This window comes from Phoenix dactylifera, chromosome 2, assembly GCF_051530095.1.
Source record: "Phoenix dactylifera cultivar Ajwa chromosome 2, Ajwa_hap1_PhDact_Kaust_v1.1, whole genome shotgun sequence".
NCBI lineage: Eukaryota > Viridiplantae > Streptophyta > Magnoliopsida > Arecales > Arecaceae > Phoenix > Phoenix dactylifera.
Window position 1 is genome coordinate 38,522,677 of NC_143191.1, and position 62,899 is coordinate 38,585,575.

Sequence of the window (62,899 nt, forward strand, 5' to 3'; positions counted from 1 at the left end):
GTTCTCCTACGGAACCAAGTCAATATTAAAAATTTATCCAAAATATATGACAACCCAGAACCTTTAAAACAATGATCTTTCCGGATCCAAGTTTAGAGGGAGAACCCCCAACTAGAGGGAGAAGAAAAAGTATAATAAGAGAAAAGGGAAAGAGAAAAGAAAACCCAAATAAACTCCCTTTCTCTCTCTCTCTCTCTTCTTCCTTCTTCCCGACGGAAAGGGGGAAGGTGCCTGGCAGCAGGCGGTCCATGGCCGGCGACGCCCCATGGTCGTCGGCTCATGGTGGTGCCACACCCGGCGACGGTCGGCCGGAACGGAAAAGAAGAAGGCCGATCAGAGGCTCGGCTTTCCCCCATCAGTCCGACAGCTTGCCGACCGATTCCAAGGAGTCGGTGGCCCAAAGACAAAGAAGAAGGAGGAGAGGGTGCTCACCTTACCTCCGGCGAGTTCCTCCGGCAAGATCGGTGGCGAACAACCCAAGTTTCTCACGGATCCCTTTTTTTCTTCTTTCTTTTTCTTTTGAACGGCACCCGGTTGATGCCCTAGGATGAGGAGAAAGGGATCTTTTATAGATAGAGAATGATGCAAATTAGGTAGGATTTGATCTCTCTTTTCCTCTGTTTTTTTTTCCCTTTCTCTTCCGGTGGATTCGGGAAGCAAATGAAACAAGGGAGGGAAGACTCTGTTCGGGAGTCTCCCTCCCGTTTCATGTGTCGGGCCGGCCCAGGCCTCCCCCCAAAAATGTGGGTCCTCACAATATTAGATCAAGTTAGGAAGCTATATACTGGCACTGATGAACACCATGTTTAAAAAACTATGTATTGATTTACCTAGATATGTATTGGCTTGCTAGATGACTAATTTGTTTAGTATGCATCACCTAACTATATATTGTGTACTAGTAAAAGGTATGTTTTGAAAATTGTGTATATATTTACTTCGAGATGTGCATTTGATATTTTGATTACTACTGGGTGTGTATCAAAGAAGTCAATGAATGGATATCATCTGACCATATATTATATACTGATGAATATAATGTTATGAAAACTATGCCTACATAGTATGTATTGGTAAATATGATGTTCTGTAAATTATATATCAATTTGTTTAGAAATATATATTGAGTTGTTAAATAACTAATTTATTAAGCATGTAACACACGACTGTATAATGTATATTGGTGAATACCATGTTCTAAAAACTATGTATTGATTTATCTAAATATGTATATTAACTTGCTATATGACTAACTAATTTATTTGGTGTGTATTATCTGACTAAAATATATATTTGAAGCAGGAAAGGAAGAGCACGCTATGTGGATTTTTTTTTTTTTTTAACTATGGAATGACTCCATAGTAGAAGTAGAAGAAGTCTCTCACTTTAAAATTTTTTCTTTAAAATAGGTACTAAAAAATATATCATAAAAGAGAAAGTTAGTACCATCTTTTGTTGCCGGGAGTGTCCTCAGCAATCCAAAGCACAATCTAAAAATTCTCCCCAATAAGAATCCGCCGCAACAAGTTAAAAATATATAAAAAATGTAAAGTCACATACAGTCACAAAAATATTATGTCAGGGGCCCAAAGTATTGCATATAGATCCATAAAAAAGCCACCTTTTCAGATCATTTACCCTCCCTTCAAACCTCGTAAAGCTCGTCTCCTCTTCGCTTAAAAAAAAGCAAATGTACCCACTCAAAAATTAAAAAAAAATGCTTCGAGTGCTTTGTACTGAAGTGACCTTATTCTTAAAAGGAAAGACTTTTGGGTTCAGGTCTCGAAGAAATCTACCAGCATCCTTAGCTACTTTGGGTAAGAACTTTTGCGTCCTCAGGGTACTTGGGAGATAGAAGAGCAAGCAAAAGCAAAAGAAGCAAGCCTGAACTTTCCGTGACAAGCAAATAAAGATCAAATACTGTTGCTGTCATCTTCAATTATTTATACATAATTACTTATGCATGTTGCATCACTCTCAGTGATTTCTTTTCTTTTCTTTTTCCTTGTTTTTTTTTTTTGGACAGTCCATCAGTGGTACTGTTTAACCCAAGCTGGCATGGCCCAAATGGCAGGTGTTGGCTTTAAGTATAGTACCAGAGCACCAAGTCTTGGGGAGATGTAACCAGCCACACCCACCCGTCTTCTTTCTCCCCCACCACCTCTTAAAGAAAGCCCACGTCACTTTTGCACCCCTCCCGCAATGGCTCTGGATGGGCAGCAATAGAAGGTGGTGGAGATGGAGATGGGCTCAAGTTCTCTTGCTGTCTCTGGGACCTGTGGCTCTGATGACTCCCTCCACGGGCTGCAGTTCGGGAAGAAGATCTACTTTGAGGATGGGGTTGGTGGTGGGAGCTCCTCCAAGGCCTCACCAACCCCTGCGGCAGCCTCGGCGCCGCCGAAGAAAGGGAAGGGGGTGGTGCAAGGGAGGCAGCAGCCACCCAGGTGCCAGGTGGAGGGGTGCAAGGTGGATCTCACTGGTGCCAAGGCCTACTACAGGAGGCATAAGGTGTGTGGGATGCACTCCAAGTTCCCCAAGGTCATTGTCGCAGGCTTGGAGCAGAGGTTCTGTCAGCAGTGCAGCAGGTTAGCTGCGCTGTGCTTCCCTTTATCTGTTTTAGCTTTCAGTTCTTAGCTTCTATCTGTAAGTTGGGCTCCTTCCCCTGTTGGGTACTTGAGAAGCATGAATGTCTGCCTTTCTTCTTCAAGAATATCTAATAAATTGGTTTTTTCTGTTCGTATCTTGTTTGTTTGGGTTTCAATGCCTCCAATTTGTTTGTTTAGGCTTTGAAATTTGTGATTTGATTGTACTAATTTTTATTGTAGCTGATGGTTTGGAGCCATGGTTTCACTCATAGAGCTAAAGGGCAGTTTAAGCTTCATTCTTAGTTTTTGATACATGCTATCTTTATATTTTGTTTGGTATGCTTGAACATTATTTTCCTTTTACCTCTTTTTTTTTTTTTGGATATTGTTGGTTTTTGTTTGTCTGTTAAGTCTAATCTACGGGTGGAGGTTAGACTAGAGCTTGTGTAGGTGGTGCTGATTGGGATTGTCTGTCCAATTTGTTTGGTTTGTTTCGCTGTTTCTAAATTGATTAGGACTGTTATTTGTTGTTAGTTGGATGGAAGGCTTACAGCTTACTTAAGCGCGATACTTGAAACAGAGAGTAATCTTTGGATTTGGTTGGTTTGGTCGTCACCTGTCACTGATACTGGATATCTTTTTTTAATTAAAAGCTCATTTTTCACCTATCAGTTTGTTTATATGGATCTTTTTTGGATGGTAAGAGCTGTGGCTATAAGCTCTGGCCTTCTCCCAATTGTTTGCATGCTTTCAGCTCTGGCTTTACGTTTCTGCCCCAATCTTGTATATTTTCCTCAGCTTTTTCTGAGATTTGAAATTTCATGATTTCAAAAGTTTTAACTCTTTCTGCAGAAAATCTGGTTGTTTCTTAAATATATAACGTTATGTTAGTTCTAACTGAGTATATCTGGGGAAAAATGGGATGGGGATTTTGCATTTTCTTGTACTTTTGTTCTTGTGTTTTTCCCCCTATCTCATGGGGGTTTTGGAGTCTTATGACTTTTGCATGGAGGGAAAAAAACTACTTGACAAAGTTGACAACACAAATTATGGTGTACATCAATTTGGAAATTTGTCTATGATCTAATCTTTTTGGACTTGAATCTATTCCTTTGAGGTGCTATTATGCTTGTCTTTGCTACTAAGATTATGGTGTTTAGAATGGATGATGATGTGGATGCATCCTAAAAACTAGGAATAACAAAGAACTAATATTATGGAACTTAGAAATTAGGACTTGCCTTATTGCTTAGGAGTTAGGACATAACATCACGATTTTATGTTAAAAGGTTATCTTCAGTCTTTTTGGTCCTCATGGTCTTCACTTGTTCTATATGGCTTGAGGTGGTTATCTGTTCAGTGTTGGAATGTCAATGTGGATAATTTTGTCATTCCAACCAGCTTACACTGCAGTGTTTTGTACTTCAGTATTCAATCCAATTTTTTCCATCCAGATAACTAGGAGTTTTTTCTGCAGCTTAGGCACACTATTTCATTTTGGGGACTACTCCCACATCACCATCCTATGTTATGCAATCTGAACATGAAAACTGAAACAGGTAAACATAATGGTGTACTGAGAGAAAGCATCATCATTTCCTGAAAGACTGAAATTGCTAATCTCGAATCTAATTTTTCTCGTACATGTGGGCCAATGCTGGAAAAAAAATATCCTAAGAAGAGTTGCATTATCCTCTCTCATGGCAAGTTTTGATTTGAATTTGAGTTTACCTGGTGCCTCCTTAAAAATTTGAACAGCTTTCTGTCCAACTTGCTTTGTTATTCTTATGTGAGAATCATAAACAAATTTTTTCTAGCTCCGCTGTTTCTCGTTCTTTGCTCTGCCATGTACAGCACAAGTTAAGCTGCTTGTATTTTCTTTCTCAGACCGTTGTTCTAATTGATACTGACAAGCAACTTTACTGTCGCCTATTATCATCTCATTGTTCTCTGCAACTAGGTAGTCGGCCTTTTCCTATATACTTCATTTCTGGCAAAGCAGATTACTGGCTTTCATTCAGGTCCCTTCTTCAATGTGCTGTCCAATTGTGCATCATGACGTCTGTTAGAACTTTTCTTCAAACACAGAGTCATCTTTAAGATAAAAGAATATTACCTTGTGTCTAAGCTATTGTGACATCCATAAGCCTTGAACTAAATGTCAGAGTAAGATCCCAAATCGATTTAAAGGGAAAGTGGATTCAAAAAATAGTTATCAGAGGGAAACCATTTGTTTGTAAGGACAATGATACGAAATTTTTATATTATGATAAGTGTATTTGCGGGTATTACCAGTTTATTTTGCTTAGGTTTTATTGCATTTGATGCCTTGGATAATGCAGCTTAATGACAGATTTTGTCGATATATTTTTGCAGGTTTCACCAATTACCTGAATTTGACCAAGGGAAACGCAGCTGCCGCAGACGTCTGGCAGGCCACAATGAGCGCAGAAGGAAGCCACCGCCTGCGCCCCCATCATCACGCATCGGACGTCTGTCATCATCTTTTCATGGTTAGACACGTCAGAACTAATTTGCTTATATTCTAGAGATTTCATTCTTTTTCATGGTCCTTTGGTTTAAAAGAAACTTATGAAACTGTAAACAGAGGATAACAGCAGTTTCAGAGGCTTTGGTATGGATTTCACTCACCCAAGGCTACCAGAAACCCCACGAGAAGTATGGTCAATGGTTCGGGCTGGTGATGGGGTGTCTAGTCATCAATGGCAGGGCAGTTTAGGAGCTCCCCCACCCAGTGAGGTGGCACCGCATGTGGCCCGCCAATACATGCATGACTCCATTGGTCAGGCTCTGCTCTCCTCTCCAGAAATTCCAGCAAGCAGATGTCTCTCAGGAGCGTCAGACTCCACCTGTGCTCTCTCTCTTCTGTCAAATCTGCCATGGGGCGGCACTGCTACTAGGAACGATCGAGCTCCAACCATCACAGCAAGCAGCAGCTTCAGTGGAGCACCAAGGGCTCAGCCAGTTCTCTCGAACAATTATGTAGCAAGTTCATCGGGATTTAGAAGTCATGAAGGTGGCAGCAGCTCACTGGGAGTCCAACATGAGTTGGGATTGGGCGAAGTCACCCAACTGGGTAACAGTCAGCTCTCGGGTGAGCTTGAGCTGGCCCTGCAGGGAAGCAGGCAATGCATGGACCATTCTGATGATGTGGTTCATTGGTCCCTCTAGACCGATTTGCTCTTAGTGCAGAAAAAGCTTTTTGTACCATTGATTATGTTTCTCCCAATGCTTCTGAATTCTTGTCAGCACAAACTTCAACTTTCATCCCATGTGGTGATTCTATCTTGGGAGTTCATGAACCTGAAACACTTTATAATGGTTCATTCACTTTTTTAGTACATTGCAAGAAGATTTTTCAATGAGTGCAGCAAGTTGTTTTTTAATTTTGTAGGTAAAACTCGATTCGTTGTTGTTATGTCCAGTAATTATATGCTTTATGTGCTGTTCCATAGGCAAGATTGAGAGCTGCAAACGTTTATGCAGGAGGATGTCCGCCTACCGACGACAAAAGCTAATAGGAGCAACTGTATGATAGTCCCTGATATCGGCAGATCTGTCTATTTGTATAAAAGAAAATCGAAAAGAGTCCCAAGGAATGTGGCTTAAAGGACACATACAGTGTAACTTATTGTTTGCTAACTAATTTACCCATAATTTGAGTTTGAGCTTCGGTATACTTGAGCATGAAGATGACTATGAGGTGATAGATGGTTTAGCCTTGCTCCAAGAAATTTGATTTCAGGATGGCAGGGTCTGCCCCTTGCCTTTTTCAGAAAGGCTAATTAAGCAATTAACTAGCAGGCAAAATTAAGCTTTTTCTGTGATAGTAATGATAGGGAATTGACCAAAGGATGTTGTTAAGCTCTGTTAGTGATCTCATGTGAGGTTTTCTACAGTTGTATTTAAAGCCGGATCTGTCTTCTTGAAGGAAACGAGGACACAAAGGCCACACTGTCGGTATAATTACTTAAAAGTCATACCGATCTCGTATGAGCTTCTAATAGTGACTTCCAGCAACTACAGTTCAAACAACCTTTTTAGGACTCATTTAAGTTCTAGGAATTCTAAGCTCCTGCATCTCTAAGTTTCTACACGAAATGTCTTTAAGCCTGAAAAAACCATCAAAGAGGTTCCCATCTTTGCTTAAAATCTCGAAAGAAATTATATGTTAAAATGTACTCCAAGCCGTATATACCAGCAATTCAATAGAAAAATCTTTAGAACATAAAAGATGTCAAAAAGATGATATCAGCTACTTCATGCAATGTTACGTTTAGATCAAATGAAACTAAATGTTCGGGGGATAAAGCATAAATGTCGCATGTTATTTATTGTTAGCAGTAATATGAATATACCACGGTCAATTCTTTAGCACGTTCCTACAAAACTCAAAGTCTTTATCCCACTCTCTTACGTAGCATAACCATCTGGTCTTTGCTAACAGCTATGAGTTCAGCTGGTTGGCACCATCTCTCCATAGGAGAGCTTCCAGGTTCAATCCTAGGTGGTGGTATAAAAAACAGCTCTACGTCCCGAAAAAAGAAAAAAAATGAACTATCTACTAGTAATATTACCAATCAAGTTTTACCGTCTCCATATCGAACTCCGTACTGATGTCATACTGACATAGTGCGGTACAATATGATATAGAATATTTTGGCATGCCGAATATCAATTTGCATTCCGTACCATATATCAATTTGCATTCCATACCCAATTGATATGGTACGGTATATTTTGTACCGTTTGGTTTGAGTTGGAACAGTGAATTATGTTACTAACACTATGTTTGTAACCTATGATTACCTAGAGATGAGCTTTGAATTCATGAATTCGTTATTCCTTTTATTCTATGAAATCAAGCGGCCACCCGCCACCGCGTCCCTACTGCCACATCTCATTCAAAAGTGTCATTAACGGTCAGGCTGACGTGGATGATGACCTGGCACGCGCTGTCTCTAGCTGGGAACGACTCCGCCCCCACCGCCTGAAATAACCCCCTGCTCCCCGCTCGACTCCGCCTGTTTGGACTAACATAAATAGCCACGAAGTTTACCAAAACAAAAAGAAAAAATTACTGAAAAATTCTTATATTTTCTCTCAATCTTGGCTATTAGTTTTGAGTTCACTCCTTCCTCCTCCTCCTTTGCGTCTTTTCTATTAGATAGATTCAAAGGAATTGTTCATCTCCTTCGTTACACTGTAGCTCGAGGGTGAGTTCTGGATCCCGTTTTCTTCTTCTTTTTCTTGTTTCTGTGCTTAGTTTCATTTCTTTTTCTTTGAATATTATAGTTCTTGATCGTAATATCTTTTCTTGAATCATAAAAGCACTCTTTAAATTTCTCTTGTCTTTCTCTCTTCCTTTCCTTTGAATCCAGTTCTTTAATTCTGGATATAATTGTTCTCAAAAGATTCTTGATTTAAATCCTCTCTTTTGTAATCTTTATAATGTTTTTTGTTTTAAAATATTTCTGTGAAGCTGGAGGAGGATGGGTCGAGCTAATCCGACGCTTCTGATAGCGTCTTTCTTCTTCTGCTTATTCCTTGCGGCGATTAATCCCTTCTTCTTTACCTCCGCGGTTACCGATCCCCTCGATGGTAAACCCAAATTTCTCCTTTTCTTGAAAAAAAAAAAATTATGTTCTTTAATTCGAGATATTTGCACGGCAATTCGGTATTCCTGTGCGAAAATCGGCAAGTGCATGAACTTCTAAGTTCTAGTAATTCCATCCGTCTGATCTTGATCGCACGGTCATATTTGCCTCGAGGTCATCGCCCTTCCACAGATCACGTCATGGCGGAAGGGGCCACTAATTGGATGTGCGAAACAAAAAGTAAATAAAAACCCATGTAGATAGTAAAAGAACAAATCTTGGGGGCAAAAAGAAAGCAAGGTGCGCTTTCGGATCTCTAACGTCGCTAATGGCTTCTTGCCCTTCGTCTTTTCTTGGCTTCTCCAGTTTCAGCTCTCGAAGCTCTCTATGGCTCGCTCAACGCCCCGCCTCAGCTGACCGGGTGGAAAGCCACCGGAGGCGACCCCTGCGGCGAGGAGCAATGGAGAGGGGTCTCTTGCTCCGGCCAATCAGTTATTTCCATGTAATTTTCCGCTTTTTTCCTGAATTTTTGGTGATTAATCTTGATAAATTTTGCTTCTTTTTGGAAAGGGCTGGTCCGATCTTGTTCTATTTGGTGCAGAAAGGTTAAAGGGCTGGGAGTTGGTGGGTTTCTTGGTTCCCATCTATCTACTCTCCCATCTTTGAAAGAGCTGTGAGTTAACAACTTAACATTAGTCGCTGAGAGCTTTTGTCTTTGATGATGTAATTTTGGAAGAAATGTGGTGATTCTTGATGGTTGTTTGTTTTGTCTTAATAGAGATTTGAGTCAAAATAATATTAGTGGAGAAATTCCTTATGGTTTGCCCCCGAATGCAACCTACATGTATGCTTCTTTTTGTTTTATTTGAAATCCTCGAGAAAGTTATCTCCCCTTTTCTCTTCTGTTTCTTTACTTTAGTCTTTCTAGCCGCAGAAACTTGGCTGAGAATATTTTTTCTCAGAACATCCCATTCTCGTTGTCTTCCCTAAAGTTTCTCAAGCACTTGTGAGTTACTCAGCTGCCATATAGTTTTGTGACTGTAACATGAAATTGGTTTTTGATGCATATATCGTTCTTCTTTTCCTATGTGTAGGAATCTGAGCCATAATTCTCTCTTTGGACCCATCGGAAATGTTTTTACAGACATGCAGAGTTTAGAAATACTGTAAGATTTCATACTGCTTCTTCTGGATATTGGTTGTATTGGACTTGGCATTGATTGAACAAAACTCTCATTGGATATGAATTATATTAAATGCATTATTAGAAAAAAAAAACAAAGTGGTGAAGTTGATTATGTAGGTTTTTAACAGTAGAAGCCTGTGCTGTTGTGTTATTTTTCCATTATTATTATTGTTTTAGATGTCATAGCTCTGCCTTTTAGAGTCGGTCCAGCTCAAGTGGCTGCAATTTCAGGGACTTATCATTCAACCACTTTACTGGTGATCTACCAAGCTCGTTTAGTTCATTGACAAATCTTCATGCACTGTAAGTGTGACAATGGCCACAATTATTGCAGTGGAAGTAGCAACAAGCATCTTACTAATTTGTCGTTTCTGATTTTAATGACAGTTATTTACAAGATAATGAGTTCACTGGATCTGTTGTTTTTTTAGCAAACCTCCCGCTATCTATTCTGTAAGCTTCACCTATTTAAAGTTCATGTAAGTGGCCATACGATTCCTTTAAAATAAAAAAAATGACTACTTTGTGGTTTTTGGGTATTATATCTATTCAGTTTCCTCGAGAATAATCACTTCAGCGGATATTTGCCAAAACAATTGGAATTTATTCAGCAATTGAGGTATTATTTTATATATAAGTTATGAATTGATATTTTTGTCTATAATTCTTCTTCCTCTGATTCTTATATGACATCGTATACCTTCTCCCATTGTCTTTATCAACTATTCAGGACCAATGGGAACCTGTTTCAAGGTGGTTACACATTTCCTCAACAATTGAGAAACGGAAGTGCTCATTCCCCTGTGTCATCAGCTGATAGGAATGCCAGTCGTAGCCCTAGAGTTACACCAAGTTCTTTCAGCTTTTCTTCTATACAAGGGGGTCATAATCAGAAAAGAGTAGGCCTGGGAGTGATGACCAGCACTGTTGGTGGTCTAGTTTTGGTGGCTCTGCTTGCTGCTGCTGCTGCCCTTGTAAACAGTCACAGATCTCACAAAAGTGCTCTTGATGGTTCTAAGAGCACTAGTGACTCTTTTCATTCTCTTCCAGTTACAACACCCTCAGGTAACTATCAGTCACTGCATTTTTTGGCAGGCAAGCATTTAGGCTTTCTCAGAGAACCTTATTTTTTATTCATCCAATTCGCACCTGTCAATTTTATAGAATATCATAGAGTTCTTGATTTTGGATGTTTGGTATGCATTCATCTTGCAATACCGACCATTTTATCTACCTGGTCTCTCTAGCAGTTAGTCTTGTGAAGATTATCTGTGTTTGCATACAGAACAGCTGCAGCCATCTTAAGAAGAAAGAGCTGGACTGAGCTTTACAATCATAACTAATCTCCTATAAACTTCCATTTAATCTAATATGATCTGTTGCACCATATTTAATTGCTCCTCTCTTGCTCTCCTCTGCTTATTTGCATCAAGAATTGCTTAGTCAAAAATAATGGTACCTCATTACATTTAATCGCATCTTTTAACTTTAGATTCAATTACTAAATTTTCTCAAAAAGATTCAATTGCTTAAAAGTTCTCCTTTGTTCTCTGTTGTCCTAATCTTCTCCTCTAACTCTACATGCCTGTTTTGCTTTGTTCTAAATGTCAAAGGTTGGTTTTGTCACGCCCCATACCTGGAGCATAATAGACGCTGCATACCTATATGGCGGACCATACAAGTATACAAGGCTGCAGATTATATCAAAGCAATTATAATTTTTGAAAATTTATTTAATCAAGAACTTATTCAAATAATTCTTACAATAGTTTCAAAGTGACATAAGTCAACATTTGCTAACTATTAACATAAATCAAATAAAATACTCTAACTAGTCTGACTAAAACTTCAATAACTAAAAGTATCTTTAAAAGATCTAAAGCACTCTCCAAGTTCCGAGCAATCATGCATATGGATTTGAAGAAAAAATAAGAAAAACATAATAATGAGCTACACTAGCCTAGTAAGAGACATAATATCCCAAAGTGGGATCTAAACATGCCAAAGAATAAGTTAAAGAGCAAGATATTGACTAAAAAATAAATCAATTCTCGAATAATACATATATCTCCTTTTGAAATATACTATTATTTTTATAAACTAATACTAGAAATCCAACAACAGGCTATGGCTACGTAACCTAGTGGCATAGGTCGCACAAAGTGCCAAACACTACTATCCTTAACTACCGGTGGTACGGTGTCCAAATACCATTATTCTAATCACTAGTGGTGCGGCGTCGAAACCAATTTTTTATGGATTACAAGTCGACATGGCCAACGAATAATCTCCATTGGCTGGGCCAGATCATAGTCATGCTGAGAAAACATATATATAAAACAATTTTTTTTTCATAATTTGCCCAATCATATTTTTTAAATTTTATAACATAACACATAATATAATTTAAAATAATTACTATCGTAGCAATAACATACCTGACCCGTTTAACCAAGTGTAAAATAGATATCATAATCAAATTTAATAAACTAAATTATTATTTTACCGAAAGTTCAGAAAACGAACTTTAAAGCATTAGGGTACTTACCTCTTCTCGCTTCAAAAATCCCACTTCAGTTAGAGCAGTTAGATTTTTCTGTTTTAATATTATTAAAATATTATTAATTTTATCATTATCTTAGAAGCCAAACAAAGCTAAAAATTAAGATACTATTGGGGATACGACCTCATGCCCAAATCAGGATGGATGAAAGGCAATATCAATCAGATAGTGGTACCCGACTGCATGGGTTGGTCTGAACAAGGTGAACTGAATTAATTCAGATTAGACATGATTTAAGTGATTCAATGAAAGTCAATGATGACCAAATTTCAAAGAGATCTCACAACGCTGAGGTAACAGGTTGGCCTACCGCCCGGGTACCGGGGTGGTTTAGGGCTTCCACCCAGGGTCAACTTGGATCCGAACAAAGCATGACAGAATCTTAAACCAAGATCTCTAAGCGTACATAGAGAGAGAAAGAGGGACAAGAGAGAGAAACAAGGGAGAGAAACAATGCAGAAAAACAAAGAAGAAAAGAAGAGGAAAGAGAGGGAGAAGAAGAAAGAGGAAGGAGGAGGTGAGGGCCAAGGTCAGGTGGCCGTGGTGGTTGACAGCCGGAAGACCGGCGACAAAGCCGACTGGCGGCGGTGATAGGGCGGCTGGTGACAAAAAGAAGAGGAAGAAAGGGCCGAAAACAGGGCTTTCGTCCCCTCTTTTTCTTCCTTCATGATCTCCGACGATGGGGCTCCGATGATGGCCCAAGGCATCAAAGGAAATAAGCCCCCATCTCCGGCGACAAATGCCGGCAGCGGAGGAGGCCGGAAAAAGAAGAGCAAAGTGGTTTTTGGATCGGAAAACAGGAGATGAACAAAGCTCCGTCTTTTACGGATTTTTCCGATGAAAAGTTGGCCAGCGATGAGGTTGATGAACATGGAAACAAAGGAGAAGGAGATTCAAGGTCATACCTCTAATTCTGGTGAGGCTTGGCTGCGTTTTCCAGCGAGCACAAGGAGCTTAGGTAGTTGGCAATCAAAGGGGAAAAAGAAAAGAAGACGGCAGCATATGCGAGGATCTTCCGATGAGGATGAACTAGGGAGGGTCGATGGCTTAAATAGAAGTGGAGGCTAGGCTTATCCTAGCCTCTGGCAGAGCCCATGGTGGAGGACTCTTCCTACTAGCCATGGTTCACCTAGGCCATGGTTCACCTAGGCCATGGTTCACCCGGGCTATGCCCTATTCCTCTCTTCCCACTAGCCATGGTTCACCCGGGCTCTGCCCTATTCTGAATGGAAAGAGGGCCTTCGGGCCCTCACTTGGCATTGGGCCGGCTTGGCCCGACCCCCACGAGGTTGGGCCTCACAGGTTCCTATTCGTTAAAACTTTACCTTTGGAACATACATGTAGTCTTTTTTGTTTAGCTTGACAGAACAATTCTACCCGGACACTCTCATGGTGTATTGTAGATTTTGGACAAATGACTTGTCTACATACGTCTACAGTCGCCATCTTCTCTGACAGACAGACACAGCTTAATTTTATATTTTATATCAGCATTCAGATTTGGGTGTTAATTTTGTAAATGCACAGTCAAACATGCAATAGAAAGTTAATAGCTGCATAACCTGCTGTCTTTCATCTTAGCTGCATTCTCTGATTAATCATGATTATGGTTGTGCTTCTTTTGCAGTATCAGAAGTGAACTTAGATCGATGCCCCTGGGTTTCTCCTCGCATGACTGCTACGAGGCCTCCCTCAGTTCGTTATGCAAAACCCCATAGAATGTCTAAAAGAAAAAGTTCTTCGAGGAGATCCAGAAATCTGCTGACTGCAAAGCTTTACTCAGCTTCAGAAATTCTAACTGCCACAAATAATTACAGCGAGGAAAACCTTCTTGGAGAGGGTTTAATTGGCCAGGTTTACAAAGCTGAATTTCCTGATGGGCAGGTAATTATATGCATAATGCAACTTTTTTAACATGGCAACCATAACCATATCAAAAGAGGCTTAGCTAGTATTTTCAAACGTCAGCTGTTTGGCATCATTGAGGTAATACACATAGAGAGCTAGGCATAACTGCATAATTCTTATTTTTGATGCATTTTTTCAAGAGGGCAGTTAAAGAACACCAGGCAGGTGTGGTCAGCACGTATAACCAACTGTAAAAAGGTCTTGATGCTATTTTATGTGCAATATCATTTTATAACTGCCGGTTTGTTGTGCAGATATGTGGTCATTAATATGATTATTTTCTGTTAAAGAATACATAAAATTATAATATAAATTTTGTTTTTCTTTCATCGGTTCTTGTTAATATGACTGTCTTTTATGAGTTCTAGTGATGGACCATGTTTTTGTGTCGAAACTATTTAATTTATATGCTGGGAGAAACATGGATATTTTATTCCCAAATATGGTTATTTTCATATTAATCACTGTATCCAAATATGGTTATTTTCATTTTAATCACTGTCTATGTTCCTGCATCATAATCCTGAATGGTGGTTGAACTTTACTTTTATCCCTCAATGGTGGCATATATTTATTTATTTGTCTATTTATTTTTTCGCATATGATGCACTCTAATGCAGAAGCTTATGCATCGGTTCTTTTGCTTTCTCAGCTGTTAGCTGTCAAAAAGATTGACCTGGTAGCTCTGGCTGTATATGAAGAAGATGAGTTTCTAGATGCAGTTTGGAATATGTCACGTTTAAGACACCCAAACATTGCCAAGCTTTTAGGCTATTCTGTGGATCATGGAGAGCATGTTCTTGTGTATGAATATGCAGGTGGTGGGTCTCTTCATGATGTCTTATTTTCTGCCAATAAGACGCATAAGGCTCTTTCGTGGAAAGCTCGGGTGAGGATTGCCCTTGGTGTTGCCCATGCATTGGAGTATGTATAGATCACTTCAACTTGATGGCTCTTATTTTACATGAAATAATTTTCTCTTCCACTTACTATGTTCTTATACTAAGAATGAACTCTTCAAACTAATAATGATAATGTTTCTACTTATGAGGATCTATGCGGGCATGTGTTAAGTCCTACATCGGCTATGCACTGGTAGGTCTTGGGTACTTATACAAGACCAAGGAACCCAAATAATACCTTCCGGTAGCCTTTTTGGGTGATTCTAAGTTGTTATAAATAGTATCAGAGCAAACTTGGCCTATGGCTTATGTGGGCTAGGGGACACTGCAACATGGATCTATTGGAGTTGACCACAGGCCAATCATGGTGCTTGTGATTAGATTTGAATGGATTTGGACTCTTAGCCTAACAAGAATACCAAGGCTTAAACGGGAGAAATATGTGAGGATTCATGCGGGCATCTGTTTAGTCCCATATTGGCTATATGCTAGATAGATTTTGGGTACTTATATAAAACTAAGGAATCTAAATAATACCTTTTGGCTAGCCTTTATGGGTGAGTTCTTGGGTCGTTACACTACTACTTTATCATATGAGGAATTTCTTGTTCATTGAGATTTCTATTATTTTTTTGAAGAAAAAAATTTCTACTTTTTTAACTCCCATTGTCTTCGTGATGATTGTATTTTTGAGTGGAACTTAGCCTTACTATATCGATGAAGAGAAAAAAAAGGGAAAAAAAAACAAGAACCAATGATGGAGAAAGAATTGTGCCCTTCCCCCCCAACCTCCAAAAAAAAAAAATGTTAATGAAATATTTAAGTACTAGAGATATAATTCTTTTTGGGTTTTTTTTCGGCTCTTGAATCTTGATGATGGTCTATATTTCCATGGCATCTGCAGGTATATGCATTGGATATGCTCTCCTCCCATGGCCCATGGAAATATGAAGGCAACCAACATTTTGCTTGATGATGAGCTTATGCCCCATATCACTGACTGTGGACTAACTGTGCTAAGGCATCTCATTAGCACTAAACCAAAAGTAAATACTGCTCAAGTTCTTCTTCACTGCATGTTCTAAATGCTAAATAAAGTTTAATGGTGAAAACTAAGGATATTTACTACTATAATTGAAAAGAGAATATTTAGTTAAATAAATTTGTCAGGGAAGTGGATACCTAAATCTCAAAGCTAGTGGTATATTTGGCTACTTTAACCTAGTTCAAGAATCTGAACTTTGAAGGTATTATACTGGATTTCACATATGAAGCCTCCAGTGTCTCAATATCAGAGGGAGTTTGTCTTGTTGGTAGTTGGTGATGATTGGTGGATGCTCCACTGGATAAGAAGAGAAAGGTGGGAAAAGTTAGTTAATAGATTTGGGCATTCATACTGCAGTATTTCCATCTAATGATTTTTACCTTCAGACAAAAATGACACAATTTTATATTTTCTTCTTTTAATCTGTCCAACACATCCCAGAAGAGCACTTCAAATACAGTTATAGTTAGCAATGAAGCATTATTCATGAGTGCAGGAGCAGTATAAATGAATGTAGATCTGTTAAATTCTTTTTTTTAAGTATTAGATAGAAGTAAACTGTACATAAAAGAACTCTGGTTTTGGGCTGTTTTAAGGGAAATGTGTTTTGTATTACCATGTTCTGTGATATTATTGCTCTGTCCCTTGGTGAACCTATTCTTTTCATGGTAAAAAACCCTTGGTGAACTTTCTTTACTTGAAAACAGGCTTCTGAACTGTCCATGGATTTTAATGGTTACACTGCTCCTGAGCTCAATATCCCTGGTGTAGATAAGACCAAAGCTGATGTATATGGTTTTGGAGTAGTTTTGCTGGAGCTCTTGACAGGAAAAATGGCTTTTGACAGGCATGCATTTCATGTCCTCCTACAGACATTCTTTCATTTTTTTTTCCTTTTTTTTTTTACCATCATTTCTGTCATTATAATAGTTCAAGAAGCAAAGAGGAGCAATATCTGGTCAAGTGGTCTTCCTTTTGTCTCCATGACTTCAGCTCATTGGAAGGGATTACTGATCCTACAATCAAAGGCACCATACCTTCCAAGGTCCTATCTCAATTTGCCGACATCATATTGCTCTGTATTCAGGTTTGCTCCACTTATAACCTTTAGATGTTAGCATTGCAGACTGTGATCTACTCTATGCTGATTTTTGGATGCATGATGTTCAAAACCTTATCTGAGCATGAAAAATTGATAGGGGGGGATAGAAAAGGGAAAAACTAAAATGGAAGTAGTGAAAAATGATCCAGCATACTTCTTTCTCATTATATTACTACACTACATTAGAAACAGATGCTGAAGTGGATTCATGACTGACCTGAAACTCATATGGTGATCTAAAGTTAAGAAGGTTCTATTACAAATTTCAATCAAATTTTGAAGCTCATGCGCTTGGTTTTGGGAATTTGACTTGTATTTCTTTTTGATTATTTGCTGATTGAGCTTCTTGCCTTATATCAATTTCTGTAAACAGCCAGAACCCGAATTCCGTCCACCGATGACTGATATAACTGAATATCTGATCCGTCTTGTCCATAAAATGGGTCATCATACCCAGTTGAGCTCTGCTAAGGCTTCTGAGCTTGATGTATCTGACATCTCTTTCAAATCAACTCTGGCCTACTTGGAGCCTCCTCCATCTTCTCCTATGTCCACTTAATGCTCACCATTGGCAGGAGGAGTGCTGGATGATCATAGAGCAACAGCTTGTAAGGATGGACAATTTTTTCCAAGAAATTTGGTGACACGCCACCCAAGGTAAGAGGATTCACACTCCATTAACTGTAAATAACGGTTTACTGATAATTCTGAGAATCAGTTATACATATGTAGACAATAGAAACTAGATGCAATATCAGATGTGACCAAGCCCCCAGCATTCCGTGATTAAATTTGTTGCTGCGCTCTTTTGAGCTATTTTTCAGTATTTTAACTTGGAAGCAGAGCCTGGAGCACATATGTTGAACTGTCATTTCATCGTCTAGTAAGTGGAATTTGTGGTCTCCTGGGGATTATTTTTTAAGGTATAGGCAACTCACAAAAATGGAGACTTAAATATCACGTTAGCATGCAAAATTTATAGAAATTATACCATCTCATTTTATGATCAAGTCCGAAAACAATAATCTGAAAAAAAAAATATAAAGTGATTACGGCCAATGGTAGAAAAACAAGAGAGAGAGAGAGAGAGAGAGAGAGAGGAGGGGCAAGGATGTGGCTGGCTGGGTAATGATGTCCAACAGCTGGAGTGGGTCAGATGTAGGTGACTCAATTGGTGGAGGTTCAAGGGTGCCTGACGAAGGCCGAGGTGAACTGTGGTGGCAATATTGGCCTCGGACTTTCTATTGGGTCAAATTGGGATCCATGGAGAGAATATGGACCTTCCTGCCAGGGTCCATTGAGTTATGCACAGAGAGAAAGAAAGAGAGAAAATGAAGGGAAGAATCCTTTGTTGTTCTCTCTCAAAACCAAAGGAGGGTGCTGGCCTAGTGGTGGCGTTGGTCGGAGGGCCACGATGGGCGGCGGTGAGCGGGTGGTGATGACGGTTGGCTGGTGAGCGAGGAGAAGAGGAAATAAAAAAAATAGGGGATTGATCTTCAAATAGAGCTCGACGGTAGGATCTGACAGTCTCTTAATGAGATTTTGGTCGACCATGGCAGCTCAATGGAGGGCCAGGTTGGGCATAGGTGGTTGCATCGGTACTTGGCTCCAGTAAGCCCCTGATGAGGGTGACTCTGTGAGGGAAGGTGATGGTAAGGTGAGAAAACTTTTTCTGGAAGTAGAGGAAAGAGGGATGCTCAATGACAATGGTGCACCAAGGGGTTTCGGAAGGATTTATAGGTGGTGGAGGCCAGGATTTCCTGGCGTTCGGTGGAGTCAGAGTTGGTTTCCTTCGACTCAAACAAAGAAACCTTGGTTCATGTTTTCTTTTTTTTCTTTCTTTCATTTGGGGTTTGGGCCATCTTAGAGAATGCACCAAGCCTAGTTCAGGCATTAGGCTAGGCTAATGGGTTCGAGCCTCACATCCCTCCCCCCTTCCTCCTAAAATAATTTTGACCTTGAGATTAATTTGTTTGAGGCTCTTTCACCATGATCCCTACATTTCTTGGCAAACCCTACCTAAAGTGCTCCCCTCTATGTTAAATTCATGTAAGCCTCTGAAAACTAATTTATCTACTCACTATTAAATTTTGCCAGAGCCTTCAATGACAAAAGTGAAAGATCTTTGGTCAACTCATAATCTTAAACTTTGACTTTACTAACAATCTCCAACAAATATTAAAAAAAAAAAATTCAAGGATGATAATTTAAACTATTAGAGATTCCATCAAGATGTATGCCCAATGGCCTCACAATAAAATCAACTCCATTAGTAGGGAAGATGGTCTTATTTGCAGCATCCCGAACATAATTTTTTTCTTTAATTAGCTGATTAGAATTTGTGGTAGCCTTTTGCCATTTCATGTAAATAACTTGTACTCCAATCCTCTTTCTTGAGTCAAATCTATCTTGATCTCAACTGCCAAAGAGTTTTCTCTTTATTTAGAATATCCTCGAGCAAGCTTTTCCACTGCTTTTGTTTCATTCTCCATCCCTACTCTTCCAATTAACTAATTTCCAAATTTTGTCCATAATTCCTTGCTTGTTTTTCTGATAACATAGAACTCTTTCTTAGTCTTCATGTTAAACTTCTTCTTCGTGAGCTCTAGTTTTGCAACCACATAATTAACAACAAAAGATGGAAGCACTATCATAATCTACACTCATATAAAGTTTAGGCTTCCAAAATTATATAAATAATAAATAAATATATTAATATGGCACGTGATGGTGAAGTGTGAGAGAGGTTAACCAATCTATTTCTATTTGAACATCCAAGGACCGTAGATTAAACAAAACCTCGACATTATTGGATGGTATGAATCCGAAGGACATTCTATCATTAAGTAAGTAATAAAAGTTATCTGATTACAAATTTAGTTATTAACCAGTACGAGTAATGCTTTAACTATTCGTCCTTTCATAAGTGATGTCAGAATAAAGTGATATGAGCTAACAACTCAATAAAAATCCTTATGCATGTCCCAATATAATTAATTTAATAATAAAAATATCAATTTATTATTTTTTAATATAAAAATAATATCATATTAAGAGAATAAGATAGAGGACACAGCTCTATTATTTGACGTGCGTCGACGTGACCGCTAAGCTGATAAGATAGAGAATGACGGCCAAGCTGATATATAAGCTCTATTATTTGACGTGATGGCTAAGCTAATAGAATAAGCTCGATTATTTGGAGTACTCACCATTGTTAATGTGTCGACGTGACGGCTAAGCTGATAATTAAAATAGAATGTGGTAGGTATGTTTAACCCCAAAACTATCAGAAAAATCTAGCTGTTGGGTGAACCAGGGAAGAGCATCCTTCCTCCGAATAGCAGGAAATGCATTAGCTCTCGATACTTCGTCATTCTTCCGACTGCGAGGAAAGGGTAGAAGTTTCGACAAAACTTATTAGCTAGTTATCTTTCAAACCGAACTATCAGAGTCTAATTAGCAAGTGACAGACCTTCAGTTAACTATCTCGGGGCCAATTGCCGGAGATGCTGCTCGTATCGTAGTCCAAGTAAACAGTAAAAACCAAACCTGAAAAAAAAAACTAAAATAAAAAATATGGCCAATAACCGAGTGGCAAAAGCAGCTAGAGAAGTTAGGGGAACATGACTAGCTTAATATGAGTTGTTATGTGTACAGGATGCTCAATATCCTATGCGGTTGTGGCTTGAGACAAAGAAACCATTTAATCCGCTGCTTCATTGGCTTCCCTATAAATATGCATTGCTTTAAAGTAATGCCACTACTAGCCATACCCTAGATGCTCGAAAATCGAGGGTGGTGTCCCTCAATGTCCCTAGGACGCCCTCGAATCCAACTAATCACTGTGGGCAAGTCAACCTCAAATAGAATGGAATTGGCCTATAGCATACACCGAGCATGACAAAAACTAGCCTAAGCTTTCCTCAGCTCCGCCCTGGAGATTGAGATGTCGAAGATCGGGCTCTCTCTGGCTACCACCAATCTAGAATTCGGGCCTTTGATCGCAAAACTCTCACCATCCCTCCTGCCACCATCCAAAACATATTTCATCAAATTTGATCTTGAGCAAGCTCGAGGGTGGAGGTTACGCTACATGAATAAAAGTAATGTCCCATGTGCCCCGAGCTATCAAAGGTCCTCTCGACAGACTGCATGGGTGAACTCCGCAGCCTATATTCGGGCCCTCTCCAAGATGAGCTTTGGTGTAGAACTACTCTCCCCGAATATCCATAAGCTTCTAACCAGCCAAATGTGACAAGCAACATAAGTAGCCTTGACGGCCTCGTGTCGGGTATAAGATGTACCCGACCACCCTCTAAGCACCTGGATAAAGGATCCAGACTTGCACAAAGCCTTTGGTGAGATACCAGAGTGTCTCCACATCCGCACAGCTTGATCACACTAAAATAGGACATGATCTAGAGACTCCTCCACCCCGCACCCAGGGTAGGTCAGCGGAATGCTCAGCCCGTGTCTACTTAGAATGACCCTAGTCAGAAGACATCCTCAAGTCACCTTCCATAGGAACAAAACAACCCTCAGGTGAAGGCCAAACCTCCAAATTTAGGTGCAGTCCAGCCTCTGACTCTACTAACTATGGAATAGGTTATAGATATCTCTCACTCTGACTCTCGGTCTAGAGAAAGTACTCCAGACCCTCACATTCAGAACATCACAACCTGGACCTGCTAGCGAATGCACTCTCTCTCCAAGGTGCTCCTCAAATGGATGACTAATCCAATTGGAATCCTACCCTATCCCATTAGGGCGGAGGACATCACTAACCCACAAGTCACCCATGGCCTCAACATTGACCATGATCGGTTAGAACCTCAGTAGGAGAGTATCCAGCTAGAGATCCGCCACCACATCCACATTGCACCCATCTCCAATAAGCCATATGGTGTTGGCCAAAACACTAAGAACATGCCTACAGATCTTCCTCCAAATGAAAGAGCTCCTCTGTCCACTTTGGAATGCCCTATCAGCAGTCTGAGGGCTGTATCGAATTGTCATCACTTGACTACACAAGCATTGTGGCTCAAGAACCAGCATCACGGAATGTCTTGCAATCAGCGCCTCGCTCCTCCTAAGCAAAGACTGGACACCCAGCCACCCCCTCGAATCGGCTGGCAAACTACACCTCAAGCAATCAGGTGCACCCCGTGTCCACTACCATACGAGCCCCACAAGAAGCTCCGGAGCATCTATTCAATCCTCAGCAACGCCAACCTCAGAAAAACTGTATTGGACATGAGGTAGATTGGCATGGAGCTAAGGACCAACCTCACAAAGATCATCCTGCCCATCATAAATATTAAAGCAGCTCTACAACCCTCTAGCCGCTTTTGGATATGCTGCACCATGCCAAGACACTCTATCATCCGTTGTCTCCTTCCGGTGATGGGGATGTCTATGTAACTCTACAGCATCTCCTGCTCCCTCATACTAAGGAGCTCCCTGACGGTCTGTTTCACCCGCAGCTTAGTCTTTGGATTGAAGCAAATGGTTGACTTGAGAAAGTTCACTTCTAACCTAAGATCGTGCAATAATCCTCCAAAATGCATTTGAGAACCACAGTATCCCTCATCCTTGCCCTGGCCAGAAGGAGACAACCATCTGCAAAAAATAGGTGAGAGATTGGCTGGGCCCCCAGGGCTAGCACATAGGCATCCAAGGCTCGTTCCCGACACGTCGCCTGCAAGGCTTGGGATAATACATCATTACAAATAATGAACAGGTAAGGAGACAGGGGACAACCTTGACGGAGCCCGGTCGTCGAGTGAAAGAACAGTGTTGGTGTGCCACTGATCAGAATGAAGAAGGATGAAACCCGCACACAACCTAGAATCCAGGTGATCCAGACCTGATGGAACCCAAAGCACTCAGAGGTATAGCAAAGAAAATCCCAATGAACTTTATCTTAGTCTCTCTCCATATTGAATTTCACTGCCATGAGGCTCCACCGAAATGGGGCACGTTGTAGATCCAACACCATCTTCTTTGCAATCAGAATATAATCTGTAATATTCTGACCCCCCACAAAAGCACCCTACTCTAGCTGATAAGCCTAGGTAGCAATGGCTTCATTGTGCCCACTACAATCTTCATCACTACCTTATAGAGAGTAGTGCAAAACTGATTGGTCTGAAATAGCTAGGCTCCGTCACATCCTGGTACTTCGGAATTAGAGTGATGAAAGTTTTCTTCTAACCATCCAACATCGAGACCGTATTGAAAAATAGTTGGACTGCCTCCACTACCTTCCTCTGAATGATGTTTCGGTATCCCCTGAAGAAGAACGGAGGAAAGCCATCTGACCCTAAGGCCTTATCCTCTGCCAGGGCCCAAAACGCCCCTGCACCTCGATCTCCGAGACTGGCTCGACGAGTCCACCGTTCTTCGTCATCCCAATGCCAGCATTTGGGGGAGGAAAAATAGTAGGCCACCTCCCGGTCGTAATACTTAATCCACTTAGATCTGAAGAAATCAAACAATACGTATCTTACTATGCTCTCCTCCTCCATTCTTTACCCAATCTCATCTCTTAATGACCGGACCAAGTTTTTCTGTCTCATGATTATGATAGACTAGTGAAAGAACTGGGTGTTCCTATCCCTTTTTATGATCCACTAGACCCTAGACTTTTGCTGGCAGAATACCTTTTGCTGCCGCAGAAGAGTGATGTGTAGGCAGCTTCCGTTGGAGATCAGCTAGCTCCTCCTCAAACAAGACACAACTCCTATTCTTTCTTCCTCAAAGGTCAACAATGGATGCTTTCACCTCATCCAAGCATCTAAAGATATCATCTACCACCTCTCAATTCTATCTTCGCAGTCTCTGCTTGGTGAGTTCCAGTTTAAGGGTGACCCTTCACGTAGCATCCCCCTGCACCGGAGCCCCCACGCCCCGTCGATGATGTTCCAGGATTGTGGATACGACAATCACATCTTCTCAAAGCAAACAAGCTATGGTGATAGGTGATAGAAACAATGCTAATAAAGAGTGGGCAACGATCTGAAGTGATCTGAGAATGATAACGAACCTAATAGGTGAGAAAGCATTGAATCCAACTCACTAAGACTATGGCCCTGTTAATCCTCTCCTACACTATGGCACGACAAGATCAGTTGTTGCACCAAATAAATCTCAGTCTGGAAATCTAAGATCTACCAGCTCATTAGACCCCATAAAGTCACAAAATGTTTTTCTTTCTACTTTATTAGTGTAGGCCTTGCCTTCTCTCTTCTCCATAGGCCCCTGGATGCAATTGAAGTTGCCAGCAACCAAGGTCGGGATACCCTTTGCAACAAGGATAGTCACCTCGTCCCATAGGGCCCTCCTCACTCCATAGCCAATACTAGCATACACACTCAACAAAATCCAAGGAGGTTCATTAAGTTCCGAAATAACAATTACAACTTGCTGGGCACAATTATGGAAAACATCTACAGTGGCTACGCCCCATTTCCATAAAACAATGATACCTCCCGTCAAGCCCTATGATTCAATGGCATAAGAACCCTAGGTTGATGGAAACTGATGTCGTGTTCGAAGGAGGCTATCTCCAGAGAGTCGCGTCTCACATAAAAAATAAATGTTCGGGCCATACACCTGAATCAATCTCCTAAATGAGGAAGTGAAGAAGGGCTTGCCCACCCTCCTGCGGTTCTACACAAGCATCTTCATTCTTCCACACGGGACGAAGGGGGACCCTGCTCCTCACCACTCTGAGTCCCCATCCCAAGCTTTCCTTGTTGGGCCAGCCCGCTATTAGAGACCCCATCCATCGCCCCCAACTGCAATGCTGTCGTTGCCCTCCTCACCACCGCCATATGCTCCCCTAGTTTACTAGAGTAGGACCAGTCAAGTTGCCCCCTAAACCCAAATCCACCTATTCCCCCCCACCCCATTGACCAACTCCACCACCGCTCGGGCCGCATATCCGCCACCCACGGAAAGGGCAAACACTTGTGAAGTCCCAGAAGTCGGAGAAGCTGCCCCCATCATCGACGGTGGAGTGCCGAGAGGCTGCCAACTATCCTCGATGGACTCGGCCACCTGGGTCGCACCGGGCCCACCAACTAGTTGGCCCGACCCGCGCCACTAGGCTAGCCCGAGTCCCTCACGCACTAGCTCATGCCAACCCCCTTGATTGTAAGGCTCCTAAACCTCTTAAGGTTTGAATGACTCAGGCCCGCATCCACCATCACGACTTTTGGGCCGGACAGCTTGTCCCCCGGCCCAGCCCCGCCAAACTCCTCAATCGAGTCAGCTAGGTCATGCAGTGAGTCGAACCCTGACCCCGTTCGGAGCTCCACCTAAGTTGCCACAGCACCATGGTCATCATTATCTTCGATCACCAGGACCTTCAGGGGCAATTGCCGACGTGCCACCTTCATCGGCTTTTGCCACCCATCTGAGTCTGGCAGCAAGCCAGAAAAACACGGATGGTTGGAGGGTGAGCTTGGGCGTGAGGAAGAAGAACCTGCCCTTGACGACTCCGGGGTTGGCTCAACCATCTTTCTCATCCTCGGTGGTCCCTTCACAGCCCTCAACGGCTGGATTTTCATTGTCGCCAACCAAGGGTCGAACACAGGCCTCTCGGCCAACTTGTCCAAGCTAATAGCAAGCTCGCCACCAACCCCCTAGCCTCCGCCTGCCTCCACCACCATTGGAGCCGAGGACCTCGATCACTCCTGTAGATCCCCCACCTCTGCCGCCTGCTCCAGCACCGAAAATTTGCACTCTTATTTTGCATGCTTGATTCGTTCATACTAGTAGCAGAAATTCAGGACATTCTCATACATGAACGGCTGCCACAAAACCCTATTCCTTCTTTTGATTTGAATCCCAGGCATTAACGGCTCAGTGCATTAATGGCCACCTTAATCCTAACAAACTCCATCTTCTTTAGCTAGTCAGTTATGCCATCCAGGGCCAGCAGTCGACTTGCAGCAGAGGACTCCATATCCCAGTACTCCACCCGGAGCTTCGACATCCATAGCTACACCATCGTTGATTTGACGAAGTCCAAGCCACGGACAAACAGGAGCCCATGGCTCCATCGCCAACAGCTGCCCTGCCACTACCCATCCTTGTCCTCCTCCGATTTATACCCCATCACCAAGTGGTCTCAGCAAGGGGAAACATCTCCACCTCGTAGTGAAGCTTTTCGCGCGCCGCCACCTTCTGGGCCACCCACTCTGCCGGAACTCGTCGGCCCAAGCTCCGAATAGTGGCTGCCACACTCTCCCAAGCCTGCCTAGCAGCCTCGATTTGGTTCTCCGACAGTTCGAGGATTGCCGTAAAGTACCTCTAGAGGTTCTTCACCTCCTCCTCCGAGATCCAGTGGGACGTCCACCCCCCCCCCCCCCCCATGGTCATCATTATCTTCGATCACCAGGACCTTCGGGGGCAATCGCCGACGTGCCACCTTCATCGGCTTTTGCCACCCATCTGAGTCTGGCAGCAAGCCAGAAAAACACGGATGGTTGGGGGGTGAGCTTGGGCGTGAGGAAGAAGAACCTGCCCTTGACGACTCCGGGGTTGGCTCAACCGTCTTTCTCATCCTCGGTGGTCCCTTCACAGCCCTCAACGGCTGGATTTTCATTGTCGCCAACCAAGGGTCGAACACAGGCCTCTCGGCCAACTTGTCCAAGCTAATAGTAAGCTCGCCACCAACCCCCTAGCCTCCGCCTGCCTCCACCACCATTGGAGCCGAGGACCTCGATCACTCCTGTAGATCCCCCACCTCTGCCGCCTGCTCCAGCACCGAAAATTTGCACTCTTATTTTGCATGCTTGATTCGTTCATACTAGTAGCAGAAATTCAGGACATTCTCATACATGAACGGCTGCCACAAAACCCTATTCCTTCTTTTGATTTGAATCCCCAGCATTAACGGCCCAGTGCATTAATGGCCACCTTAATCCTAACAAACTCCATCTTCTTTAGCTAGTCAGTTATGCCATCCAGAGCCAGTAGAGGACTCTGTATCCCAGTACTCCACCCGGAGCTTCGACATCCATAGCTACACCATCGTTGATTTGACGAAGTCCAAGCCACGGACAAACAGGAGCCCATGGCTCCATCGCCAACAGCTGCCCTGCCACTACCCATCCTTGTCCTCCTCCGATTTATACCCCATCACCAAGTGGTCTCAGCAAGGGGAAACATCTCCACCTCGTAGTGAAGCTTTTCGCGCGCCGCCACCTTCTGGGCCACCCACTCTGCCGGAACTCGTCGGCCCAAGCTCCGAATAGTGGCTGCCACACTCTCCCAAGCCTGCCTAGCAGCCTCGATTTGGTTCTCCGACAGTTCGAGGATTGCCGTAAAGTACCTCTAGAGGTTCTTCACCTCCTCCTCCGAGATCCAGTGGGACGTCCACCCCCCCCCCCCCCCCCCATGGTCATCATTATCTTCGATCACCAGGACCTTCGGGGGCAATCGCCGACGTGCCACCTTCATCGGCTTTTGCCACCCATCTGAGTCTGGCAGCAAGCCAGAAAAACACGGATGATTGGGGGGTGAGCTTGGGCGTGAGGAAGAAGAACCTGCCCTTGACGACTCCGGGGTTGGCTCAACCGTCTTTCTCATCCTCGGTGGTCCCTTCACAGCCCTCAACGGCTGGATTTTCATTGTCGCCAACCAAGGGTCGAACACAGGCCTCTCGGCCAACTTGTCCAAGCTAATAGTAAGCTCGCCACCAACCCCCTAGCCTCCGCCTGCCTCCACCACCATTGGAGCCGAGGACCTCGATCACTCCTGTAGATCCCCCACCTCTGCCGCCTGCTCCAGCACCGAAAATTTGCACTCTTATTTTGCATGCTTGATTCGTTCATACTAGTAGCAGAAATTCAGGACATTCTCATACATGAACGGCTGCCACAAAACCCTATTCCTTCTTTTGATTTGAATCCCCGGCATTAACAGCTCAGTGCATTAATGGCCACCTTAATCCTAACAAACTCCATCTTCTTTAGCTAGTCAGTTATGCCATCCAGGGCCAGCAGTCGACTTGCAGCAGAGGACTCTGTATCCCAGTACTCCACCCGGAGCTTCGACATCCATAGCTACACCATCGTTGATTTGACGAAGTCCAAGCCACGGACAAACAGGAGCCCATGGCTCCATCGCCAACAGCTGCCCTGCCACTACCCATCCTTGTCCTCCTCCGATTTATACCCCATCACCAAGTGGTCTCAGCAAGGGGAAACATCTCCACCTCGTAGTGAAGCTTTTTGCACGCCATCACCTTCTGGGCCACCCACTCCGCCGGAACTCATCGGCCCAAGCTCCGAATAGTGGCTGCCACGCTCTCCCAAGCCTGCCTGCCTAGCAGCCTTGATTTGGTTCTCCGACAGTTCGAGAATTGCCGTGAAGTACCTTTGAGATCCGACAGTTCGAGAATTGCCGTGAAGTACCTTTGAGATCCGACAGTTCGAGAATTGCCGTGAAGTACCTTTGAGATCCGACAGTTCGAGAATTGCCGTGAAGTACCTTTGAAATCCGACAGTTCGAGAATTGCCGTGAAATCCCCCCCCCCCCCCCCCCGCGGCGGCTTCACACAATTGAGCCTCTTCTCCTCACCTAGTAGTGGAGGACCACGGCTCCCTCCAGCAGAGGAGCCACCCGCCGCCTTACCCCCTCGGTCAGCCATTGTTGTAATGTTTCGAAGTTTACTGGGTGAAAAAATATTTGATCTCCCCAAAACTATAAGGGAATAGGACCTATAACAGATACTAAGACATAAGCATTAATGGTTTGCATCATTTAATGATACATTTAACCCACCTTATAGATTAGATAAAACTTGATGGGTCTTTGATTTAAGTTGCCGGCAATGCAAATGTGTCCCAATCGAAATTTGGGAAATTCAATCAAAAGCAAATTAAATCATGTAAAAACAAAATTTATGAATCTCAAGTCTCTTCCATACAGGGAGCCTCGCATTTTTAAATTTTTTGAACAATAAATAGCAATTCACTGATTCAGAAGGTCCTCGTCTGCTCCGTGGCTCCGGCCCTCTGGCTGTGAGAGCTTTCATAGCTGGAATCGAATCATTTGAAGGGTCTCGTCGAATCAATGATATAGGAGAACTTGTGGCTCCCTTTCCGTCCTGTGCGTGTCCTTTTGTGGTTGCACTGGTCCATCGCTGAGCTGGTGGACCTGGTTCAACCAATAATTTCACATGATGGAGGGCAATGGCATCTCCGTTCAAGTGCCGCATTTTCCAGTGCGTCCACTGATGGAGAATCTTTGTTCGTCCTCTGTTGCGTTTTACTCGTAGAAAGCAACCAGCCATATTTTGGTAGCAAGGAACAGCCAAAGGCTGTATCTTATTCTTACGAAGAACATCAACTTGGATTTTTACTGCATGTCTTCATGTTAAGAAGGCCAAGGTAAATTTCTGGAAGTACCGTATTCAAAAATGAGGGAGGGTATCGCTGTGGCCTGCAAGATGAGAGCAAAGATGAGCGATGGCTGCTAATGACCGGCTGTGTCTCAAGAAGAACGTTCCCAAGGATTTTTCTCTTGTGGAAGAACGATTAATATCGTGTAACCATCGAGATTCGATGACTTTCCTGAATGGCTTTCTGCGAGGCTCAAGGTGTACATATGGATAGCTTACGCTGGATTCATTGCTTCCAGTTTAATTAACAGAGATTCAGTGATCGATGAAAAATATGCACGTTTAAGCAAAAACTAATGAAAGGAAAGAGAGTTTCTTCCAGTTTTATCTCAAATGGAGACACTGTTAGGGATGCCCATTCCCGTCACCCCGGGTTCGGAGAAGGGCTTCAGCAGCTCATATGGGACAATGCCGGCACCGCATCTGTTCCTACGATTGGGATCGGCATTCCGTGCATCGATGATCCCTTCGATTTCCTTCATCCTTCCACTAAACCGCTCGAACGCAGCCTTGATCTGGGGCTCCTCTTTCCATGCTGGCTCAGGGTCTTTACCCAAGTACTCCTCGTCCGGCGAGTGGGTCGAGAGTAGGTCGAGCACCGCAATCACCTTGGCGGCTTGCTGTTGTGAGGGCAAGGTGTTCAGAAGGGCGAACTCGGGCTTCTTCCAGAACTGGGCAAAGCCGTGCTCGTTTTTGTCCTCCACCGGCATGTTCTTGCGGGTGATGCTCGGGCGGTTGGGGAAGTAGCCAGCGTAATGGTACTGCCCGAAATTGACCGCGGCATGGTGGCCGGAGGCAACCCAGATGATGGTGGTCAGGACTTGTATCAAGTCCTCGGGGGTGTTCAGCACTGGCCACCATGGCTCGTCCTTCTTGTCGGCATGGCCTTTGGTTCGGACCTCGGTCCACCATTCTTGGAGCTCATGGTCCTCCTTCACATGGCTTGCTTCTGGGTAGTAGAAGTTCACGTAGTCTGTAACCCACTGCTTGATTGCTGACCACACCAGAAGGCCATCGTTAGCGAAAGGATAGTCTTCTATTGTGAGACGTAATCCACACTCTGCTGTCGGATCCTCCACTGCCATTCCCCTGATAATTTAGAAAAACTCAATTTTGGTTAGATAAAGCTTACTATTGCTTAAGCCATATATATATATATAGTAACAAAGATTTAACTTTTTAATCTTATTTAGTGGGAATTTTCGTTTTTTTTTATTTCAAATAAAATTGAAATTCTAGGCATTTTAGTACAATTAAAAACAAACAAGTTTAAGAGACCTATGAAGTTCTATGAACCACATAAAATATTGCTTATAGATTTTTTTTAGTTTTATTGCTCTCAACTAACATCAAAAATATTGAACACAAATTCTTTAGGCGCACATGCGGCACCGTAAAGTATTGTATAGTTATAAATGGCTGCCATCAGAAAATGGATGACTATCAAACAAGATAATCCACAAGCACATACCTGTCATACACGGTGCGCATTGTTTGTTGGCCGCCCATTTCTTAATGACGGTCATTCAGGGACGCACAGCACTCTACGTTGTGGCCCGTTCACCACAAATGATCCTGATTGAAAAATATTATTAGATTTTCTGTGGAGAAAAGAGGAGACGACCTGTATATAAAGTCATTTCACATAACTTCCAATTCATATTAGGTATGGCCCATCCCTGAACTGTGGTGCAATTTTAAAACCTTAGGGCCAAGTAGCTCATGAACTAATCATTCGGCTCAAAACCTATTTAGATAGTGGCCCTTCCACTTTGGTGTGGTTGACCTTATCCATTGAAAAAAAGATAATACCACTTTGGTGTGGTTGACCCTACCTATTGAAAAAAAGATGAGACCTCTAGCTCAAGATTCATAGGAGCAGAAAACTCTTACACAGTAGGACGTTGGTTCAGTTATTTTGGTACTTTTTTTTTCACGCCGTCTTATTATTCATTTAGTAACCGGTAGTTCACCGGCAGGTCAGTAGGCCTTTTAGAAGGCGAAGGCGAGAAAGTTCTCAACGCCAACTAACTGATAGCTGATAGCTCAGTTAGGAGTTGAGTTACATGCTGATTCAACCTGCCTTTTCCCAACTATCATATAGTCCTGAGTATTTGTATGGATAGAAGTGGCCCAATATATTTGGGGCCTAAGGTTGTTTTATCTTTTGAGGTTTTTTCAGTAGTGCGCTGGCCTAAAACAAACTCACAGAAGAACCTTTTTTTTTCTTCTATTTTGTTTTTGAGGTCTTTCCTGCGGTGAGCCTTCTTTTGGCCGGAGTCTTAGGCAACCGGCTCAGTCACCAAAGTGTTGGGCCTGCCCTGTATATGGGGATAGCATATATATATATATACAAAAGGCAGTGGTTGATGAATTGTTGACGTGGTTTACCTCCGGATCAGGTCGGCAGGCAGGCCCTCCATGTCGAATCGCCATTGCTGCTTATAGGCAACGGAGCTTAACTCGACAGAATATTTGCCAGGAGAGAATGTTGTCTCGATGACACCGCCTGCATTGATGAGTTGTTCGCGTGCGTTTGCATTGATCTCCATGGTATATCTGAAATGGGGCTGCAGCAACCGATATATTGGGTGCATCGCACTGAGTTGCCGGTTTGCTGCGATTATGTATGGCTCGATGCAGCAGTGAGTCCTTAACCTGTCGAGCCACAGAGAAGAGAATAGCTCAGTTAGGTGAGCTGCGGTCGGACAAAAACAGTCTACGGGTGCTCTAGCATTTGACCATTAATTTTGCAAGTCATTAATAAGTTTGGTCGTAGTGGTCTGCCCAAGCTTATAAGCCCGAATCCTTTACCCCTAAGAAACTAGCTTGGTGCCGATCTCATTTATGTAGTGATCAGTACTCACTACTCGGTGGTGGTGCTGTGATGTTGCTGCCTTGGTCGTACGTAATCCTTCAAATTTATTCACAGGGAGGGAAGCGAGGGTGGGGCCTTAATCTTACCAGTGGACGACGAGCTGGTGATAGCCGGCGTCGTGGGCGCAGACGTGTGTTTTCGCAAGCTTCCACAGCCAGGCTCCGGTGGCATCCCAGCAGGGAGTGAAGACTTCCTTCCACTGGGGCTTCGCGGGGGATGCTGGGCGGGTGAGCTCGATAGCAAGAGGCCTCAACGTACCCTCCAATGTGAGGAAGAAGAGTGTTCGGGATCCATACAACGTGGTGCCCTCTTGCTCTCTGACCTTGTGCACGTAAGGTAGCAGAAGATCGTGGTAATCTAGCATGAACAATCTCTTTTGTTCCAGTGCCTGAAAGTCAAGAGACCCAACATAATAAGTGTGGTTCAGCTACTCACGCCATTGAGAGACAAAGGATATTATAGGGGAAAGGAAAACAAAACAAAACAAAAAAAGACTTTGCTGGAGATAATAATGACGATGGTTGTTATAAACCAAAAATGGACATACGAATGGCAATTAGACATTCTGCGGTTGTGGATGATCAGATTTAAGAAAGCCGCCTCTTTTAATTGTTTCAATTCGTGGGCCTGTGAAATGAGTATTTGAAATTAAGTTGCATATCTATTTATTGGCGATGGTGCACAAGACTTGATGATGAGATGATACAGAAGGCTATAGACTAAGGAAGTGTATTTCATCAACAAAGCTATCTATGTCCTAATGTTACACCAAATTTGCAAAAAGAAGAAACTGTGCTGCATAAAATCTTACAATCCAACATGGCAACATGCATTCCCGCATTCCTAATTAGGAAAATGCTTCAACTCAAAGGGTCACTTGCCTGGCGTGGTGTATTAATTACCATTGATTCATTTTAATTGGCGTCGAGAAGTATGCCATTAATCGAAGGAAAATGATTGGTGGAAGGAACCTCAGTGACTTTTCCGCGTGATTCTTCCCAAGTTACAATAGCATTTGCTCTGTGCACATGGAAATATACTATGGAAGTACGTATATTTGTATATGTTGTTATAAATTTTACCTCTTGAACTGTCATGACTCCTTTTATTTCCCGTTCAATCAGTTCTTCAGTGATTTTCGACTCCGGTGGACCATAAACTTTATGATCAAGTTTGCTAACCATTGGAAATTCCTGCACAATGTCAGAAAGCAAGTTCAAATCACTTCATAGCACATAAATAAATAAGATAGCATGAGTAATTTTGCATTGCACTGATATCGTCTTAATACATTTGTCAGGTCAGGCCTATTCATAGATTTCTAAAACGGTAGATTAAAGACCAATTGACATCGTTACTTGTGACCTAGCAGGTCGGATGACCCAAACAGGTGGCATGTGAGTGATTTGGATACATTACTATATTTGTGAACCGATCGAGTTCAATTTTTGTTCAGCTAGATCTTGCACGGAATGCAATCTTTGAAGCAGAGCATACCGTAACTAGTTGAATGCTGAAGGGATTTAGGCCTGCCAAAGTTTGCCGAGCGAACTCTTCATCTCTAAACCATGCGAACTTGTCCCCTGCAATCAAGGCAGCCAAGTTAGTGCAATTAATATAGAAAAGGATTCGAAGAGCCAATCCTGATCATTTGGATTGATGCTTAATTAATATTGTTATGATTCTTGTTATTTAATCACAAGATCTCGTAGTTCCTCCTCTGATATGATTGCTAGAATATTGCTATGGGAAACATTTTTTTGTATCCGTGGTCTATTGCATGCACGCTGCATGGCATTTCTTGTCTTCGTCATGCAATGCCAGGGGAGAGTGAGAAATTTACTGTCGATCATTTCTGGGGTCTCAAAGCGTAAGATTTGTTCAGCGGTCTCAGCAAGTGTCTTGACTAGCCTTGGTACGAAGGTAAGCACCAAGTCGAGCCCCTCCTTCTTTGGAAACCTCATGCCCTCGTTGTACAGCGCATCAATGGAGGTGAAGTAGGGAAAGCCAAGCTTCGGATCAGCGACCATTCCATCAATATAAGGTAGTAGCGCGGGGATTGCTGATCGCAAGGGTGAGAATGACTCCTGCTTCACCTCCGAGAAAGCCTCGTCCCTGGGAATGTAGTTGTTGCCACTCCATGATTCTGATTGAGGGTCTGCAAGTGCAAGCATATGCTCCCATTTAAGTTCAGTGGATCCAAACATACAAAAGGTTATATCATGACGACATACCCATGTCACAACATTGAAATGTACGATCATCCAAAAAGATGGGAGGTTTGCCTCAAATTAACATATAACCTAATCCTGTACTTGGCTAGGTCATGGAATTGTGTTATAACATGGCATATCCTCGAAAATATTTGCCATTAATGTGGTTTTGCCCTTTGGGTACCTTTCCAGCTCCTCGGACGTCCGGTCCGACAACGCCTTGGATATGGGAATTCTTTGCTACCGCCGAGGACCGGCCTCTTCAAGTCGTCGCTCTTGTCCGGCTGGCCGAGATCGTTATATTTGTCGTAGTCGTAGATCCTCTCGAAGGCCTTGCGCTCCCCTCTTCCATCTCCCCGCATGTTCTCCAGTTCGTCCTTTCTTCGCCTCTGAAGACCATTTGGGGTCTGGGATGGCAAGTAGGACTGCTCCACATAGAACAAACAGCAGTGCGTTACAAAGACTTGGCATGCTTGCTTGTGTTTATAAAATACAATTATTAAAGGTTAGACCTAAAGAACAAGTGCATTAATTGGACGGTATAACTAAATAGAGGTTCAAGTTATGTTGCTTGTTAGATGATAATCTTTGGTGCAATGTTATAAGTCATCTTCATCCGCATATATATATATATATATATATATATATATATATATATATATATATATATATATATATATAGGAACCCATTCAAAATAGAAGGTGGATTTTTGATTTGTTATGACAATCAAATGCTGAACCAAATGTTATGAATGAATAAATCTTGTGAGGGTCTGGTCCCTTGACCGGCCCACATTTGATTTGGGCTTGTGGGACGGCCTGAAGAGGCCAACTCAACCCTTCGCATGCACTGCACGTGATGAATTGGGAGAAGACTCTGGCTAGGAGTGCCCTTTCTTTCCAAATTGGGAAAAGCCCGAGCTTCATCCGAAATGGAGCACCCTTGTTTCAGTCATGATTAGCCACCGTCAGCTGCCTGGTTTGGCTAGAGTTGTGGTCACCTAAGGCCGCCGTCTAGTGGGCAACTTGGTCACCATAACTGCCGCCTATTACCGACGAGGGGGAAGGAAGAAAAGAAATAGGAAAAAGGATTCTCACCTCTTCTTTGTTTTCTCGCTCTTTCTCTCTCCTTTCTCTACTTTCTCTCTCTAAAAGATCTATAAAACCTAGTTTCTCTACTTTCTCTCTCTAAAAGATCTATAAAACCTAGTATCAGGTCCTATCGACCAGATCTGTAAATCCGAGTTAATCCCTGCAAAGAGCCCTAATCCGCCCTGATACCTGGGCTGCCTACTAGACCGATCATCCTGGCCCCGTTGAATATTTTTGAAACCTTCATTGAACGATGTTGATTAATTTTGGCTCTGATTGAGTCTGATTCATTAAGCGAATCGTCAAGACCTAACCTATACGAAACCACCATATGTCTGATCAAGACTTTTCGTATTATTTTATTACAGTTATTGAAGGGCCGCTACCCTTCGATAGCATAGTCGTGTTATGTCCCGATTTTGGGTCGTGACAAATCTAGTCTAAGAACATCCCTATTATGTCCAAATATGTAGTAGTACCTAAAAATGGTGGTCGTTGTTCATACATTAACCATTATGATAACTAAATACCTGTGGTCGATAATGCTAGCTCTTCACAACTATGGCTCATTTTTGCTATTATTTTAAGCTTATAATAATAATAATAATAATAATTTTTCATTGCTTTGTATCTTCAAACCGTAGTGACCATTCTCTTGGGATTGCTAAGATATCCTACCATTACTTTCAACTTTTTAGTTGACCCTAATGATTCTCCTAATTATTCATAAGTTATAAATTAATCAACATCTACTTAATTACTAAATTTAATGTTTGTTAATGAATTATTCCCAACTAATTTAAGAAATACCCCAAGATTACAAATTAATCATGCTATTTGTCCTTGGTGGTGGCATCATTTTGCTATTATTTATTGTCCTCGTTTCTCCTGATCATACATGATTTTACCATAAAAACATAAAGATAAATCAACAATTTTACAGCCTTTGTTATTTTTCTAAATCTATGATTATCTGAAATTCTTTGGGCACTTATGGTAAATTATCCTATTATATTTCCCAAATTATTTGATAAATATACTTGATATAGTAATTGTGGATGAAGTAGAGAGAGAGAGAGAGAGAGAGAGAGAGAGAGAGAGAGGTACCTTTCCGGTGAAGAAGATCCTTTTCTCACGGTTATCGTACTTGGAGTGCACCCAAGATTGGCAATCAATAGTAAGATAGCCATCATCAGTCATGAGGACAATATCTTTGAGAAACATTTCCTTGCGATGCTCATTGGTCACCAAAACTGCTCCAATATCACCAAAATTGGCAGGGACAGTGAAGTTGCCCTCGTACTTGGCTTGATCATCATCCTGGCTTATTTTGTGAGCATAATCCTGTACTGTCTTCTTCTCTAATCCTGTTTCTGAAGTAAATGTCGATAAACGTATTAATCTCGAGCTATGATTAGTTTCTTCTGAAGATCGTCCTTAATATAAAAAAAAATGGTTCAAGTATCTGCGCGGAGCATGTTCTATATATATATCCGTATTAAATTAAGGATATTGGTTTAGGTCATGGAGAATCAGTCTTTTTCAATCTTTCATACTAGACATGATGCATATATCGATTTGAAGTATATAATAAGTTGGGTTCGTTTCTCATAATGAATGAATTGTGCTAAATTGAGAGTCCGGCTTGGTCCATATATTTTTTATTTATTTCTTTCCCTTCTTTTTTTTTTTTTTTTTTTTTGAGGAAGGAGTTTGGGTCCGTATCTTATCAAGCCGCTTATTTTGTTGGATTCCCTGTTGAATCAATTAAATGGTGCACAAGGTACCAGATAATAGTAGCTTGGTCCAATCAAGTGTAATTAAGCACAATATGGAGAAAGAGGCACCCCGTCTCCTTTTCCTTCTTTTTTTTTTTTTTCCCCACCGTGTTTGGCAAAGGGAAAAAAAAAAAAAAAAGCTGGAGCCTTCTTTCTCCATATTGGTTTGTGGTTGGATCGACCCACTTACTCAGCGGTTGACCCAGTGCAACTAAAAATTTTTCATTATCATAGCTATCTACAGGGTCATACTTTTGTGGAATCCACATAGCATATGCGATTGAACTTATCTAACCCACCTGCACCCAAATTTAGTTGGATTAAATCAGATAGCATGAAAGTCTAGCTAGTACGCACTGCACAATCTTTTTTTTTCTCTAAAAAAATTGTAGATAACTAATGAATAATCTAAATGTTAATCACAATAGAAAAATAATAATCACCGCGGTGCCGGGCAGTGGGGGTCCTACGATTTTTTAGTTTCTTGTCCGATCCTCAGTCGTCTGGCCTGCGCAGTGGTCCCACTTGATGGGAAACTTGGCAAATTTGAAATCAAAACAAATGGTGAAAAAATCGTCATCTTGTTTGCAGAGTTCCGTCAACATCTATTCTATAATCCTTAAAGTTCCGTCAACATCTATTTGACCGTGCTTCTCATTTTATCTTCAAGTCAGTTCATATTGCTTTTAGGATTGGCGGGTGGTCGATCTTAGAATTTTTTTTCATCCAACATGGCAGTTGGTGATGGGCTGGACCAAGCACAGGTTAGTGTCGCATGTATGCCAAGAATATATATGTATATACAATTCATAATTTGTTAATAATATATTTTTTAGATACCTGTGATATTTTTTGATAGATGAAAGACAAAAAATTTATATATGTGCTGTATTATTTTTTTGGCACGGATCTAATGACTTATCAACTCAATTAAATTTAAGGCAGGATCAGTAGAATCTTTTTAAATAAAAAATATTATTTTTATAAAAATATATATAATTTTTTTTCTTCTCCAGGTTTTGGCAATTTTAATCACGGGGCACCACAGCTGGTGCCGAGCGGTGGGGTCTCACGATATTTGAGTTTCTTGTCCGATCCTCAGTCGTCTGGCCTGCGCAGCGGTCCCATTTGATGGGAAACTTGGGGAATCCAAATCAAAACAAATGGTGAAAAATACGTCATCCTCTTTGCAGAGCTCCGTCAACATCTATTCTGGAATTCTTCGTCTTTTCTGCTTAGTTTTTCTTAGGGAAAACAAACATCTTGTTTGGTACGTTAATGGTAAGGACAGAGACCTAAAACTTCATCATGCAAAAATTTCTCCCTAGCATGAAATTTGAGTTCAAAAATTATTTTAACCTAAAGAGAAGTGGAGAAGTAAATAACGTCCATATTATTACCAGAAAAATGGTAACTCAAGGCACATGTTTATGTTTATGGTGCGTGCGTGGTTCTTTGACCAAGTTTCCAAGTTTACTTTGTTCCTTGTAAACAAATTAATACATAAGGAAGACATGAAAGGTGGCAGAGTGAACCGTACAGTGTCTAATTTCGTTTAAAGTTGCCAGAGGTGACAACAAGGAGAAGAAGAAGTAAGAAACTAAATCACATCAAACTTACTTGACCTCCTAAACTTTAACTTCAAAATTCGAAAAAAGCCATTAAACAAGGAGGAGAAAAAAAAAAGAGAGGATACTTAGAATAGCTAGAGACATATTTTTATTGTCACACACAGATTGAGAGAGAGAGAGAGAGAGAGAGAGAGAGAGAGAGAGAGCCAGAAGAAGAAAAAAAAGAAAAAGAGGAAGAAGCAACTTTAACTTCAAAATCTAAAAAAAACATAAAACAAGGAGGGGAGAGAGAGAGAGAGAGAGAGAGAGAGAGAGAGAGAGAGAGAGAGAGAGAGAGGGGGGGGGGGGGGTGAGGGGGGATTAATTAAATACTACTGTTTTTCCAAAATCTCAAATAATAAATGGCGAAAAATTGTGATTTAGAAAACAAAAGGACATATGAATGTGTTTTATTTTTATTTTCATATTTTTTTTGCTTAGTTTGGCAGGTAGTAGTTGTACTTTATCTGGAGGTCCATAATTGTTCAAAGGCCTGCCACATAACCCATGCTTTCTTGTTGAATGAATTTTCTTAAAAATAAAAAATAGAAAACTGAAAAAACAGCAGTCCTCCTGATGATAAGGTGGGCAAAAGAAGCAGTCAATAGGTCCACGCAGCAAAATCCCTCAAATTACTCCTACAGCCAGTCATGCAACTTAGCCCCATGTACCTGGGAATTCTTACGTGCGCTTCATTATTAAAAACTTACTCGGATCTAGCTCGGAGCTCACGAGCTCGAGGAGGAGGGATTTTCCGAGCAAGTCGGCAAAAGCATCACCGAGGCCGAGGTTCGACAACGTCCCTCCAGTCGGGAGCTTCACTCTCACCACTGCCCTGACCGTGACCGGGCTCTTCTTGGGGCCACCTACAGCCACCCGAGCCTCCTCCATTGTACAGTAAGTCCGGCCACGCCTCGAAGGCCTTCGCTGTCGAACCGATGATGATGGCCGGGCTTTGGTCGATGACCTGCCATGGCTTGATGAAGGCCACCTGTGTGAGAAGAAGAGGGAGGAGGCTTGGTTTGGAGCTTGGAGCAAAGGCTTCAACATCATTCTTTTTGAGATGGTTTCGAGGGAAGAAGAAGGTGAGATGAGACGGTTCGAATTTTTTTAATGGGGTTCGGGGACTTGGTAGTTGCTATATATAGGAGAGAAAAAATAGGGGATTTTTCCGTACCCGATACTAGCGCCCAAATTTTTTCGATCAAAAAAATCGGAGCTCCACCAAAATTGTATGTTATTTAGTAGAGAGAGGCCGATTTTTCCCGATCTAGCACGTGCAACACAAAAAAATTGTATGTTATTTAATAGCGAAAGGCCGATTTTTCCGATCTAACATGTGTAACACGAAAAATTGTACGAAAGGCCGATTTTTCCCGATTTAGCACGTGCAACACAAAAAATTGTAAGTTATTTAATAGCGAGAGGCTGATTTTTCCCGATCTAACACGTGTAACACGGAAAATTATACATTGTTTAATAGCGAGAGGCCGATTTTTCTCGATCTCTGTGTATTCAAAGATCGCGTGCAACACGGGACTCCACCTCCGCAAAAATACTATATTATTTAATAGCGAGAGTTCAATTATTTTTTTTTTTGCTAAAGACAGATTTTCATACAATACGTGTACGAATACATCCAATAAAGTCAAAAAATACTAACTCACGAAGAGCCAGTGGCAGCTCTCCTTCCCCCACCCAAAGGATGTATTCTGAATGATGAGCCGCGAAGAACGTGTGCAACACGTACGCACCTAATACTAGGGATGAAGACAAAAAAAATTTCTTCCAAAAATAAGGTCTCCACAAAAAAAAACTACGCTATTTGATAGCAAGAGGCCGATTTTTTTTCCATCTCTCTCTTTATTGGAAGAACACGTGCTACACGTGCCTAATATAAAAAGCTATCATATGATGGCCACGGTTTGGAAGCATTATGGCTCGTGAAAAATATTTATAACAGCATGTCATTGTCTTATTAATAGGGGTGAAAATTTAGATATAGTTTACTTTTCGTTGCTATATTAATGTATTACTTTTGTATATGTTGTTAAAACAAAAGAAAAATTACCAAATTTAAATAACGACATTTTTAAGCCCTTTTGTTATTCATCAATAATAATATCATATTATTCATTTTTGAGGTATAAGTAATATTTTATTTTAAAAAATACTGAAAATTTTAAAGAACAACCGGTATGTTTATGTATATGCAACTGTTAGAGAGACAGAATTTCTTTGTTCTTTATATAGGAATCACTCTCGTCGCGGAGCAATTACCTATTCATGCATTACTAGTTCTTGCATTACTAGCTATACATACATACATACATACATAATAAGTTTTTTTTTTAATAAAAAACTAGTTCTGGTTGATTAGAGATTAATCAAATATCCTCTAGAAATTATTTTAAAAAGAAAAAATATATATATTGCCATGAAACTTAATGAAGTTTCTATTCTTTATTTGTGTGCTTCAATTGCCTTCCTGTGGATCGACCTCCTACAACCACTATTCATCGAACAGAGGATGGTAAGAGTAACATAAAAATATTTGTTTGTTGGTTGAAATTTTGACAACGACATCCTTTTTAAGTCATCCTCAAGTCTACAAGAAGATAACGGAGGGGGTGATCGGGTGTTTTCACGTCTCATCGTTTTGTTACGTCTGTTGAAATCACCACTTATCCTAAAAGTTCTTACACTCTTCCTCACATATGGGTCGAACTTTTTTTTTAATAGGTGAGCCCAATATGTGAAATTTTTTTTAATAATGAGGTCAAAGAGTGCGGAGATAAAGCTCGAACTCAGGACCTCTGCTCTGATATTACTTGTTGGATCAAGCGCTTACCACCATACCAAAAGCAACTGCTGTTAGTAGATGCGCAACTTTATTTTCTTAAGCCGAGGCTGGCCACCGCAGAGCACCCCCGACGGCTATCAACGGCGAAGCAGAGCCCCGTACTAAGCGACAGGTGGGCAGGAGGGGCTTTGCAATGCGCCCCCATAAGCGCATCTGCAGGCTGGGCTGTCAAGCACCGATACCACCATGTGGCCTCCATAAGCCATACGTGGCAGCGAACCCCTAAGGGGAGGCTTGAAAAAATTCCAACAATCTCCCCCCAAGTGACATCGTAGGAGTTCGAACCTGCAACCTCACTCCGATATCATGTTGAAACCACCACTTGTCCTAAAAGCTTAAATTGATAGAATGAGATAGATCTATTTATATATTTTATATATTCTTATACTACGTCGAGTGCTCCACCAAAGACAAAAGAGAAGAAAACAAAGGTCCATACATGACCGAACTTGTATTCACGCACCACATCTACAAAATCCTCTACTTCTAAATCTATTACATTATCTTCCTATATTTTTTTTTTAAAAAAAAACATTGCATTATCTGCTCACCGCCCGTTTCATTTTAGGCACAAGCATGATGATGCAAGAGTTTGCACCCCCGCACCATCTTGTGAGCTATAATTGCAGGCACCAACGATGAAATCATTTTCAGGATCCCAAAACAATAACAAAAGGTCTGAGAAGTCTGATGGGGGCTTTTTGTTTGTACTCTTTGCGACTTTTACTGGTAGATATTATCCAGCCTATCTCGATAGGTACATTATCTAGCTCTCATAATAATTGTTTTTTTTTCCTCCCAGATGCTTTTTTTTCCCTTTAGATTCCTCAAACAAATGTTGAATGCTGCTAATGATGAAAATGGAAGTGATTGGTGCTATTTTTCTTCATTAAAAAGATACTCAAGATTAAAAGGAATTGGCACGTCTCCGAAGTGTATTGGCAAACCAATTTATTGGTTCTGGGGTTGTAGATAGTTCAATTCTCCATTCTACGCATTCAAAGGAATTTTATGGCAGTTTTTCATCAACCAGAAGTCCTTTCAGTGCTTAGGTTCTGCTGTTGAAGATGCACTGGTTTAAGTGAAAACCTTGGTTTGATCATCTTAGAGAACCTAACAGGGTGCAAATTGATTTGGACCATTATTGCGAGCTAGGTAACTACGAGATTATTAAGTGCTGTAACCAACCCTAGCTTTTCCGCCATTCGAAACTGCTGCAACCAGCCCTAGTTATGGACTCAAATCCAGGTGCAAATCCCTAAGTAATCCCCCCTTATATATGTACGCTCTTTATTCCCTTTCTAACTTCACTGCTCCAAGGAGGCAAATATATTACTAGTTTGTAACCCTTCCTCTAAATCATTGCCATTGATTGTTAAACGTATAATGAATGGCTTCTCCTCTTAACACTTGTCGTTTACCTTTAAATTGAATTTCTTCCGGAAATAAAGTTATAGTTGCTACGGTAATTTTTATTAGCCATTGTAGCTAGAAATCCATGATAGTAAAACAAAACTCATCACTCTTTGATACATGGAGTAGATTAATATGGTGACGGTCACTCTTTAATTTGGAATACTTGCAGACTGATTCAGGAGATGTTAGCTGTTCAAATTGATCATATATGTCGTGAGATGAACAGAGCTGCGGACTGGGTCGCCTCATATGTGGCTCGTCATTCTGGAGACGTCATCTGGATGAGTCTAGCAGGTGTTCCCCATTTGTTGCATTATTTATTTGTTTTGACTTAGCAGGATGTGCTTAATTTTGATTTATTAGAAATGAAATGCCGTTTTGACACACACACAAAAAAAAAAAAAAAGAAAACAGAACTCTGATGTCTTCCGACGAAATCATTTCCCAAATATTATTAACCATCTATCTATACATACTGTAATTTACGATCTGCAATGAAAAAGATAAATAATTGTAGCTGCAGCTACGCGATACAGCCAAGCACAAACCTAACACTAGCGGGCTAGCTGGACCATCACCCTGAAGTTCCAAAATTATTTAATAGGATGGAAGATGGCAGCGGCCACGAGATATGACATGACATGCTGCCTGTCATTCACGGGACAGGATCCATCATCATTTACGGGGCATTAGATCTCGTAAAATTAATCTCATAATATAATAGATTTGAATCATCAAAGGTATTTTAAATATGAATGCTAAGAAATATTAGGATAGATGGGTGGTTGGAATGAGCTTAGGCGACGTAGTTCCACCTACCAGCCAACCCCCAGTTTTTGGTTGGATATATAGTAATTACTTCCAACTAATTTGTCCAGCTGGGTTCTATGGTGTGGATCCGGAAGTTGGTGTACTGACTACTTTCACAATTAGGTTCGGTTGGCCCCATTCGTCATGCCAAGATTTGGGACCCGAGGATAATGTTATCCTCCGGACAGGCACTCGTGGGAACCTGCAGTCCATCCATCCTTTATCTACTCATAGGTAGGCGACAAAGGTGACAGAACAAAATGGATAAGAATCGAGCAAATCACGCTTTCGCTTTCCCAAAGAGTTCGTCGGTTTCTGAAAGGCATCTAGATATATTTTGAAACTAAAAATAGCTTTTTGAAAAAAAACTTCATAAAAAACTTTCCAAAAAAATACTTTTAGATCTAGTCAGAAGGCTATTTTTTTGATCAAAATACCTATAATAAAATATAACAATTATACAAAATGTCCTTTTTAATAATTGTTTAACCAATTTTATCATCTACCGAAGAAATTTGTTATATTGTAGAAATTTATTTACGCTAATAATTATAATATTTTATATTTTTATTATTGTATTATACTATAAATATAATATTATATTACATTATATCATAATACATTGATATGTTATGTTAAATAATTTAATATTATATTAAATTATTATGCTATAGTATACAATATTATATTACTATATTATATATTTATGTATTAATACATATTATATTTTATTATGCTATGTTGTATAATATTATGCAATATTCTTTATGGTCATTTTGTCATGCCAAAAGTACTTCTCAGTTTGTTTATCATGTTAAAGTAGCACAGCACTTTAGAAATATAGTTACCAAACAACAAACAACTTTTTATAAAAGCTCTACTTCCAAATGCTCTACTGCCAACAGCTTTTCCAAATGGGCCTTAGTTTTCTTGACACTGGGGAGTGCTCCAGTCAGGCAGCCACACTCAATTGGAAGGAAGTCAACCAAGGTATTTTAAATCATGGAAGAGAGTTGTTACGATATCAAGTGGCACATGTTTCTGCCAATGTGTTTGACTAAATCATGTCGGTGCTCATCATCTCGAGCATGGAGGGTTCCTCAGTAGAAGCTCTCGTGGGGACATAAGCTTGTGTTTTAGTAATGTCACATCCATGCATCACTCTAAATAGCAGGTGCCACCGTGCGAGGATAAGGAAGATATATTGTGGTGATTGAAAAACCCAGGCATCTTGGCGTTGGTGTGGTCCCTCCTTGGGCTCTATGGGAAAACGGTAAAGGAAAAAGAAAGAAAAACAGAGAAGATGAAAAGGTGCTACTTTATTGGATGATCGGATGGTTGATTTTATCTAGATTTGGTTGAAATTTTAATATGTTGTTTTCGGTATTGAGAGCTACAGATTGAACAATTTGGATCTTTAAAAAGCTTTCGCTATTGATTATTTCAAGCATCAACAATTGGTGAAATCTATTCTTTATTTTGTTGTTTATTGTTAAAATCCGTTATATTGATGATGAATATTCTTGTTGTGGAAGTTAAGATTAAATCTTATTGATATCCGTACAGTCTCTAGTTGAACTAGATAGGATCTATTATAATCTTATTATTCTAAATAGTGGAAGTTTTCGGTTGAACTAGGTCCCGTAATTTTTCTCTTCACATCGAAGATTTTTTTTGCATTAAAAAAAAATTGTGTTGCCTCTTGTGTTGGATTGCTTGATTATTTTACTTGTTAATTGCTTGAGTAGATTGAAAAAGATTTTTGTTGCTTGGTAAGTGATATCCCATTTAATTACATAAAGAGAGAAAAAAAGTTTGTGGTATTATTATTTTTTGATTGCATTTTTTTCCAACAAAGTGGTATTAGAGCAGGTTGCTAGTGGCTAAATTTTTTCTTGTGTTAATTAAATGAAAGAGCATTCAGGTGGCAGTATAGTTAAACTCATATATTTCAATTATTTAATTTGGAAGCCCCAAATGGAAGATTTACTGTTTTGCAAAGATTTGTATGATCCTATTGAAGGAGATAGTGTAAACCAAGTGACAAAACTCAACAAGAGTAGGAGAAAAAGAATAGGAAGACGGTTGGTTTAATTAGGCAGCGAATAGATGATAGTGTTTTTCATCATTGTTGCCATGAAGATTAATGTCCATAGTTTATGGAAGAAATTAGATAGTCTCTATGAGCAAAAGACTGCACAGAACAAGATATTCATGATCAGAAAGCTTGCGCATATGAAGTATAAAGAGGAAAGTTTAGTGGCCGAGCATTTGAGTAGATTTCATGATGTGGTAAATCAGCTAAATACTATAAACATGACGTTAGATGATGAGTTGCAAGTATTGTTGTTGCTCCGCTCCTTGCTTGATAGTTGGAAAACTTTAGTCGTATCACTTAGTAATTCAACTCCTAATAGTGTAATAACATTGAAAATGATAAAAAATAGTATGCTTAATGAGGAGATCAGAAGAAAAAGAGAACATGGTGTGACTACATAGTCAGAGGCATTGGTTACAAAAAGATGGAGGAGAAGTAAAAGTAGAATCTTGCGAAACTCTAACTATCATGATAAGTCAAGGGGAAGGTCCAAATTCAAAAAAGAGATCAAATATTTTTATTGCGGCAAACCAAAACACATGAAAAGAGAGTGAAGAAAATTTAAAGAGAGTAATCAAAGGAAAGAGGTGAAGAAAAGAAGAAAGAAAATGATAAAACAACAGTTGCATCTAATGGTGATGTTAGTATTATTTGTGATGATGCTTGTGTGAATCTTAAATGTTAGGATTGTGCTTGGGTTGTTGACTTAGGTACCTCTTTTCATGTTACTTCTTGACTGGACTTCTTCACATCTTACACTAGTGGTGATTTTGGCAGGGTCAGGATGAGAAATAATGGAGTAATTAAGATTGTGGACATGGGAGACGTTTCCTTAGAAACTAGCATTGGGTGTCAACTATTGCTAAAAAATGTAGAACATGTTCCATATATCTGCCTCCACTTGATCTCTACTAGAGTACTTGATGATGAAGGTTGCAACAATAACTTCCGTGAAGAAAAATGGAAGCTTGCCAAAGGTTCTTTAGTGGTAACAAGAGGAAAGAAATCAAGCACACTATACATGATGCGAGCAAAATTGTGCAAGAGGAGGTGAATGCAATTCAAGACTCCTCCATTAAATTATGACATAAGCGGCATGGACACATGAGTGAGAATAGACTTAATATTCTAGCCAAAAAAACTTCTTTCTATAAAAGAAACGCTCCTAAAAACTTATACTCATTGTTTAGCTGGCAAACAACATAGAGCTACATTTTATAAATTCCTCAATATAGAAGATCACATATTTTGGATTTAATTCATACTGATGTTTGCACTATGGATGCTAGAACTCTTGGTGGTGCTTTATATTTTATTACTTTTATTGATGATCATTTTGGAAAAGTAGAGCTTTTGCTTTAAAATTTAAAGACCATGTGCTCAATGTATTCAAGCATTTTAATACTAGTGTTGAAAGAAAAATGGAAAAACAACTGAAGTATATTTGAGCAGATACTGGTGATGAATATAAAGGTCCATTTGAGAAATATTGTCGAGATCATGGCATCAGGCTTGAGAAAATCGTTCCTAAAATACCTCAATATAATAGAGTTGCTGAGAGAATAAATCATACTATTTGTAAAAGAATTTGGTGTATGCTCTATCATGCTAAATTGCCTAAATCTTTTTAGGGTGAAGCAATGAGAACTGCAGCCCCATTTAGCAGAGTTGTTAGCAGTAGAACTTTCAAAAGTAAAGCCTTTTGAAGTAGAGCTTTTTAAATTAGAGCTTTTATAAAAAAACTATTTGTTGTTTGGTAATTATATTTTTAAAGTGCTATGAGGCTTTAATATATATTAGGTAAACAAACTGAAAAAATACTTTTGGTATAACAAAATGACCATAAAGAATATTACATAGTATTATACAAGAGAGCATAATAAAATATAGTATGTATTAATCCATAAATATATAATATAGTATAATATTACTGTAATGTAATATAATATTATTATAATATAGTAATATAATATTGTATACTATAGCATAATAATATAACATAATTTGATATTATATAATATAATATATCAATGTATTATGATATAATGTAATATAATAGTATATTTATAGTATAATACAATAATAAAGTATAAAATATTATATTTATTATCATTATATATTAATATTATCATTTTGTAATTATATATTTTATCATGGATATTTTGGTCCAAAAAAAATTATAAGTTAAATCCGATGGGGCCTAAAAGTACTTTTTTGAAAAATCTCCAAAAAACCCGAAAAGCTATTTTTAGCTTTCTAGCAAAGCTAAAATAGTTTTTCATTTTTTTACCAAACACCTCTATTCTATCTAAATGTGCTTTTGAAGGGTCAGAAAGTATTGTCTGGCTCTCCAAAAGCTCTAACAAATGGAGACCTTTCTCCTTCAATTTCTCTTAAAGCTGATGTACCAGAAAAAGTATATCTTAGAAAAGATGTGTCATATGATCACTTGAGAGTATTTCGCTGCAGAACATTTATTCACATTCCTAAGGATGAGAGATCCAAGCTTGATGGCAAGTCTAAATAGTGTATCTTTTTGGGTTATATACATGAAGAGTTTGGTTATAGATTATGGGATTCAGTTAATAAGAAAGTGATCAAAAGCAGAAATGTTGTGTTTCTAGAAGACCAGATGATTGAAGATTTTACAAAAGTTGAAAAGCCAAAGTCTCTCAGTAGAAATTATGTTGATGTGGGTCTAGTGTCTCCAACCATGATGAATAATGACAATAGAAAAAATGTGCAAGAAGATAATGATAACACAGTTGATGAGCCCACAATTGACAATGATATGCCGAATGAGCATGTTGAGCAAGCCCTCCAGAACCACTAGTTGAGCCTCAATTGAGAAGATCTACTAGAAAGCACTAACCTTTTCCAAAATATTCTTCTCATGAGCATGTGATGATCACTGATGGGAGAGAACCAGAATGCTACCAAGATGCTATAAGTTATAAACAAAAGAAAGAGAGTGTGGTTAAAAGCTATGCAGGAGGAGATAAAATCCTTATATGAGAGCCGCACATTTGAGTTGATGGAACTACCTAAGAATAAGAGAGCACTCAAGAATAAGTGGGTGTTCAAATTGAAGATTCAAGAGAAGAAATCACAGCCAAGGTACAAGGCATAATTGGTTGTGAAAGGTTTTGGTAAAAAAAAAGGGTATTGACTTTGAAGAAATTTTCTTACTTGTGGTCAAAATGTCTTCAATTTGAGTTATTCTTGGTTTATCTGCAAGCATAAATTTAGACATTGAACAATTTGATGTGAAAACTGTCTTTCTTCATGGTGACTTGGAGGAGAAAATTTACATGGAGCAGCTAGAAGGGTTCATAGTTAAAGAAAAAGAGTATCTCATGTGCAGATTAAAGAAGAACATGTATGGGCTCAAGCAGGCACCTCAGCGGTGGTATAAAAGGTTTGATTCATTTATGATTGACCATGGGTATAGTAAAACCACTTTTGATCATTATGTATTTATGAAGAGATTCTCTAATGCATATTTTATTATTTTCTTGCTCTATGTGGATGACATGTTGATTGTTGGCTATGATGATAAGAAGATTGAAAGCTTAAAAAGAGATTTAAGCAAGTTCTTTGTCATAAAGGACTTAGGGCCGGGTAAACAAATTCTTAGCATTAGAATTACTCGTGACAGAAAGAATGGAAAGCTTTGGTTATCCCAAGAGATGTATATTGGAAAAGTATTAGAAAAGTTCAACATGAGCAAGTCCAACCCAGTTTGCTCTCTACTGGCAAGTCACTTTAAGTTAAGTTTCAAGCAGTATCTTACAAGTCGGAAAGATAAAGAAGAAATGAAGAAATTTTTTTATGCATCCGCAGTTGGCAGTTTGATGTACGCTATGGTTTGCACAAGGCCGGATATTGCTCATGCAGTTGGTGTTGTAAGTCGATTTTTTTTCTAACTCTAGTACAATTCCTGATTCGGAGGTTTAGCGTTACAAAGCTAGGGCAGTTGTCAGATGGATTCTCAGGTATCTTAGAGGTACGTATAAAGTCTGTTTATATTTTGGTAATGGTAAACATGTGTTGGATTGGTACACAAATGCAGAAATGGCTGATGTTATAGATTCTAGAAAGTCAACATCAAGATACTTGATGACATTTTCAGGGGGAGCTGTGTTATGATAATTTAAGTTACAAAAATGTGTTGCTTTGTCCACTATGGAGGCCGAGTATACTGTAGTTACATAAGCTTGTAAAGAACTTTTGTGGATGAAAAATTTTAGATAAGAGTTAGGTCTAGAATAAGAGAAATACATGCTTTATTGTGATAGTCAAGGTGTCATCTATCTCTCAAAGAATCCTATATTTTATTCGAGATCTAAGCATATTGATGTGAGATATCATTGGGTTCGGGATGCTTTGGAGATGAAGTTACTATGTCTTGAAAAAATCATACTGATGATAATGGGTTGGATATGATGACTAAAATCTTGCCTATGGAAAAAAAAATTATTGCTTGTAGAGAGAAAGCGGGCTTGGTGGAACCCTCCACATGAATAAGAAGGAAAAGATTTGTTGGTGTGGTCCCTCCTCATGTGGGACCCACCTCATTTGAATTTTTTAAAAAAAAGGATAAGAAGGTAATTTCAAATCATTGGCTTGGGTGAGGTAATCGCAAAAGAAATGGGGGGAGTCTGGGTCTCAACGGAAAATGATGAAGGGAAAAAAGAAAGAAAAATAGAGAAGAAGAAAATGTGCTACTTTGTCGGATTATCGAATAGTTGATTTTATCCAGATTTGGTTGAAATTTAATTATGTTGTTTCCGGCATTGAGAGCTACCTCAATGTTTGAATCTTTGAAAATCCTTCTCTTTGATTTTATTATTAAAATCCACCATATTAGTGATGAATGTTCTTGTTGTAGAAGCCAAAATTAAATCTTGTTGATATTTGTGCAATCTCTAGTTGAACTAGAAAGAATCTATTGTAATCCTATTATTTTAAATAGTAAAATTTTTTGGATGGACTAGGTTCCGTGATTTTTTCCTTCACATCGAAGAATTTTTCATGTTAAAAAAAAATTGTATTGTCTCTTGTGTGTGGATTGCTTAATTATTTTACTTGTTTTGCTTGAGTAGATTGAAAAAGATTATTGTTGCTTAGTGAGTGATATTTTATTTAATTACACAAAGAGAAAGAAGAAGTTTGCAGCATCATTATTTCTTGATTGTATTTTTTTCCCAACAATTGGAAATTATTTGGATGATTTTTTTTTTCCACTCATATCATTTCATGCATGTATGATAACTATAATAATGAGGCCAAAGATATCAAAACTATTTTGTTATGGATCATGGGACAGGCAGCATCTCTCTCTTTATTTTAGTTACACAAAAGATTACTCTGTGATATATAGATTTTGCACAAAAAATCCATTCAATTATTGATTTTAGAAGAAAAGATTGATTTTTCTTTGACAAAATGAACACATTTAGGGGTTCAACAATTTCACTCCTAGATATAAATACATATGAGATGGATGGTAGTCTATTAAATAAATATACATTGGATATCCATAATAAATATATTAGGTTTTTGAAGTTTGTATATCATATTCTGTCCCATACTTAGATGGAGAGACAAGATCATTTCTTAAATATGTATCGTTCTACAAAAAAAAAAAAGAAGAAGGAGAAAGAAAATAAAAAAGCTTTTTTCTCATGAAATCAATAATCAAGTACATTTTGCACAAAAGTCTGCCTGTGATGTAAACTTAGGTTCAAAAGAAGCACATGATAAAAGGTGCTTGCCCTAATTGCACTGCCTTCCATTTTTCCTTTGATGGTATATCCGTATGCCATCACAGCCAATGAGTTGGATATTGGATTGGATCGGGTTGGGTTGCATTTGTTTCCCATCCTGTAGTAACGAGCCCATCCTGTGAGCCCATGGGCCGTTTTATAAGGCGTTCAGGGTCGGCGGGGGCAAGCAATCGCATCGTCACACTCGGTCTCTCAATCGGACGATCCAAATCAGTGCAACGATGCATCAAGACGCAGAACTGGTCTGTCAGCCGTCCGATCTCGGTTCGTAAGCGGTGGGAGAGCGTTTCTTCCTAATTTTCACCTATTACCATTATTCTCTTGAGGTCCAAAAAGCTCTCCTTCAAGAGCTCCAAACGCTCCGAAGAGGGGCCGAGCGCTCCCCCCCGCGCAAAAAGGTTGGTGATTGTTTCTCTAATCTATTCATAATTTTTATTAGTTTATTTATCTGATTTTAATTTTGCTCTTCGTTGTTCTTGTGATTTTTGGTTGTGGAATTGATCCGCTTTGATTTCTATTTTCCTCTTAATACAGAATATTCTTGCTTTTGGTTTCTTATTCTTCTCGATTCGATCGATTTTTTCCCGTTCATATGTTTCTTGATCCTTTGAATGGAGTACGTATGATTTTATTTCTGGTTTTTCCTTTCTGAAATCGATATTGATATACTTTTCTATCTAGAATTGTGCTTCGTGTTCTTCTTGTCTGGAATCGTTTCTTTCTTTCCATCTCTTTCTTGTTTCCTGGCATGGAGTACAAAATGCTGAATATTCTGTTTATGGAACTGTTTTTTAATATTTAATTTCGTTTTTGTTCTCCTTTTCATATTGATCATAAGATTGTTTATTTATCGTTCGATGTGGATTTCTAGGGTTTTTTTCTAAACGATTTCTCTTCATACGACTGCTATGAGTTTCTAGGGAAAAAAAATAAAGAGAGGGGTCTTCAAGAAGTCATTCAGCTGCATACATTTGATGTCAAGGTACATTGTACCGGCCTGAATTGGACGATACAGGGCATACTGTAGTATATTAGTTTGGTGCTGGTATCCAGTATAAATGACATACCGAGTACTGAGTACCGGTACTAACACTCGGCATGCTAAAAAAATTCTGTACCATACCGTACTGATACTGAGCTTATATGGCACTGGTATGGGCTTCAGTACCGAAACGACAAATTTTGTTTGATGTACAAGAGAAGCTCGTAAATACAAATTTTTAGTAAGGTAACTTGTTTCCGATTAAAGATTGTTGATAGGATCGTCTGAAACTCTATGCACTATGGATAGTAATGCTGCAGAATTCCATTGGGAAGGGGTGAACAATATAAATGAGTCCTTAACACCTAATGCTGTAGATTTCCATGTGGGAAGGGGTTAAGAATACATATAAGTCCTTAACACCTCCCTCACGTGCTGCCAGGACCATGCAAAGGTATAAATGAATCAAGGACTCAAGATGATGTAGAACAAGTTTCCATAAATTTCCTTGAATAGTGGGATCGTCGGCAGTCTAAGCGAAAGTCAAGCGTGGCCTAATTTAGTGATCATAGCTAAGGCATGTTTTTCTGCACTTTCATAGCTTAGCAAGTTTCTTACTCTAGAGGGAGAATATCTGTATAGCAAGTTTCTCATTCTAGAGGGAGGATATCTCTATAGCAAGTTTCTTATTCTAGAGGAAGAATATCTCTATAAATACTCATTGCAACCACGCAATCGAGACGGTTCGACATTAATAAGATTTTTCAAATATTTTTCTCCAATTTTTCAGACTTGTCTAAATCTTTCTAGCCCATCGGATTTTCGTTCTGAGTCACATGATAAGAACGAGTTATTATTGGCTCAACCAAAAAGGAGTTAAGGGAAGAAAAAACTTGGGAAAATGAATTGGTAAAATTGGCCTGAATGGAGATTTAAATTCCTGACCTTTGGCTCTAATACCATATTATATTACCACTATACCTCAATGGATTAAGCTTCTAGGGAAGGGATCGATAATGTATATTAGGGGTTTGGCCTCGAAAAAGATAGGCCTTGTAGAGGAACTAATGACTTACTGACGTACCTAGTTTGTTGGAGCAACTAGAGAGTGACATCTTCACCTTTGCTGAAGATGTTGTATCCAAATTCTTGATTGTTTCTTATGAAAGACTCTATGTATGTTTCAAAAGAAATTTCATATTTAATTCCAAAGGGTAAGTGCCCTCCATTTTCTTTTTAGCTACTGTTTTGTAATTTTGGCCTTTAAGTGAATTTAACCTAGGGAAATTACTATCCGTTTATATGAGCTTTGACCATGTGAAAATTAAGGTTGGTCTAACTACCCATGAAGTGGCCTTCTAAGTTTCGAGTGAACCCTTCTTTTCCTCATGGTTACCTTGGCCAACGATTTTGTGACATTTTCGTGGAGTTCTGGTGCCAGGTTGAGATGCAGTCACAAAGTGCTCTTGCAGGTTGATGGAATTAATAAAATTTAGCCATATTATCTCTAAACACCCCTTACCTGCAAATGTAAGATCTTAAGCCATTACCATTGGATGGGATAATTGTTAATGTTTGAGTATTTGGGACGTACAAAAGAATATCTGTATGATTGAATTTTAGACTTCAAAGATGTAAGATGAGAAAAGTTCAGTTTCTTTAACTTTACTCTATTGTTTTTTTTCTTGAGGAAATTATTTTTCTTTGTTTTTGTGTTTCTTTCTTGTCCTGCAATTATTTCATTTTTTGTATTTAACAATGGCTTATGTTTAATCACACAAATCTTTTTTTTCTTTTTTTCTTTTTTTTTTGGCTTTTTTCTCTTCTTTCATGATTAGTTTGTGCACGAAAGAAAGGCATGGAGCACTCAAAAGTTAGAGACTTGTTAGATCAACATACTCCAATCATGGTCACAGTCAAGGGAGCAACAATGGGTTTAACTGCAGGGACTGTAACGGGTGCAATTGTGGCTACTCTGTTTGATCGTGATGTGCCCCCTGTGAATAAAAACGTGACACATCCAGAGCTTATGAGAACCCTCAAGGTGTGTGGTAACTATGGACTTACTTTTGCTGCCCTTGGAGGTATATATGCAGGTGTGGATCAACTGTTGGAAAAGCAGAGAAAGAAGAAGGACTTCATTAATGGTGCTGTGGGTGCTTTTGTTGCTGGAGCTTCTGTTTTGGGTTTCAAAGGTTTGTTATTTTCTTCTCTTCCTTGAGTTGTTTATCAGACTACATTTATAAAGTTAAGTTTTTCTGTATTCTGAACTATTATGCAGCTTTAATTCACTGAGATGAATGAAATGCAATTCATACAAAATTATCACCAACAATGTTCATACGACAATGCTGTATCCTACAGCTTCCCATTCTATATAAATTCTCATGTTTATATTGACACTTATGCAAATCTCTTTCTTTCCGTCTTTTTTTTTTTTGGTGGAATTCTTTTCCTCTGTCTTTGAACGTTCTAAAGTCCTTTCCTCTTTATTGATATTTGCAAGTTGCAAGCCATGATTAAAAGTAAAAAGAGGATGTGCAGAAAGATGATTGATTGTTAGAATTTACTATTTATTGCTGACATACAACAAGAAACCTTTATGTTGGATAACTAATTAATTGGGGCTAGTACTAATGGAACATTTGGAATCTGGAGGGTTTGTGTTAGTATAGTATTTCCCTACTATTCACTATTTTGTTAAGTTCCATGGTTATGTATGCTTAAATTAGCCCGGACATGTCTTCAGTTTTGACTCATTTTCTAGATTGTCATGAACATTGATGAATTATTAGGAAAACACAACCTTTAGATATTTACTATTTTGCTATTAAAGGTGAAAAAAAAGTGGAATGCAAGCATTAGACCCGAAAAGTATTTAGCTTAAGATTCTTATGTATTATTGGAAATCATTATTAATTTGGAATGGTTCATCTTGACTTTGGTTCACAGAACTTGTACCAAGGCTCGTATTGGCTGGTGGTCTATGCGGTACGGTACCGGTACGCAACTTACCAAACCAAGGTGTACGAAACCAGGGGGAGGGAAAGGGAGAGGGGATAAAGGGAGAAGGAGAGAGGCGAAGAGATAAAGAGGAGGGAGTGAAAGAGGGAGGGAGAGAGGGGGGCTTATAGAGAGGGAGAGAGAGGAAGGGAGAGACAGATAGATAGAGAGAGGGGGCTTATGAAGAGGAGGGGGAGAGGGAGGAAGAGAGAGAGAGAGAGGGGAGAGAGAGTGAGAGCAGCAACAGTCGAAATCCTAACCCTAACCATCGATCGGAGCCAAAAATGTCGACAAGGACGATGGCATTGCCTTCAATGTTGATCAAGGGCGACGGTGTTGTAGTTGAAGTCATTCGAGGGAGATAACGTCGGTCGACGTTGGTCAGCATCAAAAAAGGGGGAGAGAGAGGGCGAGAGTGTCGAAGAGGAAAGAGAGTATCGAAGAGATTTTTATAACCGAACCATCCCGATTTTGTATTGGTTCAGTTCGGTATAGGCCGAACCGCCCAGTTTGGGTTAGCTTGGCAAACACTGCCTTCAATATTGCTAGCAAACCTTGTTTTCTGGATGAACATTTGGAGCATGTTGAAGTCTAGCTTTTGAACACTTTGACTTTTCCCTACAACAGTAATTTGCCATATTTTGTCCAAAGACAAATTAAGATCTTGTAAATTTGAATTGTTTGTGTAATAAATCATCTGGTTTATTGAAGAAAAGCCTTTGCATGATTTACACTTCAGTATTCAACATGCTTTCTTTATTACATTATTCTGTAGTTGATGGTGTGAAGTTCAAATTGTGTTGGTGCCAATATGTGTTTTGGTATATTTAGGCATCTGTTATATCTATGTTTTAACTAATGAATTATCAGTTTACCAAAATGTTGTGATTAGTGATGCTAGATGGTTAAACCTACATGCTGAAAAGAAAAGTGATTGTTATCAGACAAACTAATTTGGAAACTGAACCTGGTAGTGTTGGAATTATGGCCAATTGAACTTGAAATATCTGAAAAGTTGTTGGATATTATAATGTACGTATCATCAATATTTTACCTGTTCTATTAGCTTGCTAGTTATATTGAAGAGCAAAATCTTATATCTAAAAAAAAATTACTGTAATATATATGTTGATTCTTTCGTTTGGAGAGAAAAGTGGGACTTTATGCATATCCTTTGTATCTAAATATAAGAATAGCAGCAGATAGATCCTCTGAATAAATAAGTTTGATAATACCGTACCCCACCAAAAAAATAGGAGCTTACGTTTCTGCTCCCGGGAGTTGGAAATTGCAGTAGACGCTGCTTAAACTTTTTGTCCCACTTTGTCAAGCTTATACTTCTATTTTAATCCAAGTATTGAAGTAAAAATCAGTGCATCTCGATCAGCTTCAAGAAATTAGCTTATCTGAGATTTCTCTCTCTTAACCTCTGTTCCCGAGTTTCCATTGCATATTAAATCTTTTTAGTGAAATAAGATCTACGACCATATCTCATCTTCATTGTTCGGTACCATATATATATTTATCATCAGGTCATACTTTTAAATTTACAGGTAGGAGCATTTCATCAGCTCTTTTTTGTGGATCTGCTCTGGCTTTCACTTCTGCAGTGCTGGAACATTGCTTGTCAGATGACAAGACTCATGACCAGTGAAAAGTACTTACCTTACAGAGAAAAGGCCTTCTGTTAACTGATTACCTGTACAAAGAAAAGGTAGTTGTATTCCTGTCAACAGGTTAGGTCATGGTGCTGTGGAAATGTTAGAGGGTCCCCATTTGTTTCTCTTGTTTTTTTTTTTTCCCCGTCCCGTTTGGGAAGTCTGTTGCTGCCTTTGCAGCCTTTGAAGGAAGATCTTATTTCTTTGTTTTTCTTTTTTCTCTATTGTAATGATTGGCGAATGTAACATTGTCAAGAATGTATTCACAGGATAATGGTTTGTCAAAAATTAACAATCTAACAATATGGTCATAGCTCGATTGATTGTATGTGATGAGGCAGCGAAAATTTTGCTGGCAAAATTGGTTGACTTGAATTACTTTGTTGAGTTCATTTTGTCATGCTCATACATTCCTGCTGTCTCAAAATTCATAAATTGTTTGGGTTGCTGCAGGTCAAGGAGCAGCTGAATGGACGAGAGCTGCAGCAACGGAAGCTGCTGGACGAGATTCATCTCATGCTGCAGTGTCTTAGCTTTGTTTCTTCGTGCAACCTTCAGGGTATCTCTCCTGTGTGCTCGCATCTCCTCTCCTTTTTTTTTCCCTTCATGCTATGCCCGCCCTCTAACCACCCTCTCCCCTCCGCCACCTTCACCCTAACTTCCCTTTTTTTTTGGCCCACCAATGTGTTCATCTTTATTGTTGCTTTTACCTATGTTAAGTGTGCCCCTCTCTACTACTCTCATGATGCTCTCATCATGGACGGGCTCCTAATCAGGTGGGGGCTCGTTATTGGCTTGGATCTTATTCTATCGTATCGGATCTTACTCAACTCTGATATCTCCTAATAAGGGGCCATATAACTAATAAGGATATGAAGCACATTAAGTCTAGCTTTGATATCACTTATACAAACTCATAGCCCAAAAATTTTAGTTACTGAATGAAGGAATGCCCTGGTTAATAAATCTATATGGCACCTCTTTTATTAGCTAATATAAGAGTATGATACTTAGCTTCGACAAATTTAGCTATTCCTATGCAATCAACGTCCATAGCATCGCCACCCTTCTTAACCTTGGCTGCCATGTCCATGCTGGTAGTGTAAAGTCCAAGTATGATGCCTCGTCCTCTGTCGGCAATTTCCTCATTTATCTCTACTCAAAATGCGATATCAGCGTGCCTACTAGTTGTTTGATGAAAGAAATCTAGGTGTATGGTATGTCATTCTAATCGCCCCTTTTCCAAGTATGGCCATGTCCCATGAACCGCGAACTTCTAGCCAGCTTCATCACCTTTATTTGCTTCCTCGCCGCTTCCACCAATGGAAACCTAATTTTTATCAATGACCTTGATGTAATGCCACTAAGGCATCTTGATCTGCTTCCATTTTTTTCAAAAATAGTTTTTTTGGTGGATTTAATTTATTTTTTCTCTGAAATAGAATACGATTTTATGAGAAACATAATTTTTTTTAATAATATTTCTTATTTTATGTATATCTATTTTATTATAATCATATATTTTGATTGAAAATAAGCACAAGGCCGTGGTAAGCAGACCATCCTATTACAGTGATGATCACACTTCAAATGATCCAACAAAAAAATATTTTTATGTGCTTACAAACTACAACTGCATGTATCCCTGCAATTGAAGTTTAGCAACAAGCAAGTATAATAGCTACAACTGTACTTACGTGCACATTCTATTGCATCGTATTTCTAACTGCAAGGAATCAAACGACCTTTTGTTCAACATAATTCTGCATTGCAGTATGCATTCCATTGTCTTCCCAGGCTCTAGTTTGATCCCGTGTCCAGCCATCTGCACCTACTAACAGTTTAAGTTGTTCTCGCACTTCCCTACCAAAATAAAAATAAAAAATAAAAAAAATAAATTCTTGCAGTCCTATCTTGCCAATGCAACTCCTTGTGAACTAAGTTGCTTCCTCGGATCCTCTGGAGTAAAAGAAGTGAACCGTCTGAGATTGGCAGCTTAGAAACCCGTGTAATTGAATTAAGGACTCGTTTTTGATTCTCCGGAAGAGGGGAGGGGGAGGGGAAAGTATGGTCAATAAAAAAATAAAGAAATACCTTATATTTAGCTGAAGTTTTTAAAGGAAAGAGAAATGAAAAAGTAGATTTTTTATAGGAATAAAATTTCTATAATTCATAGGGAAAAAAAGCCTGAAAAAGTCCAATTTCCATCGGTTGGAACTTGGTGTATTTTTTTATCCAAAAGTGCTATTAAGCTTTTAGATAAATGAGATAAGATTTTTTTTTATTAAGAGCATAACATGTATTTTATATAGCTTTTCGAAGAAAGTATATGCTCAACTAAATATTAATTATTTTGAAATATATCACTGATCAACTAAACATTTTAAAATTCACTTCCTAGTACCATAGGCATCAATTTTTAATGAAAAACATTCCAAGGTGAAAATTTTTTGGTGAACCAAACAAGTCCGAAGAGCCTCCTCTATAGGCCTGTTAACGAGACGAGACGAGCCGAGCCGAGAAGCTCGGGCTCAGGCTAGGTACCGAGCTCTGTATTGAGTTCGAGCTCGAGTTTGCTTGGCAAAGCAAAGGCTCGATCTTAAGCTCGTAAAGCTCATTTCAATTACGAGCTCCAGCCCGAGCTCGAGCCCCGGTCGCTCGCTCATGATCTCTCCACCCCTCCCACATCCTCCTAGATCTACTTCCGCAAGATGGATGCCATGGAGCATGGCAGTGTTCATCCGCCCCTTACGCTTCAGCCTCTGCCGCCTCCCGCCCCTCCCCCTCCCCCACTCCACTGCGCTCTTGCTCCGACAAGGACGACAATGTCATGAACGACGACGATGACGAGGACGATGGCGGCGCCTGTGTCGGCGGAGTCGGCAGTGGCAATACCCGCAACCTCCACCGCCTCATGGCCAACGGAGGCAAGATCGGCGGCAGGCTCAGGTTCACGATCTCGAAGGCGATACGGTCCAAGATCACCACCGGATCTAGGGTCGAGGAGAGGGCCCCAATCCCGAGCCCTGGCGGCGTCATGAACCCTAGCCCTACCAACCGGTTCTTCAGGGGCTATGGCGGGGCAAGGCCGGCGATGGAGGAGATAAAGAGGCGGCTGGAGAAGAGCCGGAGGAGAAGGAAGAGAGACTCTCCGGATGCAGTCGGGGAGATGGTCTCGGCGCTGAGGATGCTAGGTGATGGATTCTTGCGGATGGAATAGATGAAGGTGGAGATGGAGAAGGTGAGGATGGAGATGGAGTTGAAGCGCACCGAATGATCCTCAATTCCTAGCACCGGATCGTGGATGCCTTCGTCAAGGGTTTCTTTCGAGGGAAGAAGAGGTCCAAGGTCTCTCCAGAGCCCTGATTTGTTTTTGTTTTTGGTCTCATGAGCTGTTCGGGCTCGGATTTAAACGGGTCTCATTTTGGGCTCGGGATCGGGCTCCTTTAACTAACGAGCCGAGCGCGAGCCGAGCTTTTACTGAACCGAGCCTGAGCAGCTCGGCTCGTTAACAGGCCTACTCCTCCATAAGAAAAGTTAAAAATTAGAACTCTATCATATGGAACAAAAATAGAGAGAAAAGATCGACAGGTCCTTGCACCCTCGTCCCCCATCCGTTAGCTGGTGTTGCACGTGGCGTTGAACTATCGGTTAACAGGATTCCCGTGGGCCCCCATCTCGATTTCCATTGCTGACCTGGGACTTTACAATCCACGTTTTCTATCACCTGACTTTGCACATGATCTTGACTTTTGAACGCCAGAGCCGCCCACATGATTTCTCCAGTTGATCTGCTTGTAAGAATCTAGCTAAAAAAGGAACTAATAATTGAAGATCATAGTGATTTTTATTCAAATAAAGGTTCTCATTTTTTTTTTACATGTTTCAAAAAACAGTTACCGAGTCTGGAAAGCTCAAAAACTCTTTCTTTTCTATGAAAATTACTCCTTTTTCTGTGGATTCCGTTGCAACCAAACATACCCCGTACTTAAATGTATAGCTTGAAATGTGAAGGAGTGCCTCAGAAGCTTGATCAAGTTATAGATTGAAATCTATCGTTTGGTCCTTCCCATGTACTTAATTCCTTCTCGTTACACTTCTTATTACCATCACCCTTACCATAATAGGTCGGCTGTTTTGTTCCTATGCAACGTTAGAAAGATTGCGTGCTCTGAAGAAATTTAGAATTCAGAAACCAAGGTTATTTCTGTTTAGATTCAGAAACCAAGGTGGTGCGTTTCTCCCAAAAAAAAGAAAAGAAAGAGGGAAGTGGTGCCACTTCAAGTGAACTCCAAACAAGATGATGAAGCCACAGCCCCAAATCAAAAATCTATTTCCACTTGCAGGTGTGCCATTGTTGTTTAATTTGCCGAGCACATCTCCTAGATTCTACATACATGAGAAGGCTCGAGTTTTAATTGATTAATTCTCAGAGTTGACATATATTCACAAATTCTGAAAGTTGACACGCATTTCGTTTCACATTTAATTTTGACAAGATAAAATTTGGACCAAAATTATGGACACGAGACTAAAGTTATTTGATTACAACTCTTTTAACTTTTTCAAAATTATTCTTTTAATAAGCAAAACCTGTCTCACTAACAAAACATACAACCCTTTCCATGCTCCCAAGTGCTCAATTAGCATCACTAAGCTCTGTTGACCCGAATCTTCTGCCTTTCTAACACCTGAAAGCAACAAAAATATTAAAAAATACCTATGCTAGTGATACATGATGCTTGTGTTGGAGCAAATTCAAGTCATTTCTATATTTACAGCAGATATGTGGTGCAAGTGAAATGAACCTGCAAGCATGTGTTGGAAGAAGACATATGCTATAAGAGATTCACTGAAGAGCAAGCAAGCTGGATGGGGACTGCTGAGTGGAATCACTGCCTGGCTAATAGAGTCCATGAGGTCCCATTAGATTCACCTCTAACGTCGTTTGGCCAAGAAATGCTTGAACAAGTCCATTAATCAGGTTAGACTACAACAAACAAGAATGCTCTAAGATTATACCCTCATCTTTATGCCACGTATTGTATCTTGACTTTTGTTGTTGTACTTACGCTAGATTAACGTGACCGGCCGTTTTACAGAATTTAAGAAGAATACAAAGGATCACTGAGTAGCGGTAACTGTGATTACAAGAAGTTTGTCAAGGGAAGGAACCAACCTATGAAATGGAGGGAGAGGTAGGGAAGGTAAGACAAAGAACTTTATGTTCACAGGAATACACTAACCAGGCTCTAGATGCAGTTAGCATTGTACAATTGGACCCTCAGGTAATGGATTTTTCTTCTTGGTTATTTGAAAAAAAAATAGTTGCACGAATATTTTACTGTAGCATGTGACGCAAAATGCAAATGGTATCCAGAG

The 62,899-nt window shown here is 40.1% G+C and overlaps 4 protein-coding genes across 5 annotated transcripts; 3 read left to right on the forward strand and 1 right to left on the reverse strand.

The window, feature by feature from the left end:
- The first annotated feature begins 2,107 nt into the window (after window positions 1–2,107).
- Window positions 2,108–5,968, forward strand: LOC103705385 (squamosa promoter-binding-like protein 17). The gene is made up of 3 exons (XM_008789082.6): window positions 2,108–2,585; window positions 4,962–5,098; window positions 5,194–5,968. Exons 1-3 carry the CDS (start codon window positions 2,239–2,241, stop codon window positions 5,775–5,777), a joined length of 1,068 nt encoding a protein of 355 aa, XP_008787304.4. The 5' UTR covers window positions 2,108–2,238; the 3' UTR covers window positions 5,778–5,968.
- A 2,586-nt stretch (window positions 5,969–8,554) lies between these two features.
- Window positions 8,555–17,700, forward strand: LOC103705384 (protein STRUBBELIG-RECEPTOR FAMILY 2-like). The gene is made up of 13 exons (XM_088716307.2): window positions 8,555–8,705; window positions 8,805–8,876; window positions 9,298–9,369; window positions 9,621–9,692; window positions 9,777–9,842; window positions 9,943–10,008; window positions 10,120–10,454; window positions 13,580–13,836; window positions 14,513–14,784; window positions 15,667–15,808; window positions 16,515–16,654; window positions 16,738–16,894; window positions 17,283–17,700. The coding sequence occupies exons 3-13, from the start codon at window positions 9,350–9,352 to the stop codon at window positions 17,466–17,468; spliced, it is 1,713 nt and encodes a 570-aa protein (XP_088572433.2). The 5' UTR covers window positions 8,555–8,705; window positions 8,805–8,876; window positions 9,298–9,349; the 3' UTR covers window positions 17,469–17,700.
- An 11,828-nt stretch (window positions 17,701–29,528) lies between these two features.
- On the reverse strand, window positions 29,529–40,113 carry LOC103705383 (linoleate 13S-lipoxygenase 2-1, chloroplastic-like). The gene is made up of 9 exons (XM_008789080.6): window positions 39,609–40,113; window positions 36,618–36,883; window positions 34,603–34,843; window positions 34,049–34,363; window positions 33,703–33,788; window positions 33,288–33,398; window positions 32,292–32,593; window positions 31,719–31,985; window positions 29,529–30,416 (listed from the first exon to the last, which is right to left on the reverse strand). The coding sequence occupies exons 1-9, from the start codon at window positions 39,949–39,951 to the stop codon at window positions 29,657–29,659; spliced, it is 2,691 nt and encodes an 896-aa protein (XP_008787302.4). The 5' UTR covers window positions 39,952–40,113; the 3' UTR covers window positions 29,529–29,656.
- Window positions 40,114–52,135: 12,022 nt separating this feature from the next.
- Window positions 52,136–58,347, forward strand: LOC103705382 (outer envelope pore protein 16-3, chloroplastic/mitochondrial-like). Of its 2 annotated transcripts, none has more exons than XM_017842319.5 (3): window positions 52,136–52,272; window positions 54,695–55,051; window positions 57,971–58,347. In XM_017842319.5, exons 2-3 carry the CDS (start codon window positions 54,715–54,717, stop codon window positions 58,048–58,050), a joined length of 417 nt encoding a protein of 138 aa, XP_017697808.4. In that variant the 5' UTR covers window positions 52,136–52,272; window positions 54,695–54,714; the 3' UTR covers window positions 58,051–58,347. The 2 variants fall into 2 exon arrangements, with proteins under 2 accessions (XP_017697808.4, XP_008787301.1); XM_008789079.6 differs by lacking the exon at window positions 57,971–58,347 and adding an exon at window positions 57,413–57,836.
- The last annotated feature ends 4,552 nt before the right edge of the window (window positions 58,348–62,899 follow it).

Bases quoted from the DNA above. Each gene is read 5' to 3' on its own strand.
- LOC103705385 (XM_008789082.6), top strand. From the start codon at position 2,239: ATGGAGATGGGCTCAAGTTCTCTTGCTGTCTCTGGGACCTGTGGCTCT. The intron at 2,586-4,961 runs GTTAGCTGCGCT...ATATTTTTGCAG, and splicing joins TTCTGTCAGCAGTGCAGCAG to GTTTCACCAATTACCTGAAT. The intron at 5,099-5,193 runs GTTAGACACGTC...AACTGTAAACAG, and splicing joins TCTGTCATCATCTTTTCATG to AGGATAACAGCAGTTTCAGA.
- LOC103705384 (XM_088716307.2), top strand. From the start codon at position 9,350: ATGCAGAGTTTAGAAATACT. The intron at 10,009-10,119 runs GTATTATTTTAT...TCAACTATTCAG, and splicing joins GAATTTATTCAGCAATTGAG to GACCAATGGGAACCTGTTTC. The intron at 16,895-17,282 runs GTTTGCTCCACT...TTCTGTAAACAG, and splicing joins TCATATTGCTCTGTATTCAG to CCAGAACCCGAATTCCGTCC.
- LOC103705383 (XM_008789080.6), bottom strand. From the start codon at position 39,951: ATGATGTTGAAGCCTTTGCTCCAAGCTCCAAACCAAGCCTCCTCCCTC. The intron at 33,789-34,048 runs GTAAATTTCTCA...CCTTGATTGCAG, and splicing joins GACCCCAGAAATGATCGACA to GGGACAAGTTCGCATGGTTT. The intron at 30,417-31,718 runs GTAAACCACGTC...CTAAATTATCAG, and splicing joins CCTGCCGACCTGATCCGGAG to GGGAATGGCAGTGGAGGATC.
- LOC103705382 (XM_008789079.6), top strand. From the start codon at position 54,715: ATGGAGCACTCAAAAGTTAGAGACTTGTTAGATCAACATACTCCAATC. The intron at 55,052-57,412 runs GTTTGTTATTTT...TTAAATTTACAG, and splicing joins TTCTGTTTTGGGTTTCAAAG to GTAGGAGCATTTCATCAGCT.